This window comes from Sciurus vulgaris (assembly GCF_902686455.1).
Source record: "Sciurus vulgaris genome assembly, chromosome: 2".
NCBI classification, from domain to species: Eukaryota; Metazoa; Chordata; class Mammalia; order Rodentia; family Sciuridae; genus Sciurus; species Sciurus vulgaris.
This window is the reverse complement of record NC_136462.1, coordinates 89,962,688-90,033,551: the sequence shown is the minus strand read 5'-3', so window position 1 is coordinate 90,033,551 and position 70,864 is coordinate 89,962,688. Positions and strand designations below refer to the sequence as shown.

General features: G+C 48.2%; 3 protein-coding genes across 3 annotated transcripts in view; all 3 read right to left on the bottom strand.

Annotated features, from left to right (window-relative positions):
- Positions 1-19,263: 19,263 nt before the first annotated feature.
- Positions 19,264-22,263, bottom strand: CHST14 (carbohydrate sulfotransferase 14). The gene has a single exon (XM_079125977.1). It carries the CDS (start codon positions 21,213-21,215, stop codon positions 20,085-20,087), a length of 1,131 nt encoding a protein of 376 aa, XP_078982103.1. The 5' UTR covers positions 21,216-22,263; the 3' UTR covers positions 19,264-20,084.
- A 2,097-nt stretch (positions 22,264-24,360) lies between these two features.
- On the bottom strand, positions 24,361-47,772 carry BAHD1 (bromo adjacent homology domain containing 1). Its single transcript, XM_079129328.1, is given in 23 exon segments — positions 24,361-26,015; positions 26,487-26,578; positions 27,466-27,542; positions 28,009-28,068; positions 28,071-28,146; positions 28,148-28,171; positions 29,062-29,294; positions 29,297-29,446; positions 31,160-31,379; positions 31,381-31,485; positions 31,487-31,540; positions 31,542-31,625; positions 31,627-31,785; positions 31,788-31,862; positions 31,864-31,962; positions 31,965-31,991; positions 31,993-32,235; positions 32,237-32,269; positions 32,271-32,288; positions 32,290-32,316; positions 32,318-32,347; positions 32,349-32,620; positions 47,419-47,772. Coding segments are annotated over 22 exon segments (2,334 nt in total). The 5' UTR covers positions 32,607-32,620; positions 47,419-47,772; the 3' UTR covers positions 24,361-25,825.
- An 18,442-nt stretch (positions 47,773-66,214) lies between these two features.
- Positions 66,215-70,864, bottom strand: part of IVD (isovaleryl-CoA dehydrogenase) — a 13,507-nt gene continuing 8,857 nt past the window's right edge. Inside the window, exons 8-12 of the mRNA XM_079126124.1 lie at positions 70,200-70,293; positions 69,600-69,681; positions 68,695-68,799; positions 68,515-68,587; positions 66,215-67,178 (exon numbers count right to left, since the gene is read on the bottom strand). Of these exons, the coding sequence (XP_078982250.1) occupies positions 67,045-67,178; positions 68,515-68,587; positions 68,695-68,799; positions 69,600-69,681; positions 70,200-70,293 (488 nt within the window). The 3' untranslated portion in view covers positions 66,215-67,044. The remainder of the gene's footprint in view (positions 67,179-68,514; positions 68,588-68,694; positions 68,800-69,599; positions 69,682-70,199; positions 70,294-70,864) is intronic.

The window sequence follows — 70,864 nt, the reverse complement described above, 5'->3', positions numbered from 1 at the left end:
TCTCTTTTTTATTGTTCTTGCAGTGCAGGGGACCAAGCCAGGGCCTTGCATATGCTAGGCAACCACCACCACAGAGCTGCATCCCTAGTCCCTAATTATTATTATTATTATTTTTTTTGGGGGGGACTAGGTATTGAAATTAGGGATGCCCTACCACTGAGCTATATCTGCAGGGGCGTCCCCCCTTTTTGAATCTTTTATTTTGAGACAAGATCTTGAAAAGTTGCTGAGGCTGGTTGCAATCCTCCTGAGTAGCTGGGATTATAGGTGTGTGCCAATATGCCTGCCTTTTCCTAACAATTATTTTTTAGAAGTCTGTAGTCCCATTAGCAGTTTAAAAATTCAAGATGCTGAAGGGCTGGGAATGTAGCTCAGTGTCAGAGTTCTTGTCTAGCATGCACAAGGCCCTAGGTCCCATCCCCTATACCAAAAACATAAAACAAAAACAAACAAACAAAACCACAAAATTCCAAGGAAAATGTGTCAGCAAATTGTGAAGCTGCTCCCAGCCCACTTGGATACCACCAGGGAAAATGTAGGAAAAATAATTCATCACCAGAATCCCACACCTAATGCAATAAAGGCAGAGCAGTTAAAAATGATATCTTTCTACTCCTGAGGGACTGATCATCCAGGATAATATAACACTAGAGACTCAAACAGAAAAGGAGAACAGGTTTTTGATGAAAGCAGACATTTAGGGCAAAACACTGCTATTGCAATGATCAGTAAATACTCTCTATATGGCAAAGTCTTGTACAAAGGTACAGATTAAGACAGAAATATATTCCCCAAGGTATCAGTGATGCTAACTGAAAAATCTAACCACAGCAATATTAAGTAACAATAAAGCCCAATTTGTATTCCATGAGATCCTCTGGATTTTATGTCTATCCATGATTTCCCCTTGCGTCATGACAAATCAATGGCACGTGGCCATCAGTCTTGACTTTTGTGGAACTTGTGATCAGGAGCCTCATTTGCAGTCTTTTAAGAACCCTCATGTCTAAGCAGGGAGCAGATAAAAATGCAAAATGCTCAAAGGCAGACAATCACAGTTTCAGGGAGTCCTCAGCACACTGAATGCCATCCAAGGATTTTAAGACTATTATATTAAGAAACCCTAGTCTGCTAATGGCATGCTTTGCAGAAGTAGAAAAAAAAAAAATCCTAAAATTCATATGGAATCTCAAAGAACCCTGAATAGCCAAGAACCATTTTGAGAAAGATGAAGAAAACTAGAGGTTTCACACTTCCTCATTTCAAAACATATTATAAGGCTGCAATAATCAAAATAGTATGTTATTGATCTAAAGTCAGACTTTTATAGACCAAGGGAACAAAATAGCCTATATATAAGCCCTCACATATATAGCTAAACAATCCTCTACAAAGACAGTGAGACTAAATAATGGGTAAAGAATACTCATTTCAACAAATGGTGTTGGCATAACTAGATACCCACATACAAAAGAATGAACATGGACACTTACTGTACATCATTTACAAAAGCAAATTTAAAATGGATTACAGGGGCTGGAGCTTGCCTGGCATGTGTGAGGCCCTGGATTTGATCCTCAGCACTGCATATAAATAAATTAATTAAAGGTCTATTGTCAACTAAAAATTATTTTAAAAAATAAATAAATAAAAAATAAAATGGATTACAGCCAGACATGGTAGTGCACATCTGTAATCCCAGTGGCTCAGGAGGCTGAGGCAGAAAGATCCCAAGCTCAGCAAATTAGTGAGGCACTGAGCAACTTAGCGAGACCCTGTCTCTATATAAAATATTTTTTTAAAAGGGCTGGGGATATGACTCAGTGGTTAAGCACCCCTGGGTTCAATGTCTGGTACCCCCAAAATTAAATTACATTAAAATTAAAATTAAATTTTTAAAAAATCCTTAAAAAAATGGATTACAGGCCTGAATGTAAAAACTGAAGTCATAAAATCCCTAGAAGGCAACAGAGAAGAAAACTTCAGAACACCAGAGTGGGCAGTACTTTTTCTTGAATATAACACCAAAAGCATGGAAAAGCAAAAATAAACAAGTGAAACAGTATCAGATTTGAAAGCTTCTATACAGCAGAGGAAGCAATGGCGAGAGTGAAAAGACAGCCTGTGGAATGGGAGAAAATATTTGCAAAGCACATAATGGATAATGAAGTAATATCCAGAAAATATTTTTAAACACTCTTTTTTTTTTTTTTTTTTGCGATGCTGGGGACTAAACCCAGGTCCTCGTGCTTGTGAGACAAGCACTCTATCAACTGAGCTATATCCCAAGCCCTCAAGTTATGTTTTTAACATTTATTTCAGAACAATAAAGATTCAGATTTGTGACAAAAAAAGAGATATGAATAGACATTTTTCCTAAGAAGATATACAAATGGTTCAATGAGCACATGAAAAGATGTTTAATATTACTTATCATTAGAAATATGGAAATCTAAACCACAATGAGATATCACCTCACATCCATTAAGATGGTTACTATCAAAGAGGCAAAAAACAAGTGTTGGTGAGGATGTGGAGAGATCAGAAACCTTTGTGCACAATTGGTAGGATTGTAAAATGATGCAGCCACTATAAGTAACACCATGAAGTTACCTCAAAAGATTAAAAATAGAGCTACCCTATGATCCAGTAATCCCACTTCTGGGTGTATATCCAAAAGAATTTAAATCAGGACCTGAAGTATTTTGCACACCCACATTCATTGCTGTATGATTCACAGTAGTCAAAATGCGGAAACAACCTAAGTGCCCAGTGTTGGGTGAATGGATAAAGAAAATATGGTATGTACATACAATGGAAGATTACTCAGCCTTTAAAAAAGAAGGAAATACTGTCAAATGTCAGTATGGATGAACCTTGAAGACCTTATGCTGAAGAAAATAAGCCAGTCACAAATGCTGCATGATTTCATTTATCTAAGGTATCTAAGGGAATCAAACTCATAAAATATAATGGTGGTTGCCAGGAGTTGTAGAGATGGGGAAATAGGAAGATGTTCAATGGGAACAGAATCCCAGTCAAGCAAAATGAAAAAGTTATGGAGATCTACTATACAAGAAGGAGGTGTATATAGTTAACAATACTGTACTGTAAATGTTTGTGATTTGATCATAATTTTTTTTTTTTTTTTTTTTTTTTTTTAAGGATCTGATCCCTGCTCTAGAAACTGCCTCGATGCTGTTCTGGATGATGTTCCTCAAGCAGTATTCTCCATCCAGGCCCCAGGAGATTTCTTTTCCAAATTCATTCTAGAAAAGGAATGTAAAAGAGCCTTCTTGATTGTTCAGGAGCTGAATGACAGAGAAAGTCCATCTGACTCCAGGGATTCAGGCATGGTGAATCAGGGACTTGCATTTGCAAGTAAGGATGCCACAGCACAGTGGTAGAAGATGGGGGAGAGAACACACGCTCAGCAGGGTGAGAGGAAGTGCCGTCGGAGGGATTTGAGCCAGACTTCTGAAAAACAATCCTCAACACCTGAAGATTTCAACAACTGAATGTTGAAATCCCAGAAGATCAATATCCAGAAAATACAATTCTGGAAAAGATAATTTTAAAATTTCTTTTAAGAAACATTTGTTTGTATTTTAAAGAGGAATTTACTTGAGAAACATACAAAATACAACAGAACACCACAGAGGGCACTTTACACAACAAAACAGGCAATAATAGCATGCATATTTTGTTCAACACTCAGTTAAGCTAATGATGGCCTTATGGATAATGAGAAAAAAAAACCATATTCATAAGGAAATAGATAAAAAAAGCAAACTGAATAAATACATACTACTGTGGTTGGTAATCATGTGCACCCAGCTTTATAACTGTGAGAGGCAATCCAGGTCTTTTTTTGAAGGTACTGGTCACTGAACCCAAGGCCTTACCAATGCTAGGCAAGTGCTCTACCACTGAGTCACATTCCTAGCCCTTTTTACATTTCCTTTTTTATTTTCAGACAGGGTCTCACTAAGTTGCCAAAACTGACCTTGAACTTGCAATCCTCCTGCCTTGACTGGGATTATAGAGGTGTGCTGTCACTTCTGGTCAACCTGAGTCTTTTGACAGGGTCAATCAAAATTTACAACATAAGGGCTGCGGATATAGCTCAGTTGGTAGAGAGCTTGCCTTGGACCCACAAGCCCTCTGGGTTCAAACCCCAGCACCGCAAAAAAAAAAAAAAAAAAAAAAATTTACAATGGAGGCTGTGGAGGTAGCTCAGTAGTAGAACACTTGTCCAGTGTGACCCTGGGTTCATCACCACCAAAAAAAAAAAAAAAAAAAAAAAAGGGTCACCAGTGCATATGCAGTCACCCAAAAAAGCAGAAATTTCAAGAAATTTTATCTTTCACAAATGCAGATGTTTTAACAAAAAGGACATCTCTTCATTTATTGAAGAAGTCTTTACATAAACTCACAAAATTTTCAAAATCAACATTGTGATAATGCACTTTTTCAGCAAAGTCCCCAGTTCTGATTAAACAAAACCAAACAAGCAAAACCTGCTCTGCAAGTCTTTACACAATTTATACCCCCAATAATGGAAATGATGTAAAAATGAAATATGTAACATAACTGTGTTAGTCAGCTTTCAGTCACTGTGACACGATATCTGAGGTAATATTTAAAATGAGAAATGTTTATTTTGGTTCATGGTTTGAGAAGTTTCAGTCTGTGGTCTCTTGGTTCCATTATTTTGGGCATGTGGAGAAACAGAACATCAGGGTGGGGAATGCATGGTGGAGCAAAGCTGCTTACCTCATGATCACTGAGAAGCAGAGAGAAAAAGAGAAAAGAGAGAGAGAGAAGAGTTAAGGTCCCAATATACTCTTCAAGAGCACATTCCCAGTGTTCTATTTTATCCTACTAGCCCGGACCTCCTACTGAAGTTTCCAACATCTCCCAATAGAACCATCACCTGGGGACCAAGACTTCCACACATGAACTTTTGAGGGACATTTAAGATCCAAACCATAACAATAGAGAATTGTAAAAATGATGCAATTTAAAATAGTGGAGAAAAAAGCTAAAAAATGAAGATAAGGAAAAAAAAGCTAAAAAAATATTCAATATATAAAAAAGTCTATTATGGGGATAGATAATGAGTGATTACATGGAGGTAGTCCATAAAAGCTGGCTGACTTGCACAATGATCAACTATATTTTGAAATTTTGTATCATAATGGAATAGCTGCTTTTTTTTTTTTTTTTTTCACTTGTAAGGCATGGTTTTCCTTGGAGAATACATTCATTTTCCACGTGCTGCTGCTCTTTTTGAAATTTTTCTGATTTGATATACACTGATGTGAGCATTCCCTATTAAATTTCCCCATCTTCTGTCATGCTTCTATGTTGTTTTGGGTCTGTGAAAATTCATTCCGCATGTACTCATCTATAGACCACACATTTGGTGGAAACAATACTGGAAATGGAACTACAACACCATTGCCTAAGTGTCTTCTTATCCTAGTGTGTACATAATTATTTTCAAACCATTCAGTAACGTTGCTGGCTTCTTCAGGCAAATGTGGCTTTAATTTATTAAAAGCCCCTGGGACTGGAGCGGCAACTCAGTGGTAGGGCCCTTGTCTAACACAGTGAGGCCCTGGGTTCCATCCTCGGCACTGCAAAACAAAATAACCTGGAATTTCACTTGCTGGAAGGAATGCCAATGTGAAAATATGAATTAAAAATTTAAAAAAAAATTTTTTTGGTACCAGGGATTGAACCTAAGGATGTTTAACCACTGAACAACATCCCCAGTCTTTTTTTTTTTTTTTTTTAATTTACTTAGAGACAGGGTCTCACTGAGTTGCTTAGGGCCTCCCCAGGTTGCTGAGGTTGGTTTTGAACTTGCAATCCACTTGCTTCAACCTCCAGAGCTACTGAGATTACAGGTGTGTGCCACCATGCCCAGTCACAAAAATATATAATGCATTTTTAAACTGAGATTTTTCTTGCTGCTTTATCATTTGACCAGTCCACTCATCTGAATTTCCCAAGTGCATTGGGATAAATTGAAAAAACAAACTTCACTGGACCCCTAGAAATTCACTTTTATTTTTTTATTTTTTATTTTTTTATTTTATTTTTATTTTATTGTAAACCAATGGGATACATGTTGTTTCTCTGTACATGGCGTAAAGGCATACCATTTGTGTAATCATAAATTTACATAGAGTAATGTTGTTTGATTCAAGAAATTCACTTTTAGAAAACTTGATTACAACTAATTCCAAACCTGCTATGATTTGAGGATTCAACTGAAATCCATTTTCTTCTGCAAAGTCCACCAAGTCTTCAAGTAAGCATTTACAAAATGCTTTGCTTTTTCCAGGCATTAATACACAAATAAGATAATAAGTTCTAGAGTTTTCAGATTCAATAGCAGCTTGAATTATACATATTTGAAAAAAAGCAGTGGGGACAGTTTTGAAAGTGCTATCCATTAGCCAAAATGAAACATGAGCTACTTTCTTCTGTTTGATTTAGAGGTAGTCTTTGGCAGTCAAATTCCTAATCAAGAACCAAATGGTTCTTGATTAAAGTGCATTAAATATGCACTTTGTTAACACTGGAGGGACCTCTATGTCAGCAAGTGTCTTTGGTTCAGAAGGTCTCAGAATTTGTCAAATTTTTTTTATTCTCTAAAGAAGGGCATTTTTTTGATGGTAAACATGGCCCTTTGTGTGAAGGGACAGAAGTAGTACACTCCTGAGTCTTGGAAATTATCCTGCACAAAATAGAAGATGCACTAATCTCTCACCGGAGTTTGGCTTTCTACCCCTCTTATATCTTCTTCCCTTTATTTTCCAATGGGAATTGCAGTTTTAGGAATTTTGCCTTTGAGAATTTCAACATTCTGGATTTTAATCTTTGGGGATGGTAATTTTCAGGGTTTTGATCTTCAGTGTTCAAGGTTGAGTTTTTCAGAATCATTGCTGGATGGGGGGAGAAAGCTACCCCCCAAAATAGGATACAGCCATGGGGCCATAGCACTGTCCAAGGCTGGCTGCCACCCTGCAGGTTGTTGAGTAGCATGGAAACACACAGTGAGGTCCTAGGACAAATGGAAAATCCCACACAGTGGGCAGAAGGACAATGTGAAAGACCAGAAAAAGAAGAGTCTGAAGTTCTGGAAATGATGTTGCCACAGTGAATGGGATGGAGAGTCCAACCAGGGCTGCACCATTTTAAAACACCAACTCTGACAAATTTTTTGATATTTGATCCTCAAGAGAATCAAAGTTAAACACCACTTTTCAACTTTTTTGAAACAGACTTTAAAGTTGAACCCTCTAATGCATTGTAAGTTTTTAAATTTTCCTTCTAACAAATTACAGGCCCTTCTACAGATTAAAACTTTAAGATGACTATGTAACTGTAGTAAATATGACTTGAATGCTTTCCAGAAGTGGATTAGGAAAGGGGAATATTTTGTGTCCACTACTTTCAGCCTGGACCACCCCCTTGACTTCAGGAAAGTATGATTCCCCCACCTCATGATTAGCTATATCCAGAGAAAATCAAACAAACCAGTGATGCTCACCACCAAAAAGCCACCCAACATACTATGGTCTTTATAATGTGGGAAAGTGACTTTGAACAAACCAGAGGACTACACACTTGACGTCACCAGAAATTATCAGGAAATTTGCTACTTGATCCTATAAAGCCTGAGATATCATCCTGTAAATCCTGGGAAAGCTTTGAAGTCATCTAATGCTTGAGACCCTAATTCAATCATTTTTCAAAAGAAGGGAACCAGGCTTGGTGGAGGGTACCTGTAGTCCCAGCTACTCAGAAGGCCAATGTGGGAGGAGTGCTCAAACCCAGAAATCCAGCTGGGCAGAATCTTAAGACCCTGTCTCTTAAACAAAAATTTAAATTTTTTTTAAGATTAAAAAATAAAAAAGGGATGAGCTACAGAAGGAAATATGAAGTTATCAGTAAATACCAGAGCCCAGCATTTCTCACTCTTGAGCGATGTTCCCTGATCAAAGGGAAAAAAATCCAAATCTCTTGTGTTGCCTTGTTACTCAAATAAGTACAGACATGAAGCTGAGGATACTTATGCTAATAGTTATTATACTACAGTAAAATGAAAACAAATTTACAAATCCAAACAAAATCATAACAAAACCCACTTAAATTAACATCATCATTTTTATGTGACACACAATACTATGTTTGCTGCCAATGAATTCTGTCCACCTGACTGTGGTGCCAACGACAAGGGTACAGATTCTTTGAGTTTAGGCATCAATGACTCAACTCCATCATTTTTTTTTTCAGTATCATTGTCATTTCATGTTAGGTTTCCCTCTCTTTTTTTCTAACCAGAATTGAGCAATTCTGGTGGGGCTGCTTGACTGAAATGGTGTGGCAGTACTCAGTTATAAGTTGTTCAAACTCCTCGGACTATTATATAATAATTTGTTTAGATATCATCAGTAGGGATTGGGGACATATCTCAGTGGCAAAGCACACCTCAGTTTAATCTCCAGTACAAAAAGAAAAAGAAAAGAAAAAAGCAAGCAAGCAAGCAAGCAAGCAAGCATAATACTGAAAGAAACTCACTTATATTGAATTTAGTTATCAAAATATTAAAAAACAATCCAAGCGTGGTGGCACACACCTGTAATCCCAGCAGCTTGGGAGGCTGAGGCAGGAGGATCCTGAATCCAAAGCCAGTTTCAGCAAAAGTTAGGTGCTAATCAACCCAATGAGACCCTGTCTCTAAATAAAATACAAAATAGGGCTGGGGATGTGGCTCAGTGGTTGAGTGCTTCTGAGTTCAATCCCTAGTACACCTCCCCCCAAAAATTAAAAAACAGAAATGTGATATTGTTATGTACTCCCTTCTGAACAGGTTAGGATCTAGCAACAGGTATGATAACTCCCATAATTTCTGGGTAGAGGTGGTAGGGCGCTGGCCTAGCATGTACAAAGCTTTGAGTCAAGAAGTTCAGCATTTCAAAAACAAAAAGCAAAGCAAAAAAAAAAAAAAAACAAAAACGGCATTTTTACATCACTTTACAGTTGTTGAAATATCTGCTATTTCTACAAAGTCACGGATTTTACTTATATTACGTAAAACCACATATTTACTAAAATATAAAATATTTCATAAATTTCAGAAGAGATTAGTGAAAGTGATGTAACTTTTCCTGAATTTTATCCATAGACCCCCTAAAAGGTTCTGAGGACCCTAGGTAAGAACCATTGACCTAACCTAATCTAAGTGAAATGGTTAAAGTTATATACATGCATTCAAGATTAATAGATTTTTGGCCTTTGGGCTAAGATCAAGGGTAGTATCTGTTCTTAACAGCTTGGATGATTAGAACATCAGGCTTGGATGATTAAAGAGTTTTCTAGGTCTTACATAAAGAAGTATGGCCAAGACCCAAACCCAGCACACTTGGCCAGCAGTTCTCTGAATCTTTTTTTAGTACCAGGGCACTTAACCACTGAGCCACATCACCTGCCCTTTTTTATATTTTTTATTTTGAGGCAGGGTCTCACTAAGTTGCTGAGTGCTGGCTTTTTATTTTATTTTATTTTATTTTTAAGTGAGAATCTTTTTAAAATAAACTTATTTTATTTTTGGATACTGGGGATCGAACTCAGGAGCACTTGACCACTGAGCCTCGTCCCCAGCCCTAATTTGTATTTTATTTAGACAGGGTCTCACTGAGTTGCTTAGCAACTTGCTTTTGCAGAGGCTGGTTTTGAACTCATGATTCTCATGCCTCAGCCTCTGGAGGGATTGGAGGGATTACAGGCATGTGACACCACGCCCGGCTTTATAACTTTATTTATTTTTTAATGTGGTGCTGAGGCTCGAACCCAGTGCCTCACATGTGCTAGGCAAGCTCTCTACCACTGAGCCACAATCTCATCCCCTGAGGCTGGCTTTGAAGTCATGATCATCCTGCCTCAGCATCCCAAATTGCTGGGATTATGGGCGCTGCCCGTGGATCTTCCTTTTCTTTTCTCTTCACCGTCACTGCAGGGGGCAGCATGGGTCCTCTCCTCAGCTCTTAATCACTGCTCCCTGGGAGGAACTCCACGTTCCAGAGAGCATTTGTGTGGCTCCCAGGCCAGGAGGAAGGGCCCTAAAGAAATTGTTCATCCCCTGTGAGGAGGAGAAGGACTGCCCAGAGTGCAAGGAGCTAAGGTTTTTAGGGCATGAGGAGACTCCCAGAACAAGAAGGACCCAGTCAGTCATCTGGTTGCCCCCTCCACCCACCCTCTGCCTGGAAAGGGCTGAAATGTCCTAGAGTTGCTAGGCAACGGGACAGAATTCAGTGATGACTGTACCCAGAGGATTGTTACACCCTCAGTAGTGTGTGGCATGTGGTGTGTGTGTGTGTGTGTGTGTGTGTGCGTGTGTGTGTGTGTGTGTGTGAGAGAGAGAGAGAGAGAGAGAGAGAGAGAGAGAGAGAGAGAGAGAGAGAGAGAGAGAGAGAGATCGAGATCTGACACATCATTTCCCTTGGAGGTCTAGAAGGGGGAAGAAAAATCAAATTTCTAGAGTGGTCTAAAGGAGTCAGATGGGGCTGACACTGGAAGCCAGGGTTCACTGCAGAGAGAAGGTTGAAGGTGTCCTCTGCACTGGACAGCCCTCTCCTTACTACTCCAGGACCTGTCAAAATCTGCTTTTCATTTTGGCCATTGTGCTAAAAGAGGTTGATAAAAGAATCCTTCATAAGAAGAAGCCATCTGATAAGATTTCACAGCTGCCCCTGCACTGTGGGGTATAAGCACAGACTTAAGAACCAAGCGTTCTGCATCCAGCCCCAGGGCAGACTCTGAGTAGCTATGTGACAGGCCTCCCTGAGACTCGGGCTACACCTCTCCCAAATTAAGTAATAAAATCCGTCAGAGTCACTATGAGCATTAATCGTGTAGGTCAACCTGAATTTAACATGAGGAAACCAGCAGAAAATCTAAACTGAGGAATATTCTGCAAAGCAACTGACTTGAATACTTCAAAATGTCACTGACTTGAAACCACTCCCACCCCCTTCAAAAAAGTATAGTTCTGTTTTTTGTTTTTTGTTTTTTTGTTTTGTTTTGGCTTAGGGGATTGAATCCAGGGGCACTTTGCCATAAAGTTACATCCCCAGTCCTTTTTATTTTATTTTGAGGAAGGGTCTCACTAAGTTGCCAAGACTGGCCTTGAACCTGTGATCTTCCTGCTTCAACCTCCTGAGTCAATGGGATTACAGGTGTATACCACTGCATCTGGTTTAGAATTGCATTAAATTAAAGGAGACTAAGAATCCATGACAATCAAAATGTAGTGCATAATTGCACTTGATTAAATCCTGGAATTTTTTTTTTTTTTTTTTTTTATCATAAAGAACATTATTCAGGGGCTGCAGTTGTGGCTCAGTGTTAGAGCGCTTGCTTGCCTAGCATGTGTGAGGCACTGGGTTCCATCCTCAGCACCATATAAAAATAAATAAATAAAATAAAGGAATTGTGTCCATTGACAATCAAAAAAATTTTTGTTTTAAAAAAAGGACATTATTCAGACAATTGGAAAAAATTGAATGTGGACTTGTAAAGTACTATTGTATTAAGTAAAATGTCTTACTTTTGATGATGGTGCTAGGTTGCATAACAGAATGTCCTTTTCCCTAGGAGCATGTGGAAGTTTTTTGGGGTGAAGAATCACAATGTCTCTAATCTATTCCTAAATAGTTTAACAAAACATACATATTCAGGGAGAGGAAACAAATGTGGCAAATGTTAACTGGGGAATCTAGGTCATGGGTGTTCATTGTACTATTTTTATAACTTTTATGTAGGTTTGAACACTTCCAAAATAAAAAAAAAATAGGAAAAAGGGTACTCAGACATTGCTTAGCACAGGGCCTGGCACAAAGGAGCAGTCAGTAGATAGTGGCTCCTTATTATGTTAGTTGACTTGTGTGTCCACGTGGGGACGATTTCTTAAACTAAGAGAACAAGGCTGTAGAATAGTGGAGTGACTGGCTTTTGGCATAGACTGAGGATGCTGGAGCTTCTCCCACTCTCACTGGCCCTTCGAGGGGTGCGAACAATGCTCCTGAACACAGAGAACCCGGTCCTCACCGATGGCAGCATCATGCACTTCTCACTGTTTCGGCCCACTTGGCCTAATTCATCAGCCAGATCCACAGTCTGGCCTTCAGACTTCATTGAAGATGAGAGGTTAGAGCCAGAAAGGACATTTGAGTTCCTGGGCTTGCTGGAGGCAGACCCCAGTGGGGAACTTAGAGAGCAAATGGTACCTCTGTGACAATGGGAAGGAGGTACCCATTCCTCTTGCAGAGACAGCCTCTGTCCTGATACCAGCCACCCATCTGCAATAGATACCCAGCTGCCATAGAGGCCCTGATTAATTTCTTCTATGCAATATTGCCTTCTATTTATTGAATGTTAGGCACTTTCAGTGACTTGTTTTTGAAACCTTACAACTCTTCAAGATGGATATCAGTTTGTTCATTTCACTTGTGGGGAAACAGGCTTGGAAAGGTTTAGCAGCTCAGTTAAGTACCTGAGCAATATGTTAGAATCTGAATCCAGGAATTCCTGACTCCTGAACTCTCATACCACTGAGAACTCCATCTACTATTTGTGCAATTTGATACTGTACAACTCCCTCCCATATGTGGTCTGCAAGCCCCCTAAAATGATGAAGGTGACAGGTAGAAAGACTGAGAAAAGGAACTTATGATCATCAAAGGAACTCCCTCATTTATGATCATCAGAGATTGGGATAACTATACTCTTGTAGGAAGACTGGATGGATTATGAACAACGGAGGTAGCTCTCTTTTACTTCTTTAGGGAAGCCCCTTGATTGTGGAAGGTGCTCCCTTGGGGAATTCCTGTGGTCATCTCTTGACTCCTGGATTCCTCTTTTGATTCCACCACTCATGATATCTGTCTTTCCCCTAGCTATGTTCCTGACAGTCCAGGTGTTATCCTTTCCCTCCTGAATCTCAGCAAGGCCAGGACCCAGACCGCTTCCTGCATCTCAGGCCCCAAGTTCATGCTCTTGCGTTAGTGGAACATCTTCTTCCTTCACCGGTTGCTTCCTTTTAACAGGCAATATGCCAACTACCAGATCCTACTGTGACTCCTGATTCTCTTTTTGCAGAAGTTCCTCTTCCTCTATTCATCTTACTATCTACCCATCCATCCAACCATCTACCATATAGCAGACATCCATCCATCCATCCATCCATCCACCCAGTATTCTACTGATTGAACCTTTATTGAGCACTTATGGTGAACCAAATACAAAGAGAAATAAGGCCTAGCTCTTGCCTTTGGGCAATTTCTAGCCTACAAGGCAGAGACAGACAAGTATTACTGTGAGTTGAAAGTTCTAGAAGTATGTATTTAGTAGGAACCACACGACTTCAGAGGAAGAAAGGGCTAACTGGTCAGTAGCTAAGAAGGGCCTCAGGGAGGGTTAGTATCTGAGCTATGACTGTGAGTCTTCTTCCTATTCTGTTCCTACTTTGTGACCATCAATCCCCCAATCCTCCCTCTATCTAGTCACTTTTTTGTCTGTGGATGCCTGGACTGAAGGTAGTCTCTGGACAAAAATCAAAGATGCCTCCCCGAAAGTTACACAGGGGCTGGATTTTCCCTCCTGGATTTTCTGCCTTAATTAGATCAGCTCTCTCTCTCTTTCATCTGTCAAAACTGATCTCTTGGGCTGGGGTTGTGGCTTAGAGTGCTTACCTGGCATGTGTGAGGCACTAGATTCGATTCTCAGCACCACATATAAACAAACAAACAAACAAACAAAAAAATAAAGGTTAAAAAAACAAAAACCAAAACCAGCTCTCCTCTCTTTTTATTATTGGACACTTGTACCCAGACTGCAGGAGATCTTCCAGGGGACTGGCCTGCCACTGTGTCCAGCAGCTTCTGTGGAAGAGTCTCATTAGAACTTCTTATCAGGGATGTGTAGATAGGGGAGCCACACCTGTACTGCCAGGGGTCAACTGACCTTCAACACTACTCTTAGCCCCTCAGCCAGAAAGCCTTGCCACACCCTCCACTCCTTGGACCTGTTTCAAGTGCCTTCCTCCAGGCAACCTTCGACCTTGCAAGCAGCATGTTCAGGGGCCAGCCTGATCTCTAGCTCACATGGATTCATCTGCTCTGATGGCCTCCCTGGCTGCAATGCTTGGACTAGTAAGGCCATGCTTCCCCTGGGTTCCAGGGCTGAGAACAGAGAAATAAATAAGGTAGATGGATGCTTGATGGCTTCCTGCTCCTTGGGCTGTTGGGAGGTTAACATCTGCTTCCCTCCATCTCCAAGCTGGCAGTGAGGCAGCAACCCAGCAGGTCTGGGGGCACGGCCAGTTCATTGGCAGAAATGGCATCACAGAAGCTTCTCATCTCTTTCTGCCCCCCAACGATCCACTCCAAGACCAAGATGGCTCAGCTCTCCTGCTGAGGGTTGGAGGACAGTGAGTGACCTGGTCTGAAGTTCATCTTCTTGAAATTCTCAATGGCAAAATTGGGACTGTGATTCTCTGTATGTGTGGGTACTCCTCTGCAGGATCAGACAGTAAGCAGCTGTAGGGCTGGTAGGGGGATACCACAGAGGATCTGACTCTTGCTCTCCTGTGTATACATATTCCTGGGAACTCCCTTTGGAGAAATTCCCTTCCCTCTCAGGCTCCCTGGAGTTTCAGTCAAGCTGGAGGATCATGTTGGGAGGAAGCCTGGACTATGTCCCCAGGGAGGTCCATTGCACCAGCATCTAGACTCAACCTCTTGGTGAATCTGCCCTCCCCACTCCAGCTGAAAGGCTGTGAGCCTATGAGAGAGGGAAGCTAGATGAAGGCCATCATTAATATCGACAAATTAATGACAAAGACAAAAGTCAAACCTAACGAAAACCTGCAGTGAGTTGGATAAACTTGTAGAGAACACACCTTGAAATATCACATGGAGGCCTCCTGGGGACAACCCAGCTATAAAACCAGGAGATGGCCATGGAAAGTTTAGTTCAGGATCCCTCAGACATCTAGAGGCTCTTGCAAGGTCAACAGCTGTTTTCTGATTGCTCAGGTCATTATGTCAACAGAACCCAAGGAGGTCAATGATCATAAGTCAGCAGCACCTTGGGTCTGTGTGGTAGCTCTGAAGGTATGCTGCTCAGATCTCTCTCCAAGACAACCTGCTGGGACGATAGAGGGGACTGAAAGCATACCTGCAACTGCGCTTTTCTTTCTGCCTCAGTGTTCATGTTTCCCTGGTCACTTCCAGACAAAGAGAGATCATGGCTGGGCTGGACCATTTCTGCCCATGAAGATGGCCTTCTAATAGACTAGATTATCTTTTGTGGGATTCCCCACTAGCCTGGCTGAGACTTTCTTAGAGGTCCACTGTCATTTGAGGCTTTTCCTCCCTGATTGTTCCATCCCTCTCTTCTTTCCCAGGTGTAGGCTCTTCCTGCCTCCCCCTGCTTCTTTCCCCTATGTCTTTAACAGGTATTTTCTCCACTCTACTTCTTGCATGTATAATTGTGTTCACATCTGCTTTTCTAAGGACCCAAACTGATAATCTAATATATTCATGGTCTAGGTCCAGAAATACCAAAGAGTTGATCCTTGTAGTGGGTAAACCTGAGGAAATTTTTTTTTTTTTTTTTTGGTACCAGGTTGAACCCAAGGGTGTTCAACCACTGAGCCACATCCCCTAAACCTGGGGAGTCCTCTGGATAGAATCACTTGTACTGTGTTAAGAAGGAGGCTGGAGACATGCAAAAATCAGAGAAAACGAACAGAATGCTCATCAGCAAATGCAGCAAGCTGGGTAACCTATCATGCATGTTCACTTTTTGGGGGAGCACCACATAGGACTGGGTTTTAATCCTGAACCCACCATCTCTTTGGAAAAATCACTTAGGTTTAATTTTCTCACCTATAAAATTGGAATAACTTTACTTACTGTGCTTATTGTAAGATTGGAGAGGATAATGGATATAAAGCACTGGCACAGGGCTCTCAATTCAGAATAACTCTTGTTAGTTATTAATGTTTCCTTTTGGGAACAGAAAGGACACCATCCCCTTCCTTGAAGTCAAGAAATGGCTGGTTGGAAAAGAAGGGCACTGAGTCATCCTGGGAGGAGTTGGGAGCCTGGTCCCCTTTGGCGATGGGTCCCTGAATTATAGAAGGTGAAGGTTCTTCCTTCACCAGGTGGGTCAAAAGGGGCTCTGCTCCTCTGCCCTTATGACTTCCTTCCAGTACCAGTAAGCTGAGTTGTGACCTTCTGAGGGAAGGGCCAGAGGCAGAAGAGAAAAGGACCTCAGAATTTAAGGAGCACTAACTATAAACATTATGGGAAATGAACCAGAATTTGAGTCTGAAGTGGAGGGGCCTCTAGGGGCTCCCCTCCTTTCCCCTGTTCAAGGCCCTGAAGCCTTGAGAGAAGTTGAGTAACACTGACCTTATTCCCCTGTGCCCAGGGAACAGGACTGTCCAGGATGGAGTGACTTCTAAATGGGCACCCTGTGCTCTGAGGGGCCAGCCTATAGCATGAGGATTTGATTCCACATAGGGATCAGAACACCCAGTGACAAGGAGGAATTCCAGGAGAAACAGTTCCAGTGTCCAGCCCTGAGAAGCCCCTATAGCCCAGAGCCTGCAACACCTTCCAGCTCTGGCCTGATGCCCAGTCTAAGGCAGGTTCAGCTGGACCTCACTACTCTCTGCCACCTCCTTGGTTCTTCAGCGGCTGACTCTAGGTAAAACAATGTCCCTGTAGGTGGCAGTTTGTCTTGCCAGTCCCACTCCTTTCCTCTTACTTGAAACCCTCCTGCCCATATCAGAGGTACTGGCCATCTGGATACTCTGACCATCACCACTTTTCCACCTGGGGAAGAGTAACCAATAAACTAATTCCATCAAGGGACTTCATTTGTCTTCTACTCTTCCGTGGCAGGAACCAGTCAGTCAGCTGGGTTGGATTGAATTCTTTGCAAATGAAAAAATAGCGGAAGGAGGTTTGTCAATGCCCCTCCTATAACCCTATCTACCCTTCATCTAATTTCACCTTCCTAGTCCCTTAACTCTCTACTCCTACCTTCCACAAACTCTCTAGCTCTCTCAGTGTCTGTTTATCTGTGTGTCTGTCTCTCCCTTCCTCCCTACCTCCTATTTGGGGGCACACACAACTGGGTTGGACATTTTGGGCAGGTTATTTACCCTCTGTGCCAGTTTCCACATTACAAAACAGCATAACACTGGAGGTATTGGCTTTTCTGAAGATTAAAGGGGTTGAGGCAGGTTCCCCACTGAGGCCCTTGTGAAGGGCCTGATTGACAGCTGTGGATCTGGAATTGCTATAGTTCCCAGGCAAGGAGAAAGGAGCAGGAAGTGGGATGTGGCAGAAGACTCCTGAGGGCACAAACTCATGCACTGGCAAAGAAAATAAACCCAGGGGTCAAAAGGGGCTCTGTTCAGAAGCAGCACCTATCTCTGGTGCCATACAGGACAGTGCCCTGGCTTCTACCTGCTCCCCACAGGTCTCTGAGGAATCAGTTGTTCAATTGGAACACACTGAGCCAGGTCTGGGATGGGCCCTTTTACTCATTTTGTCTCTTAATTCCCCCAGCAATCATCATAAGATACCAGTTATTCCCATAACACAGTAGAAGAAATGGGAACTCAGAAAAGTAGGCAGATGGTAAGGAGTGAAGCTGGGACTCAATCAGTGTAGGTTAAGTCCTTAAAGCCAAGGGGACCTTGGAGAAGGACATCTGACCCAGACAGGGAATCAGGTAAGCTCTCCAGGTGAGTCATGGCAGAGTGCCCATAGATACTCCCACCTCTAAATTTGGGGAATGGGGTTAGATTTTCTCTCCAAAACCAGGTCAACAACAAGGCTAGGTACAGATGACATCTACAAGGGTGCCCTCCCCACCTCCCTCTCTCCCTCCAGTTCCACCTCTCATAACAGGGTGGTCCCAAAAGTACAGCAATCCCCATAGGGGGCGAGGGAATTGGGGGAGTGCATGAAACAGGACCAACAGGAAAGATCCATCTCTGACTTACTTTGCACCTCTTGCTTGGACTCTGAAAGCCCAGCCTCCTGTTCTTTCTTCCTGAAGGGCCTGGGATTTCTCCAGGGCAGAGGAGGAATAAGCCAGACTGAGGCCTACCCTCTCCATCTCCAACTGTATTCTTTATACATGCCCACAACATCCTCTGAACCTAAATCATCTCCTTGCCTTTCTATCAATTATTTTTAGTGCTGGGGATTGAACTCAAGAGTCTCCCACATGCTAGGCAAGTGCTTTACCACAGTGCTAAACTCCAATCCCTTCCTTGTTATTCTCAATGCCAACAAATAGCCATTTATTGATTGATTGACTGATTGATTGATTGATACCAGGGATTGAACCCAGGGGTACTTAACCACTGAGCCATAACCCCATCCCTTGCTTATATATATATTTTTTTCTTTTTCTTTTTTTTTTTTTGCGGTGCTGGGAATTGAACCCAGGGCCTTGTGCTTGCAAGGCAAGCACTCTACCAACTGAGCCATCTCCCCAGCCCTATATTTTGTTTTGAGACAGGGTCTTGCTAAGTTGCTTAGGACTTCACTAAGTTGCTGAGGCTGGCTTTGAACTTGCCATCCTTCTGCCTCAGCCTCCCAAGACACTAGGATTGTAGGTATGCATCACTGTACCCAACAAATGACCTCTTTTTACTTACACAGCAATCCCTTTTTTGTTTGAAAATGTTTTAGGACACTCCTTACTCAAAAAGTATTTGTGAACCAGACATAGTGACACATAACTATAGTTCCAGCTACTCTGGAAGCTGAGGCAGGAGAATAGTAAGCTTGAGGCCAGCCAGGTCAACTTAGCAAGACATTGTCTCAAAATAATAAAAAAAAAGAAGTATTGAAGTATTTTTGCCTAAGAGGAGGTGGACTCCATGTCTCCTACCCACCCTTTTCTTCTAGGAAGAATCGGGCAGGTATACTCTGGACCTGGGGCTATTCCTAACTGGATTTACCCTATGGTGACTGTTGGAAGCCTCCAATGGCTCCATGATGTGGTAATGGTCCACTGGACCAGCCCGAGCAAGTTACTCCTTGTCTTACTGTCTCTGCCTACAAGCTCTCTATTCTGACCTGGGAAGACAGATATCTAGGAGACCTGCTGGACTCACAGGAGCTCAGAAGGGGAAATCACAGAGAAGCTCACTTTGTATACAAAACAGCTTTATTAAAATTCAGCTATTGAGGGGTGGGGGGAGGCTTACAAAAATTCTATAAAAGTACAAATTTTAAATAAATTCATCAGAAACGTGGCAGCCAGATATGTCAGCCAGTCACAACCCCAAAGGCCTTGCAGGGAGGGGAGGATTACAGAGGAGGTTCCCAGGACCCTTGGAAGAGGCTAGGCACAGGGGTCTTTGGATGCCTCCAGGGCCTGGTCCTGGAGCTACTAGCAAATGTCTGCTTCAGTTTGCCTTTCCTTAGAAAAATGAAAAGAATCTGGCAGGTGTAGGAACTTCTGGGTTTGGAGCAAAAAGGCACAGAAGTCATTTATAAGGCACAACTGCTCACTTCAGTCTTGAGGCACATGAGGTGGACCAGTGTGGGGGTCAGAGCCACAGAGACCCTGACTCTGATCATGCTCCTGGCTAATGTCATATCTGGCCACAGGTAAAATTAAGGTGGACCAGGAACTGTACAATTCCTATAGCCAGAGGCCTGGAGCCACTATTTAGATCAGGTGTATTTCTTCATGAGCAAATTGGTGTCTGGCCCTGCCAAAGTAAGGATCATATTGGCCTCCAAGAGATCCCCCAATGGGTAGAAGGAGGCTTCCTGTTTAAATCTGCCTTCTTAGTCACTATAGGCACCCACTCTGGGCAAAGAACTCCTGAGAGCAGCCCCTGCCATCCAGGCATCTAGAGAAGTCCCAAGACCCAGAACCATTGTTTTTCAGAAAGACAAGCAGAAGCACAAGAAGCTGGAATTAATATCAGCCCTCAAAAGCTGCTGGCCCTGTACCCAATGTCACTGGCGACAGGCTTCCCTGGTGACATTAGGCAGTGGATAGGCAAAGAGAGAGAAATCCAAGATATACTTGGGCAGCACATCTTGCAGCAGGGCCCATGGGGCACTGCACAGGTGGTAGTGCAGGCTTTCAGGGCTGGCAGGTCGGTACCAGGCCTGGCGAGCTGGGAACCGGACATGGGGTGGTGCCCGCACCCACTCCAGCACCTGGTTGGCATCCGCCTCCAGCCTCTCATAAGAGCCCACAAAGTCGTAATGCACTGCACAAGGTTGGCACAGGTGGTACACAGGCATCCAATGCTCATTCATGCGCTCAGGATCCTCATCCACCAGGTATCTCAGGAATTCAGGGAAGGTGACATCATCGCCTGCAGGGCTGGGTCCAGCTCCAGCCCTGTACCGCCTCACGATCTCGGCCCCATACCGTTGCTGGTACTCTCGGATCTCGCCAAACTTGTTGCGGTAGGCAGATAGGAGGCGTTCCAAGGGGTCCCGCACAAATAGGAACTTGAAGTAGTGCTGCAGACGGTATCGAATCTCCTCAGGTCGCAGATCTGCCAGGAACACCAGGTCATTGTGGTGGTCCATCTTGAGGCGGACGTCCACGCTGTCTAGGACGCCTGCCAGCACCTTCAGCACCCGCTTCCAGTTAGAGCAGGCCACTTTAGGGACATAGCAGTAAAGGAAACGGTAGCGGTCACTTACGAGAATGTGACGCAGCAGGGTGCGCCGCTGCCCCACCGGCAAGTCCCAGGGGTCCTGGGGCATGCCAGGTTGTCCACACACCGCCCGCAAGGTCCGATTCCGGACATCCTGCCGCACTTGCAAGTCCGAGTCCCCAGAATCCAGGGACAGTCCCCCAGGCTTGGGGGCTGTCCCGCGCCAGGCCGCGCCCTCGCGGCTGGGAGGGTGCAGGGGAAGGGGTTTCATCTCCGCCAAGATACCCCGCTCGATCATAAGCAGCAGCCCGCTGGAGGCCACGATCACGCCGAACATCAGCATGGACGGCAGTAGCAGGGGCGGACCCCCCAACCCGGCCCGGGCTCTGCCCAAGGGGGCCCTCCTCAGCGCCCGGCCCAGGGGCTCGGCGCCATTTGGGGCCGCCAGCGGGGTCAGCGGGCGGGGGAACATGGTGCTCCCGGCGTAGGGGGCCTGCGAAGGCCTGGCCGACCCGAGCGCTGCCAGGGTGATGAGCTGGAGTTAGGGGTAGGAGGAAGGTTTGGGCCTCAGAGACCCGAAGGCCGGGGGAAGAGGAGGGGTTATGGGCGGCCCCGGCGCACCGGGGTGCCGGCTCCCGGGCTGCGGCGCCGGAGCGGGCGGCGGGCGGGCGCGGCAAGGGACCAGGGCCGGATGTCCCGCCCGGCCGCTCTCCGCCCCCCGGCCCGTGGCGACACGGGCGCGAGGGCGGGCCCACGCCAGGGGCGGGGACAAGGGCCGATGCCCCTGCGGTAGGGTAGCAGGCTGGGGAGGGTGCTTGTGGACCCCCACCAGGGAGAGGGCGCCTGGGCCAGGGTCGCCCCAGTTCCCCTGGGGCTGAGGGACAAACGCTTGAAGAAACCCTGAGGGCGGGAAAAGAGCCAGGCGGGGGTACCATCCCGCAGCGCGTGTCCCCTGGGCACTGGATCGAGGACCGCAACACCCCGCCTCAAACCCTGTCCTAGCGGAGGCCCTCCTCCAACAGTGGTTCTGGAGGCAGAGAGGCCCGAAGCACTTTCTGAGAGTCTATACAGGAGGGAGGCCTGTCTTTCTGGCTGGAAGCAGTCTTCAGTGAGCTTACTTCCCCATTCGTCCTCACGTCCCTCAGGTCCTGACCACTCAAGAAAAGAAGAGCAAGGCTGTCAGGCACTGGTCAACGTCTCCATGGTGACCCTTGGGTTTAGCAATACCTGGGGACTTGAGTGTTTATCCACTGGGTGGGATACTAAAATGACTGGAATGAACCCCTCCTTCAAGTTTGAAGCAGGGGGATAACTGGGATACTCTGGGCAGGGGCTAATGACTAATTGATGCCCCTGGACCCCTAGTATGACCAGTACACATCTGAACGGTGAGCTGGAGGGCACAGAGAAGGAGGGAAACAGCAAGCAGCTCAATGGCACCAGGCTAGTCCTGTGGATTAGAGACAGATCCTGGAGTGCAGTGGATGTCAGTAGCCAGCCTGTCCCGATCTGAATTGGGAAATTAAATATGCCCACTTGACTATCCTACCTAAGGGGCACCAGCAAAGTCCTGTAGCAATACAATTACAGCCCAAGTGTAGTGAGGCAAGTGCCAGCTAAGTGTATTGTATTCATTATCTCTAGTTGTCACAGCCAGCATGTGGGCATTCTCTTGTATAGCAAAATTAACAAACAGGCTCAGGGAAGTTGAGACTCGACCAAGTTGGTCTTATTCTAAAACCTTAATTCCTAAATTATGAACCTTCAGAGATTAATAGAACACAACATGGACTGGATGGGAGGGGTTAGGAGCTGACCTGAGGACAGGCTGTAGAGGCAAGGCAGTGGGGTGTTGATGGAAAAGGCACAGAAGATGGAGCACAGAGGAATGGAGCTACCATTGATCAGTTGGATGAGGGGGTTCTGAAGGAGAACTAAAGAGCTCATGGAGAGCCACTCAATCCCAGCAACATGAGAGCCAGAAGAGCAAGAATTCAACAAGTGAAGGACAGGTCTGAGAAGCCTAGAGCAGACTCCCTACCACCAGTCTGAATGTGGGGTGCACCTTCTGGTCACCCTTTAAGTCTTTTACCACCTTGCTTTCTGTTTCCCAATGGCATTAAAGGTATAGAATTCTGGTGGTAGGATTATTTTCTACTGCAATCAATCCCCCCCCCCCCCCCAATAAGTACATTTTTATACTAGGAGAAAAAAGGCCTTTAAAGAGTCTTTGACAGTTTGGCTGCACGTGCTGACTTCTCTGTTTAGAGGGCAGTTTTCTGCTTTAGCAGTCGGTGAAGCAGTCTTATTTACTCTGGGGGGAGTCTTTGGGCAAGGTGCTTATCTCTGCACCAGTTTCCTGCCTGTAAAATGAGGATAGGCTAACACCCATCTCAAGGAACTCTTGTGGGCAGCATACTGATGGTAGTGCTGCAGCCAGTCCATAGTGGTATCCATGCCACTAATAACGTTTAAGAGAGTTCCAGGGTTGGACACCCTATGCCAACCAGGAATCCCCACAGCACTACAACTGCCCCACCTTGAGCCAACACTAAGGCATCAGGGCAGCAACTGGGCTGAATCAGGGGTCCAACAAGTCACAAGCCCTGGACCCCATAATGTGGCCTTTATTCCCTCAGCAAGCAAGTCATGCTGGCTGCAAGACACTGAGGTCCTAGGTTGGGTTTTCTGCTAGCCAGTCACCCAAGGTGATGAACAGCTCCCATGTCATTGGCCAGGTAAGGGTTGGTTACCCAAGGATTTCACACAGACCATGAGTCAAGAAGTCAACTTCAAGTTCCTATTCCTGTCTCCTCTCCACAGTCTCTCTACCCCCTAATTTCCTGCCCTTCTTGTCTTACTAGCCTCAGTGAGCATACATGCTGCAAAGGGTAATTAAGCAGGGCTCCCAAATAAGAATAGTGAGTCCCTCCATATTTACCCACCAAAAAATGACAGGACACACAGGAAATTATCCTTGTTCTAAATCAATACAATTTCTCAAATTTATTTATTTTTTCTTAAAGAAGTACTTCTAATCTCTGTCAAAAGGGAGGTGAGGAAATGTCCCCGCCTCCCTTGTAACACTGAAATACAGATCTGGGAAACCAGATCGACACACACAAAAAGTGCATTTTTACAAAATATCAACTAAAATATTATTTTTTTACATGGATTATGTTTCCATTGAAATTCTACCAGCTGCATTTTTCAGGTCGAAAAAAATTTCACATCTAAGAGATTTCAAAAGCATTTAAGTTTTGGGCAGCAGACCCCTGCCTTTTGGGAGGAGGGGCCCTGATCTCCTCTCCTATAGGTGAGGCTGGGCTCCTTGGCAGCACCCATGGGGAATGGGGCAGGACTCCAAGGATGGCTCTCCAGGGGTCCCCGGCTGCCACTCTGCCAACCTCTTTTACTACCCCACCTTCCTAGACCAACACCTACTCAAACAGCTTATTTCATATAAGGGACCCAAGTCCCCACTTCCCTGTCAGGTTTGGGATCAGTTTCCCAAGCAACAAAATTCACCTCTGAAGCCTCCAGGCCACCACCCAGCCCAACCCCCTGGACCAGTCACGGCAGCCCAAACCTGTCTTCTAAGACCGTCAGGGAGAGGCCCACAGTGGGGTGCCAAGGGTGCCCTCAGAATTCACTACACCTCCCTCTGCAGCACCTGTCAACATTGTCTTCTCCCCAGTGCTACCTTCTCAGCTGCGGGCCTGTGTCTGTCCTTTCCTGGGAAAGGACCTGGGGCTACCTTCCGGCCCTCATGGAAGTGCTCAGCCAGTAGGTTACCAGCACCAGGCCCAAGCCACACTGCACTCATTCCCTTTCCCCACCGTGCTCCTCTTTGGGTACAAATATTAAGTAACTGGGCCTCCCAGCCCCCTCAAAGAGAGCCCAGTGCCACAGTCTGGCCGAGTCCAGGAAAAGACAACAGGGAGCTGAGCCTCCTAATCAATCTACTCTAGGGAGCAGCATGAGTGAGAACAGGGCCTCTGGGCAATAGGAACAAACTAAAAATGCAGGTGCTTAATTCCTAGGGTGAGTGGCTGCAGCTCAGCAGGTCTGTGGACTGATTACAGTGTTGATCTCGCTGGGATGTAAATTAGTGCAATCTACAAAAAGACTAGGGTAAAGGGGTGGCAGGGCAAGGGGAGCCACAGCACTCCTTTGGTTTGATTTCAGGTGGGTGTGGCTTGAAGAGTCATGTGTGAAGTTCTGCAAGAGGTTTCCCAGAACCTCCAAGTATAAGGCAAGAGGAAAAATCTTCAACAAATCAGGTAGCAATTTTCCTTGCCCCCTGCCCCCCACCCTCTCCCAGGACCCATCTGCCCTCCCAGACATGACAAGCCACATTGATCAGTTAACTTTCTGGGAAGCCAGACCTACTGGGTGGCCTCAAAGGGAGGGGGACAGGAGGATGACTCCCACAAGTGGACCACACCCATGAATGCAAGGGCTGGGTCAGCTTGTCCCAGCACCAGTGGCTACTGCAGGGGCAAAGGAGAAAAGCCAGGGAAAGGCCCCGAGTCCAAGAAGAGGAAGTCAATGCTCTGGAAGCCAGACTCTGGCTCTTTATGCCTCAAAAGAACAAGCACAGAGCCATGCTAGAATCTGGGAGAGCCTGGTCCCAGGCTGATAGGGAAGAAGCGGGTCACAGTGGGTGAGGTAAAGCTGGCTCCTGCTCCCCCTTGGAGGGCCCAGGGGAGGCTACAGAAGGGCCTGCTGGGCCTGGTTTCCGAAGGACATTCCACTTTCTCCTTGCCCCAATCCCTATTTGGCCCAGGTCCCTCAGGTTTGGCCTGGTCTCAGGGAAGACTGCTTCTTTTGTGAGTCTCCACCCAAGGGACCATAGATAGGTACCTGGGCCAAGATGAGGGCTCTGATGCTTTTCTTATACCCTGGCCTCCCCTTCCCTCCCATGGGGCCCAGAACCCACAGGGGCCCCTGCCCTCCCCCGCCCAAAGAGAATCAATCAGAGGCCCCTGTATCCCCTTAACCAAGTGCTGTGCTTCAAGCAGTGCTCCCTGCCCTGAGCCCCACTTGCCCATGGGCAGCCCCAATGTGGGCACAAGGAGGCTACTGGGGGTTCTTGAGGATGCGGCCATGACGGAAGTCATAGACATGGCGGCAAAGGAACACCAGCTCAGGGTCCGTGTCCTCCGGCACTGTGCGGTGTGGTGGGGTGGAGTAGTCTGCAGACGGGGGCACCAGTGCTGTCTTTCGGCTGGGGAGGCCCTCGCCTCGTCGCTTGGCCATGGCACAGAATCTGCAGTATAGACCATTTGCTCGTCTTTACCACAGTCACCTCACAGGAGACCAATCCTTCCCCTCCCTGCCTCAGAGAGCCAGGATAGGCCCTCCCTGCCTGTCAAGGGGTGGTGCCTCCACCCATTTTGCCACTGCCGGTTCGTCTCTCTTTACTTCTGGGGAGCCAAACCTGTCAGGGCTTCCCTCCCAAATCTCCTGCCAATTGTAGATTTTCTTTAAGAGCAGTGCTGACACTCCACACCTCTGCTCCAATCATTTTATCTCAGTAGGGCAAGAATTTTTATTTCCTCCAAAAAAATCAGGTGGTGGAGGTGGGTTCTAAGGAAGAAAATTCTGGGAGATCAGGCCCAGTAAGTGAGGGTGGGCTCAGAACAGAATGCAATCTCCTTGGGGATCCCATCCGGCTACTCAAATTGCCCTGAGAAGTCTGAAGGGAGAGACCAAACAGAGGGTACAGGGCACCACCCACCTGCAGTACTCAGCAAAGGTCAGCACATAGCACTTCTCCTCGATGCAGGCTACACTGTTCTGGTCCTGATGTCGCGATGCAAAAACTTCATTCTGCAAAGGCTCAAGGAAAGACAGGAGGAGGTTGGTTACCAAGGTTGGAAAGCACCTAACTTTAGGAGCAAGGCCGGCATTACCACTCTGCTAGGACTGCTGACCTGAACAAACTCCAGCAAGGCAGGGGGCTTCCCTGGATATTCAGTCTAAATGTGCCTTGCATACCACTCCTAGGCATTCCTCCTATATTCCTTCTAAGTTTCATTCTACTCAGGAATAGCCAGGTATCTGCTCCAGCCCCTATCACTGACATCTTGATCCCTGACCACTCATCCCATGCCCAGAGAGGAAAGTGGAATTGGTCCCCATCTTTTCAGTTTGATGAAAAATTCCTGCAAGGAGGAATGGAAGTTCAAGGCCAGCCTCAACAACTTACTAAGCAACTTAGTAAGACCCTATCTTAAAAAATAGATAAGGCTACGAATGTGGCTCAGTGGCTAAGCATCCTGCAAAGGGAAAGGAAATAAAGGTGAGCTTGTACAAACCCCCTGCTTCAAATCACCTCTCTTCACAGACAGTTTTGTGGAGATGGAGGCAGTGCTGGGAAGAGTCTTGCCTCTCCTCTCTCTCATAATGCAGGCAATACTAGGGATGGTGTGCAGCTCCACCTCACTTTTCCTGTTACCAGGACCCATTCACCTGCTCCCATTTTGGCACCCCTTTCCCTTAAAGAACTCCCTTTCTGTTATTCCCCTGAATCATGAATTATAGCAGTGCTGGGAAGAGGCTAAAAACCAGGTCCTTCCCCAGGTTCTCTAAAATCCAAGTGGTAAGCCCAGACTCTTGGTTGTTCATAGCTGGTCTTCCCAAACTATGTCTTAATGGTATCACAACCTTTCACTCTGCCTCAACCTCACCATCCCCAACCCTGCCAGTCAGCTCACCTCGTGCATGCTGGGGCTGCGACCTCCCTGTAAGTGCTCAGGTCTGTAATACCACAGAAGGCTCATCATCAGTTCTCCTGGGGGAACAACAGAAGAGGTCATGGCTGGAGCTAGTAATCCTGATTACTTGAATAGGCAGAAAGGCTGACTGCCTGCCCTAGAGGCTTGTCCAACCTTAATGCCTGGCCCAATCCTTCAGGCTCCACCAGTCCCCCCCCCCCCCCCCGCCCCCAAGGCCAAGCATTCAGTGGCCTGGAATGCTGTTGGGCACGGAGGGAGAAGGGGGAGAGGCACTGACAGGTTGAGCAGGGAGACAGGTGCCCAGGCTCTGGTGGCTGGCCAGCCAATTTAATACCACTGATCCAACCTATGTCACAAGACTGCTGCAGCCTCGGCAGGCAGAGAGACCCCAGCTAAATGAAGTCAGACTCTATGCAGAATGGAAGAGACTTTCTGCCAGGCCAAACTCTAGGCAGGGGCCTGACCGGGTGCCTACAGTCCTGGTGAAGGCAGCCGCCCCTTGGTCCCTAGCCTGAGGGGTACCTGACTCCGGATTCTCCCAGAGGGCAGAGATCTTGGCAACATAAGGTGTAGATGTCTTTCTGGGCCTGACTTCAGGAGGACAGTGTCCCGGACCCGGATTGTCTCTCCACTGCCGTTCTTAACGCACTGATAGCTCTTTTCGGATGGCTGGTTCCGGCTCATCCTAGGCAACAAACCACTGACACAAACGGCTTTCAGAGCAACACTTGAGAGGAAGGACAGAAGGAGGAAGAGAATGACATCCTCTCTACAATTTCCATAGGATAGTCAAACCATGTTTACACACTGAGTGCTTCTCTCTGAGTTGGCTTTCAGGGACAGAAAGGGGGTAGAGAATTAGCATGCCTAGAGAGCAAAAGGGACAACGGAACAGGGGTGGGAAAATGGCCTGAAGTCTTCCAGGCCCTGTTCAGACCACCCTGCCTCTGACAGCTGGGTCTTTCTGCAAGACCCTCAGCATGGCACAGTCTGAATTGGACCCTTAACCATCATTTAAGTGATGGTGCTATGGGCAAAATGCTAGACTACATTTCCTCATCTATAAAATGGAGATAATTAGAGGACCATGAAGTTTACACCACATAGGGTAGTGGTGAGGATTAAAGAGAATAACACATACAAAATACTTAGCTCCATGCCGGTATCAAATTTAACAACTGCCCAATATATTTTAGTTGACATTCTTTACACTATCTCAAATGTTCTTGTATCACCAATTTCCCCTGACCATCCCAATTACCCCTTTACATACTGATCCCAAAAATCTCCAGAAAATCTTCCATCTTACTGTTCAGGACAGAAGGAACAAAGTAAGCAGGGAAGAGAGGTAAAGATACTCAGATGGCTGCACCAACTACTGGTATGCCTGACTGCATCCCCCAGTCTCCCCAAGGCATGTGATGCAGGATTGGTAAAGGCTGAGGAAATGGGCAGGGTAGCATGATTGGTTCCTGAGGTGCAAGTGAACTGGAGCCCCTTGTCACCACCTCACTGCAGGTCTTGTGTCCCCACTGTCACCCTCTCCTTCCCCATCAGCTAAGAGTTGACACTCACCAAGACATAGACAGCTTTCTCACAGGCAGCCCCAACAGGTACCCAGCCATTTGTGCGGCGGCTGGCGGCGGGGCGGCGAGGGCGAGGGCGCTGGGCACGAGGCTGCTTTGGGTGGCTGGGCCTGCGGGCAGCCTTGCTCCTCACAGTGTGCCTGCAACCAGAACCTGTGCGCAGACCTGACTTGGAACCACTAGGAGGCTTGGCGCTTTGAGGGCACGCACGGGCTACAGTTTGGGCTCCGATGTGGGTGTCTGAAGATGGGGAACAGGCTCTGCTGCAGGTGGCACACTGGGCACAGGGCATCCCAGAAGTGGGTGGGCAGGTGAGGCTGGGTGGCCAGCTTCTGGGAGAGGAAACTCCAGCTGGCCCAGGGACCTGCAGCCTTCTAAAAAAAGGAGAGAGTGGATCAGGGCAGGTAAGGACAAGCTGTAACCCCTCTTGCTTATCTGCTTTTGGAGGCTGCTCCTGTCTTAGTTTTAAGTGTGCCCCCAAAGACCCTGAGTGGGCAGGTGGGAACACAGCTCTTTACAGGGTGCTTGTCAGAGTGACTGATCAAAGTAAAAGAGGCTTTCTTGACCTTAGAGACTGGCCAGCAGACATTCCTATATCCCCTCAAGCTAGAAGGAGAGGCAGCAGAAACGGCTTCCTTGGCTTGATCTTCTCTAGGGCTCCACAGTGCTCAGGAGCAGCATTTCTGAAGTCAGGCTGGGATATGAGTCCCACACCTGCCACTTAACCAGTCATGTGACCTCAGGCAAGTCACTCTGTCCCTCAGTGCAATGTTAGCAGTAGTTATGAATATCATAAAGCATTTTCTGGCTGTTTCTCTTATGAATGTATTAGCTCATTTCACCCTTCCAACAATCCTATGGTAGGCTCTATTACTCCCACTTTACATTTAAGGGAATAGACAGAGTAGTTACTGACTTGTCCCATGGTCACGTGAAAAGAATGTGGGGGAGAACATTTAATTCCAGGCAGTCTGGCTCCAGAATCTGTGCCCAATTATATGTCACAAGAACTCCTATATGTAAAGCACTTAGAATGGCAGCTGGTACATGGTATTTACCGGAGGCCTTGATATCAGGGTGAAGGGTAAGGGTCTAGATTTGGGGAATGCATGAAAGAGAAGGAAAAAGACCAAGCAGGCTGCTTTCATTCTTAGCACTCCAACTCATGTCAGAACCTGATACAACCAGTCTGGTCAGAGCCAAGTGGTCTATAAAGTTGTTTTATAGACCCCTGCAAGAAGGGGCGTGGTGGGGGGAGCTCTAAGATCCAGCCCTCACCTCCCTAGCAGCTGGGCAGACTGGCTGACCAGGATGGCTCCAGTCACTTCACTTCTACCCAGGAACTGGAGAGGCAGATGGTAATACCTCTACTAGTCTGAAGGTATCTCATCAGCTGGGGCATGAGCCTCTAAGGTACCTGGGCCTAGCTAGGAAGGCACACTTGTGGGCCCTGATAATATCCCAACCATGCCAGGGAAAGTGCTCATCTGTTCTTGGGGTGTGCCTATCCTGTTCACATCTAGCAAGGTAATGTCATGTCTGGGCACCTCTTCTATTTCAAGGTCTGTATGGCCAGGACAAAGCTGTCCTACCACAGCTAGCACAAATTCCTCCTGAGCCTGGAACCCACTAACTTTCCCACGAATGCTGGATTCAGCCAGTGTGAAGATGGTCTGGACTCCTAGAAAGTATTTCTAGCTTTCCTCAAGGGGAGGTGGGGGGAAAAGACCTGGGAACAACTTGGTAAACCTTAATTTTAATACCTAAGAGTCTAATAATGGAAATCTCAAAGAGGAAGGAGGACAGGCCCTCCTGTACCCTCCACCAATGTAACGCTATCTGTCAGGTCAAGATATCTCCATTAACAGCCTGGACAGAGTAGGCCACAAGAGCTAAATATGGGGTTCTTTTTTGTGGGAATGCTCCTAGGCTTGGGGCAGACTAGGTAAATCCTCCTTTTTCAAAGCCCTCTACCTTCTCAGTAATAGTTAGACCCAAAGAAGCCCCTGCCTGGAACCACCACTCAGCCTCCTGGGATGCCATATCCAAAAGACTGCCCAGCATATCCCATCTCCCAAAGGGCTTACCTGCTGCAAAAGGCATTTTGTAGGGGCAGCCACCACAGGTAGTGCCAATGTGGGTAAGAGACAGGGGCAACACTCCACAAACGCTGTAGCCATTCACTCCAGTGTCCTCACTGGAGCAGTATCGAGATGAGCTCCAGGGAGGGTGCTGGAAAGGAGTGCCTGAGGGCACTGAGCTAGGGGCCAAGAGAAGCCCCTCATTAGGGGCAGCCACTGGAGAGAGGCTTGCCTTCAGGGAGCATGGGGCAGGCAGAGTAGCTCCCACACTGTAGTCCATCTTGGCCACAGTACAAGTAGAAGCTGCCTAGTGCAGTGAGCTCGGGTCCTCCCACATAAGCCATTATAGTCGGCAGGGTTGCCAGGCATTGGCAGGGGGGACAGCTGACGGTGCAGGGAAAGAGGGCTGATGCAGTTCTTGCTTGGGGGCAGGTGACTCCTCGCCTGGACGCCCAGGTTCTGGCTTCAGGGCCAGCCTGACCCCCCATCAGCAGAGGCAGGTGGTGGGAGCGCAGCCCCATGGGGCTCTCCAGAGCCTTGCTCAGGGGCTGATGAGGTGGCTGGACGGATGGCCCACGAGGAGTGGCAGATGACCATGGCTCATCAGGGCATTCCTGCCAGCCAGGTGGGCCCTGCAGGCTTCCCCAAGGCTGGGCCCTTGCCGGGGTTTGGGATAATTTTTGCCATTGACCTTGGTCCACTTTGGTCGTAGCGACCTTGGGTGCCAGAGGCTCAGCGGAACGCCCATCTGCTTCTGCATGGGCACGAGGAGGTCGAAGGGGTAGCTCCCGCTCCTGGCTCAACTTCAGGGAAAGCCGGCCGCATTCAAGCTAGCCAGTCCTCTTGGGAGCTGGATCTCCATCTCTGCGGGCACTTTCATCTGGTGCTGGCTCTGGGGACAGTCTGGACTTCCCTCTCCTACATCTCCCAGCCGATGGCCGCTTCTTGGAGGAGGACCAGGTCCCAGTGGCCCGATCACGGTCCCGGCTCGGTGGGATCTCCCCTCGACTACGGCGGGCATTGGCCAGGCTACTGGTGTCCTCTCGCTCCAACAGCAGGTTATTGAGGGCCTCCGCATTTAAGGGAGGCCAGACGCCTCTTGCGGGGTTGTGCAAGGACCAGTGTCCTCACTGGATTGGGGCAGGGCTGGGGGGCTTAGGCAGTGTCAGGGGGTAGATCATCAGCCTCATCTGCCACTTCGTGGACCAGCCACATTTTCCAGGCGAGTCAGCAATACTTTGCAGGCCTTGGGCTTCTCGGAGAACCAATTGAGGCGCTTACGCAGTGGGTAGTTCTTGCGGCGCCCGGTGAGGTGCACAGGACTCTCAGGCATGCCTGGCTCTGCACCCTCAGCCCCTTGTTCCATACTGTTGTCTTCCATCTGCAGGGGCTCCTGGTGCCCAGTGGGGCCTGAACTCAGCACAGGAAGGGACTTCCTTCGAGTATGTGTCATGGAGTCCCTCCAACCTGCAGGACATAAGGCAGGCAATGAGAGGAGCCTGCCCTGGCCTGGCCCGTCCTTCGTTCTCTCCCGATGCAGCCCATCCAGATTCACCTGTGGTAACTCTGGCCCACCCCCTACTCTGTCTCCAGGCTGGATTTTTCCTAGAACCTGCCCCCCCACTTCCAGTGTACAAAGGTCCAGTGGGAACAAAGCGAACAACAGCTGTGCAAGGACTGGTTTTTCCACTCCACTTTCAATCCAGGTTTCCCTATAAACTAAGGCCCTGGAGAACCCAAGATACACCACAGACCCCAGAACCATTGGACAGGAGGAAACAGAGGCAAAATGTCTGACCCTCTCTATATGCTCTCCTCCCCACCAGATACTCACTGCAGGATAGGAGCCCACCTATTCCTTCAAGTATTACCAAAGCATTACTGGCCACCTCCCCCAACTCACAGGAAGATAAAGAGAGGGACAATGAAGAGATGAGAGAGGAACTGGGCTGTAGTGCAGAGGAGGCCAAGTCCAGCCCCTGAGGATTCTGATATATAAGTTAGGAATGCCATAATTGGATCTTGCTAGAAAAGCCTGAAGAAGGGTGAGGCCTGGCTTTGAGGAGCCCATGACTGGGAGGTCTCAGTGAGTCTTAGAAGAAGCCAACACCACTTCAGTTCAGATTGCAGGGAAAAGCAGCCCAAAATGTATCCTGACAGAGGAAGAGTGTCATCAAGGCTAGGATCAGCACACTCCTTGGGGAGAACAATTAACACAGGAGACACAGCGGGACTGCCTTGTCCCTTGGTTCTCCCTCTTGGTAGGCATTCAGTCAGACCGCAGGCAGGATGGGGGAGGTGGAATCTCAGGGCTCCAGAGAGATGCCCACAACCAGGTGTAATCCCATAACTTCACTTAGCTTGGCAAACATTCCCCTACATACACTTGGGGTAGCCTGAGTCCCAGTTCTGAGTAAAAAACCTAGAGGGGCTTATAAAGAAGGCAACACAGACCTGCAGAACAGCAGGGAGTTGGGAGCTGGTGGTCAGAGACTACTGCTGTTCACTTCCTATCTACTTTCCAACCCAAAGCACAGAGGCTGCCAAGTGAGGTGCCAGACAATGCTCCTCACTCACTAGGCACCCCTTGACCCCTCCCCATCCAGCAGGCCTGGGCTTTTCAGCTTAGTCTCCCATGCTATTGTTATTCACACTAACTCAGAGCTGGGAGCAGTCCCTGCTGGGCTGGGATTTAACCCTGAAAGTCCCAAGTCCTTCCCACCTCACTGCTGAGGCCTTGCGCCAATGGTGGGGAGCACCTTCTCTCCAGAGACATGCTGAACTAATTGAGAAAGGGTACTCATGAAAGCTGCATGGGCAACCCTCACCTCTGAGAAAGGACTTGGAAAACTGGAAAGGAGAGGCATAAGTTTCGCTCTGGCCATGTGTGCGGACCTGCCACTGCCCAGAGTTTGGGCCCCAGGCAAAAGAGAGTCACAGGAGGAAAATTCATTCATTCCTGAGATACAGAAAGAGCAAGTTCCTAAAAATCCTCAGCATCTCCTAGACTCAATAAGACTCTTTCCTGTTATCAGAGTGACCACTGCCCCTGACTGCTCAGCACACTTATTAGCAATGCCTTCTTTCACTCTCAAAGCACCCCAGTTGCTTAAGACCCATGGGCCTTTTCTCAAAAGAGGACACCGGGTGCTAGAGGTGAGAAGCAAGCAACAGCAGCAGCAGATCTTATTTTTCAGGAAAGCCCAGGTCTAGCCTCTTTATCTGCAAGGGGCCTGAAGATGGAGGTTGAGTGAACAGAAAATGCAGTGGAGCAGGGGCTAAAGCCCTTCAACAGGCCCTATTTCCAAAGGGGCTGGGCCTAAAAATGGCTGGGAGCCAAGGTTGAGGTCACTTGGGCCCGTGGCCTTTGAGGACATGGACACCATGTACAGAGCAAGGAGTGGGTAGGTGGGAGAGAAAGTCAGTACAGGCCAGGCTTGTGGAAGAACTCTTAGCAGGGAAGGACTGACTGGCCTGTTCCTCAGCAGTTTGCTGGGTGTATGGTCACCAGGTCCAGGAATACCTGTCCCGTCTCTGGGAGGCTTCCTCTCAGCATACAAAAGGTTCCAAGCAGGGAGAGGTGGGAAGGAGAGACAGTGCCCTGACTATAAATTATTCCATTTTCAAGAGCCTGTCTCCTGAGAATGTGTTCCCTGTAGAGAACATTGCTCTTTAACTTCCCATTCAATTCTCCAGTCCCTGAGGGACAACCCAGGGGGCAGACATCTGGGAAGCCTCTAAATCACAGGGTACAAGTCCCATTTCCAAATCAAGCACTAGGAGTCTCTTGCTAGCCTCCTCTGAATCTGAATGCTCATCATGTAGTCATGGGTGAAAACAGCCCCGCCATTAAAGCACATTGCAAAACAACTCCCAACTTTCATGTGGTGCCTCAGGCAGGCGAAGTCACTATCCTGAAGAGAGGCTGGGGTCTCTGCTGCCTGCCTCTGATGCACTCCAATACCAGGAAAGGGAAGAAGAGGGCAGGTGTGAGTCATGCTTTGATGCACCTGTGAGAATCTCAGCTGCAGCTTTTCCCGAGGGTGGGGCTGGGTGGAGGGGCTCTGAACTTGTCAGGGCCCCTCTAACATGTAAGGGATAGCTCAACTGGGCTTGATGGGGGAAGATGATCCCGGGAAAGCAGTAGGATCGGATCCTATTCCAGTCCTATGAACTCTCCTGCTGCCCCTACTACGTCTGCTAGCTCATCCAGGAATTTTCTACCACTGCCCTCCTCCTTTCTGGGATTCCTATCCTCCTAGGCACAGGTAGTCCAGGCCCCTTTGAGGAAGGCTCCTATAAGGACTTCCCTAGGGTGTACCACTTCTCACTTAGATGGTGTTAAGGCAAGCTCTCATTAGAGAAAACCAGTATGACTGTCCTAAGTTCTGAACAGTTGCTATGAAGAACAGTGGCTGGCTAGTCAGTCTCCAGGCCCAAAACTCAGAAAACCACAGGTTGAATCCAAAATCCCCACAAGTATACTTGAAAGTCAACAAACAGGTCATCTCCACCTGAGGTGCACTAGTTTCAAAATCCATAACGAGATAAGGTTTAGTTAAGTGTCATGTGATGTTTGGGCCCTAGTACTGCTCAAGCTTTCCAGGGCTGGAAGAGGTCATCCCCACAGAGGCAGAACAGGTGAGATGTCCTGTTTCTTGTCTTCAAGCTGCACAGCACCATACACCACAGCTACCAGTGCAGGTAGAACATGGGCCAAGAAGCCGTGGTGACCAGCTGAAGACTCAGGCAAGGGAACTCAGAGGTCTGAAGGCACTGCTGAGGAGGAAAATGAGGGTAGAGGCTTAAAGGAAAGGTCAGAACACAGATCACTCCCCACAAGCAGAAGCTGCACAGGGAAGGCCAAGGCCCTTAGCCTTGGTCCCTGCTCTCCCCTTATACACCCAGCTTTGGCTACACCTGGTACCCCCATCTTCAGGATCTCAATACTGGGGCTCTTTCCTACCACACTTAAAATTCTGCTTTGTTTTTAATGGAGAGTGAGTGTTCATGGGCCTTGAGTAAGAACAGACCAGATATCATCTTGGTGAGACCAGGAATGGCACTGCCGCAGATACCTCCCTCCAATTAGAGCTGAAGCTAACTGAGGTGAGTTAAGCATTACCCTCCTCCACATTCACTCTTGGCAATAACCTCTCCCACTGTGAAAGGAGTAACACTCTGTCAGAAGTACCGAGTTTCTTGAATCTTCTATCAGAAAAGAAAAGCAAGTAAGAGCACAAAGGGAGGCATTTTAGTAGATATTACTTCATGGAAAAACAGTAGGAGCTGCTGTTCTTATTAAAGCCAGGTAAAGGTGTTGGTTTTCCTTGAGTCTCTTGAAAGTAAAAAACAAAAGAACCAAAGCACTGAGGTAGGCAGATATGGATTTAAATGCTGGCTCTGGGGCTGGAGGTGTGGCTCAGTGGTAGAGTACTTGCCTAGCACGCACAAGGCTCTGGGATTCACCCCCAGCATGGTAAAAGTACAAACATAAAAATAAATCCTTACTCTTCCTTTCATGATCAACTTAACTTCACTTCTCTGAACTTCAGGTTCCTCAGCTAAAATGGATACACACCAACCTTACTTCAGGATGGTAGTGAGGATGGTGAGTCACTGTAGAAGCCTAGCAGAGAGGAGGAGTTAGCAGGAGCCAAGAGTAGCATCAACAGGGAAGCCAGCCCCTCATGCCACTAAAACCCCAAAACCCAGCCTGCACCTGAAATTTGCTCTGCTACTATTCAAACAGGACAACCCAAGTATCCAACCAGAGGTAAGATGATGACACTGCTTTTTTTCCTTGCAGAGCCAGTAAGGGGAGTGGGGGGTGGGGGCTTGGTTTATAACACAGAAGAGGGGCAGGAGCAGATCCTGAACAACAATTCCACTCAGAAGGTGAATTCCTCAGAGGGTAAGGGCAAAGGCAAGGCCAAACCCAGTTTGGGGTTAAAGGATATGTATTCTTGCCTGCTCCAGCATCTGACTAAGGCTTCAGTGCAACTGCCCAGCTTTAGCAGTACAGAGCTCCTGAAAGCAGTGACCTTGGCCACCAGCCCCACCTCCTTGGTATCTACTCAGCTTCACTTGCTGTAGGCCCTCAATTCACCCTGCAAACCATGCTGGATCCTAGAAAACAGGAAGCATGATGTACAATCAAAGGGAACTGGCTTGGCTCATCTTGACACAGGCTAGGGATTGAACCTAGGGTCTCCCACTTGCTATGCAAGTGCTCTCAATAATAAGCCATATTCTCAGCCTGCACAGGCTTGTTTTTAAGTACCTTCAGGTCTGGTGACCATCTAAGGAGCAGGCTTACCCCCACAATGTGCGAAGGTACCGATCCTGTTTATGGTCTGTCAGACGACCTGCTCCTCACATGTCATAGAGAAGCAGGAGCAGCCATGCTGGGAAGGTTCAGCCCCATCTCATAAAGGCAAGGTCTATGTCCACTCTTGACCAGCCCAGCAAGAGAGACCAGGCACAGAGGCTCAGAGTTGCACCCAAATGTCCAGAACCTCCACTTCAAGATCCAGAGCTAAAGCCAGATATTTCCCCTCCTGTCACCATAAAGGCAACCAGATCCCAGTAGGGAGGGGGAGTTCTAACTTAGGCTATAGATCCCTCGCTGTATGTTAGAAAACAAAGTTTAGGAAGGTACCAACAGCAGAGTTGATAGAATTGTTTCACAGGGTTATGAACTGCCAATGCCCAGTCTTGAGTCAGGACCCTTCTTACAGAGGGACTGAGGATGTAGAGACAGGAGGGCAACCCTTGGATTTACATATTGATCCTGAGATCCCTGAGCCAGGGCAGTATACAGAGAGCACTGTATTTTAGTCATACCAGTGTTCCCCTTTAAGAAACTCTGACAAATTGGAAGGTAATCATGTGTAATACAAACTAGTCTTCAGGAATTTTCTTTTAAGGTCTAAGTTCCTACCTCAGGCAATCTGCCTTCCCCTATCTGCCTTCCCAGTATACAGCTCCTATGATCATGAGGTTGACGATATCTGCAGGCACTAGCTCAGCTAAGCCAGAGCATCCCCAACTCATTCCCAAGATCCAGCACCTCTTGTGACCTTTGCCTATTCAGTCAACATCTGGCTGGCCCCCAAATAGAGGTGATACCCATACTAGATTAGAAGCCACTCAGCTTGGTCAAGGGCTTGAATTCTGAGCCTCGGTTTTCTTGTCCACACACCAAGATTGTTGTGATGATTAAGTTAAATCAGAATGTGTGCAGAGTGCCTAGTACAGTAGGAGCTCAATTTGAGCCATTCTTTTCCCTGCTTCCCCTACATGTACCAGGCTAAGGGCTAATTAAAACAACAACAACAAAAAAAAAAAAAAAAAAACTGAGAAACTGAAGCATGGGCTGATAGAAGATAGGGCAAGACAGTGTACTGTGACAAGGCTGTGATGGAGGGCTCACAGCTTGACCAAGAAGTTTTGCAGGGGGAACATGGATTTCATTCAAATGTTCACTGAGGGGCTACCTCAAGCCAGGTGTACTATGGGACAAAAACCCAGCAGGATAGAGGAAGGGGCAACAGACAAAGGCTGAAGTCTTGCAGCAGCAGATAAATGCAGCTTTCCCCAGCCTCACCCCTCCATGGAGAATTATTCTTTATTACTATTTTGATTCATTGTACACAAATGAGGTACAACTTTCATTTCTCTGCTTGTACACGAGGTAAAGTCACACCATTTGTGTAATCATACATGTACATAGGGTAATGATGTTTGCCTCATTCTATTATCTTTCCTTCCCCCCCCCCCCCTCCCCACCCTCATTTTCCTCTATACAATCCATCCTTCCTCTCCATGGAGAATTATTCTAAGCTGAGGGCACAGGAACTCCAGGCTAAGGCTCTTTCAGACCCTTCCATTCACATGCCACACTGCCCAGGTTGGGCCCAGGAGCAATACTTGGAACAGGACCCATTTGCTCTGAGCAGTTAATAGTGTGGGAGAAATAAAAAAGGAATGAGGATAGAACACCCTAAAGCTCAGCATTATGCTCTCAGCAAAACAGGGGGAAACCTCATGCTACCAATACACCATCCTTCAAAAAAACCTGCCAACAGCTCACCAACTTGCTCAATGTACTTGCCCAGGAGCAGCAAAAAGATTCGTGCATTGATTCAACCACCAGGACAGTTCTGGGGATGTGTAGTTCTTTGGCAAAACACTTCCCTAGCATGTGTGAGGCCCTGGGTTCAATCCCCAGCACCATAAAACACAAACAAAAAAACCCCACAATCACCAGGACACTCCAGAAACCAAAAGCTTAGTTTTCTAAGATGGCCTGCTGAGACTGAAAATACTATCTTTATTCCTAAACAGAAAAACTGGCTGCCCAGCCCAACATGGGGGCTCTCCCTTAGATCTTCCCAACAGAATACTAACCTCCTGAATGCGTCAACCATGAGGAACAAGATCCAAGATCAGGACTTCACACTTCACTGGCAGGAGCAAATCACAAGGTAGACCCCACCAAAGTGAGTTGACCTAATATGATTACCTCTTACTTAATTTACTAGTACCACTTGCAACAAGATGCAAACTGAAGACCGGTCAGTTCTGCCCTCCTTGCCACTAAATTCCATCCACAGGCTTAATAAGAGCTTGTTGCATGGATGAAGATCTGGCTGCCCACCTTCTCCTGCCCCCAAGTTCAGAATTCCTTAGAAATACAAGTGCTTCAGATTTCTGAGTTTTTTGTTTTTGTTTTTTTTTTTTTAAACATGTGCATAGACTTTACCAGTTGATCATCCCTAATCTGAAAATTCAAACTCTAAAAATACTCCCAAATCTAAAACTTGAGTACAACCTGAGAATTTCAAATTTTTGCATCAGGATGCTCAGCTGTATAACATTTCTAAACTAGAATAATGGTACTAGCTTGGAGTCCAGGACAAGAGTCCCTGATCCCCATCCCAGGAGTCCACTGTGCCTCTTCAACCTAATCCATTAGGGGTACCTTAATCCAATAGGGTTACTTTGGGAAAGTTCTTATTTACAAAGCATAAACTTTCCTCCCATCCTTTTCTCTCTCTGAACTTGCCCAGGTACTCAGGAAAAACGTTCCATTTGTTACCCCAAACCATTAAATTGAGTAGTTAGTACTAGGCACACTTGTGCCTAGACAATGTTACACAAGTGAAGGTGAAATCAGCAGCAAAGAACCAGAGTTAGTGCTATCAGCCCCAAGTCCTCTAAGTGTGCAGAACAGTCTACTGTAACTGGACAGCTAACTCATCACGTACTTGCTATGTACCCAGCACCACCCTCAGCATATTGCATTCACCATTTCCTCTATGCTGGGGATGTAGCTCAGTGGTAGAGTGTTTGCCTAGCATGTGCTGAGGCCCTGGGTTCAATCCCCAGTACCTGGGGAGGGGGGGGACTCATCCTCATCCATGCTCATGAGAGCTTTGTGACATAAATTTTTTTTTTTTTTGGGTGCTGGGGATCAAACCCAGGGCAAGCACTCTACCGACTGAGCTATCTCCCCAGCCCCTGACATAGCTTTTAACCATGGTCCTCAAGTCGAAGAAATAGGTACAAAGAATTAGAAAGAAATTGCCACACTGCCATGGTGAGGAGGGCAGAGGTGGGACATCCAGTAGTTGTCTGTTCCAAAGCCCACACTCCTACTTGCTGTCTCTATTAGAGCCTCACAGGATAGATGCTGTGTGGCTTACCAACATTCAAGATAACTTGCACATTCAACTTTTTTTGCCTCTCTTGCTTTAAATACTGCCATTACAACATATTGTTAATTTTTCCTGAATTTTCAGCAAGAGATTGAAGGTTGTATTCTATTTAAAGGTCACCTGTGGGCTGGCCAGGAAACATAATTTTAAGAATTGTTTCTACAAGAAAAATGGCCCAAAGTTCCCAATGAACTCTTACATGTGCTTTGAATCAAGCCAATTTTATGTCCTAAAAAGCAGTAATGGCTCCAAAGATATGAGTCTATGAACTTCCCCAAAGCATCTATGCATGTCTCTTGCACCAGATGAAATCCTCTTCCTCCAGCTCAGACTGCAATTAAGACTTAAAAAACTGGTCATCATACTCTAGACAACCACTTTAATGTACAGAGTCACAGTCACTGCATGTTAGCTACCTCTGTGGGACAAATTAATTCCAATACTTTGAACTTTCCCTAAAGATCACCTCTTGTAGCTATTTCACCATTTTTAATATCTTTTCTACATTCTGTCCAAACTGTGAGTCCCTTTCAGGTACAAAGCAGGGGACACTTCTCACTACTGAGGAGGGCCCAGCCAACCCTAACCATAGTAGAAACACGACCCACCATCCTTTATTTTCTAGCACACTTGTCAGGATCCCTTGGCATTAAATAGCATTCTAATAACTTTCTCATGGATTCCTACAAAGACCCTCTGAAAACCAAGAATTCGCTTCTAAACCACATGGCCCACAAGGGAATTAACAAACCAAGTCACCCCCAAAACTTCAGTCAAGTAGCTACCGTTGGAGAGGGTCTAAGTGTGGGTCATCCCTCTTCTCTGCAGGAGTAGTGAACTGAAAGAGTTGCGTGGATGGAGGCAGGGAGTCTGTGAGATCTTTGGGGTCAAGAAGAAAGGTAGAAAGACACTGGATCTGATTCCCAAGGCCTGCGGGGATCCAAACATCTCCTCTCCCCAACCTATTGGAAAAGGAACTGGGGCAAGAGGAATTAGACTCAAGTCCCTACCTGGCAGTGATAAACCGTTGACTAAGAAAAGTCATCTGTTTTTCATTAGGTAGTTGGTCATGGTTCCTTAGAAATAAGTTTCAAATTCACATCAGCCAGGCCGAGACAAACTCTGGTAGAGAATCTTCAAGGACAATTGCTATTTTTGTGCGCAGGACACTGAACTGGGGTGAATAACCATCCTGACACCCCGCATATATTCCACTGGGAAGGGTGCATCTGATGAGGCCACCTCCCAGGACACAACACCAAGGCCCGGATGTGATAGCACATCCCAAACCAGCACAGGCCTTGGTCCCCTGTTTTTGGACCAAGTTCACCTTGGGCAAGACACCCAACCTCCCCAATTGGAACCCGAGGGGCAGGACAGTACTTGGTGGTATGAAGAGCCTGAAAACTGGCTGGCCCTGAGTCTTTATGGTTGTCTGCGTTCTACTGCTGCTCTCTTCCCTCATCTCACATTTAACTCATTATTACTGCTCATTAGTCGGCAAGTACAAGAAGATGGGCTAGGGACCATAAGGGGCTGAACTTCAAACCCGTACATTTCCACTCCGTTAGATGTCTCCCATAAAATCAGGGCAGGATTTCATCATCTAAGGACCTCCCATGCCCTGTCCTGAGAGGCCTAAGGAGTCACAGAAGTGTTAGACCACATGCACAATCAGGCGGCATCTATGCTTCTTAATCTTTTGTGCACTCTTGACTACACATGGTAGTTTCCATTTCTCAGCATTAAAAGGCACTTCAGCCCTTAGCTGACCTATCAAGTCAAGGCCAGGAGACCTGCAGAGCAGGAGTGCTAGGGCTGCCCTCACGAAACCAAAGCACTCTTCTCCTTGTCCCTCAAAGTCCTCAGCACAATGACAAGTTCACAAAGAAAGTGATCCTTAGCCCGACTATGCTAGCAAATTCCCATAAATACTTGGGCAGGGTAGTACTGCTTTGGAAAATGCTTCCCCATTGAGAGATGCTGCTTATTACATTCTCACATCCCATTCATAAAAGAAGGCCCTTAATGTCCAGCCTGTTCATATAATGCTCCATAAAACCCAGCAGCTTCAGCTGGCAGCCTTAGTTCAACCCAGGTTACTTCTCAACTCCACAGATTCATTTTTCCTTAGGATTTTTTTTTCCTTTATGACTCACCTTGAGACAGGGTGCTGAGACCAGATGTTGCTGAAGCAAGGCCAAGAGGAATAAGAATAGATAAAATGAATGCACCTAAGTCCTCTTGGATGCTGGGACAGAGAGATGGTGAGAAATGAAAATAAATAATTTGCCAAATCCCCATAGAACTCCCAATTTGAAGTACTTCTGCTACAAGGTTGAAATCCCTTCCAGGTCTACTGAAATATCCTTAATGGGATGACAAATGCTCCCCAACTCATACCTCTGATTATCAGAGAAGGTGTGGAGGACACTATTCGAACCCAAGTGCAAAAAAGAGAGGAGGGTTCAATTGCTTGTTTTTAATTGGCATTACAAATGAATAGCTGAACTCCTTTTCACTCCTTCTGGACAGAAGTGCTCCAGGAGCTGCTGGCTCCAAAAGGTGCACAATTTGCTCAGGATGAAGAAACTCAGACAATCCCCAAGAAGAGAGGAAAGGACACAGAAAATAGCTTGAGCTGCTGAGGAGAATGCCCAACCAGGAGAGGCCTTGTGAGGTAGGTTTTCTCCTGTTATGGTAGAAGGGAGAGAAGTAGTAGGATTTTTGTTGTTGTTTTTTTAATTAACAGGGAGCAGATCTGCATTGTCATAGCAACTGTAAGGGGTGGGCTTCCCACTTAGAAGGGAAATGCTGATCCGTTCATCATCAAACTGGGGCACAAAAGGGAGATTTGGGGGAAAAGGGATGAATGCAAAATGTTTTTTCACTGTCTAACCTCAAACAAGTCACCAGCTGGGCCCAGTGGTGCAAACTTGTAATCCTAGCAGCTTGGGAGGATGAGGCAGGAGGACTGCAAGTTCAAAGACAGCCTCAACAACTCAGTGAGACCCTGTCTCTAAACTAACTTTTTTAAAAGGCTAGGGATGTAGCTCCGTGGTTAAGTACCTCTGGGTTCAATTCCCAATACCAAAAAAAGTCACCAGACCTTTTTTCCATTTCCTCCATAGTCCACCAGAATTGATGGTGAACACAAATGAAGTTCTGAGAGAGCTGGGACCACAACTTTCCTTTCTGACAGGTCTAAGGTGGGGTTGATCGTGCCTCCAGTCAGTGATAACCCCCAAAACACCTTCTACAAAACAAACCCTAGAAGTCCCATCCATGAGCTAGAGCCAGGATTACTTTCCTTTTCTGTTCTCAAAATTGTGTTTTCTCATTTACACCGGATTGAGAAGAGATAAAACATATGGATTCGTTTTAGCATGAAACAAGGAAATTGCATAAGAACAGCAAAGCCGAGTACAGACAACTGTCTGTTGGGGTAGGAGGAAAATAGGATTACGGATCTTTCCCAATTCATGTCTATATGGTGTCATGTGAGCAATCCACAGGACTGACTCTTCACTTGCAGAAATACCAGAAACAGCAGATAAATTTCCCATGCTAGAGCCCCCTAAACATGCCCTATCTATTTTCCTTTCACAGAAAAGATCAGAAACCCCCCCAAGGACTCCATATTGAACATTTCTTAAGAAAGTGGAGGGAAGGTTTCCCTTCTGTTCTCAATTCCGGCAGCCAACTGCACTTATTCATTCAACAAAATGATGTGCACAGCATCCTGTGAGAAACACTGGAATATTCACACACATACACAGAAAGGTTTAATACTCATATTGTTCCTGTCCTTAAACTTTCAACCTATAAAACCACTCAAGAAGATACCATGTTAGAAAATCTTCTGAGCAGATGACTACTTTGGCCTGAGCAAGAGCAAGGACTATAGACAAGTGGGAGGAAAGGAGAGGGTGGGAGCTGCAGGAGCAAAGGTGCAGGGAACTGAAAGGTACATGGCATGGTTAGGGAAGAGTTTTAAGGCAGTGTCCAGGATCAGGACTGCAGGAAAAGGAGAGTCATGGCAATTTTTGTGGGTAATGAAGTGACATAAGAAAGGGATGCTTTAGGAAGAAAGATCTGGTAGCTGGGTACAGAATTGGATTAGAAGTGTCAAAGGAAGCAGGAGGGAAAAGGAAGCCTTGACAACAAAAGGCCTGGCATGAGGACAGCCAGGATGCAGAAAGGACAGGAATAAGATATCAAAAAGAGAACTTCATTGCTGGCTCAACTCCCCACAGCCAGCCCTCCTAGGCACTGATCTGACTAGCAAGAGTCTCCTATCAAGTAAGTGCCTCATCAATGAGCGAAAGGCTATTTTTCTATTTTGACAACTTCCCTTCACATTCCAGCAGCCAGACCAGCTCACCCTTCCTGACTGGTACCAAAAGAAATCAGACATAGCCCAGAGAAGGCACACAGGACTTGAGATTCTCTGACCTTCTCTGGGTTTTAGACATACAATTAAATTCTCTGGACAAACTTTAGTCTCCTGCATGAAGTATTATCTCCCTTTCCCACAAGCATCAACTCTGCCCAGACTAGGGTTTAGACCCTCCTGGGGGGAGGATGGGGTAGTCATGCATTAACTTCATGCCCTACTACCGCTCTGGCACAGCTGACAGGTAGCTTTCTCAGGGTGCACTTACAGCCAACCACAGATGAGAACAGCTCCTAACTAGTCCCACTGAGGTACAACTGTGAACACACATTCTCAGCAAAAGTGCCTGTTGTAAACAGCATGAGTGTCCCTGTCATTGCAATCCCAAATTCTCAGACCTTTAGGTGTGGGGTCACATGAGCTCTGAGTAGATTTTTCACAAAAGAATAAACAGGATCCAGCCTAGTTGGTCACTGGTGGGATTAGAGGCACTCACAGCTCAAGTCAGTGGTTCCCAAGTATCATTCAGCTGGCCAAGGACTGTGGTGTCCCTCTGAGGCCCTTTTCTTCTTTTTTGTGGAAAGACAGGGAGGGGGTGGGGAGATGTTTTCAGGTGGCAAAAAGAAGAAATGGAAACCTTATTTTTATTTTATCTTTAAATTTCTGTCTCGATTTATAAGCTCAGCTTCTCATTTCCCTAAGTGGGTGCCTTGTTGGCTTAAGAAAAGTGCTGAAGGCAGTTGTGGAGGGATCACCGGCGCACTAGTTCCAGTCCTAGTCTCAATCCAAGTAGGCTTCTGAGCTCTTAAAACTGCCGACAAATGGACAACTGGGAGACATCCCAGGTGGAGTTAAACCTCTGCCCATAGAGTGTGCCCCATAGGCACACTTGGCTGGCTGAAAATTCCTCATAGCTGGCAGGCTCTAGAGCGTCTCATCGGACTGTCGCCTGGGTGTCCCCCAGCCGGGTCACCGCCGGCCAGGGCGCTCGGTGCGCACACTCCCACCCCAGCCCCTCCGTCTTGGCCAAGTCGACCCCACTCCTCCCAGAGTCTCGAGGAGATCAGCCGCTGGAGCCTAGAGCTAGTGCCGCAGCTCCTCCAGGCGGGAGCCCTGGCCCCGCAGTCTCCCGGACACAGTCCGGTCATGTCGCCCGCCTCTCGGGGTGGGTGCCCCGGACATGCTCCCCTCCCCGACGCCACTACCTGCGCCCGCTCGGGCGCCGCCTTTGTCCGGCGCTTTACTGCCAAGCGGGCCCCTCGGGCCCGACCTGACCCGGCCCCCGGCCCCGGAGGAGAGGCGGCGGGGCGGGCAGGGCATGGGCAGTCTGGGCCGCGAGCACAGGGTCCCGCTGTCACTTGGAGGCGGTCTGACAACTTCGATTCCCCCCGCCCCGCCTCGGACTCGGCCGCCGCCCCGCACGGTCCCCGCCGGGCCTCCCGCGGCCCACCACTCGCTTGTTCGAACCGGTCCCCCTTCCGTCTTCGGCGCCTCCCTTCCTTCCAGCCGGATCGGATCGGGTCTACACTATCGCCCCCCTCCCGGCAGAGCCCCCATTCTCTGCCCCCCTCCGGCACTAACCGGTCAGCTACCAGCGAGGAAGGGCGCCCCCCACCTGAGCGAGCGATCCGCGGCGCCGCCCCCGGCCGCGGCCCCTTGCCTCGGGGACCGCGATGGGGGAGGGGGCGCGGCGGGGGCCTCGCCGCCCGCGCACACCGAGGCAAGCCGGCTCCGCCGCGGCGAGCAAACGACCGGCGTCCTCCTCCCGCCCTCCGCAGTCCGGGACGCCCGCGCCGCCGGCGCACGGCCGAGCTGCCACCCCTGCGGCCACCACCCACCCCGCCCCGGCCTGCGAGGCGGGCGGCCCCCAGGGGCTGTCACCTCGAGGCGCGCCGCGCTCCCCGATGGCGGGACCGTGGCGCCGGACCCAGGGGAGGGAGGTGGCGCAAGAGGGCGGGCGGCCGCACCTGCTTCGCGTCGTCCGTCCGTCCGTCCCTTCCCGGGCTGGCGGGGGCGGCGGCGCGGCGCGCTCGGTGGGGCGCGCTGACGGGCGGCCGGTCCTCTCCCCTTCGCTTGTCCGCCTACCTCGTTCGCTCGCTCCCGCCCGCTCGCCCCTTCCCCCTCCTCGACCCCGGCCCCTAGCTCACCAGGACGGGCGGCGCGGACGGCGCGGTTCTGGGCGCCCGCAGGCCCCGGCCGGGCTAGAATCCGGCGGCTGGAACCCCCCGGGGGCGCTCAATTCCCGGGCTCCACGCTGCTGCGTCAGCGCCTCCTCCTGGGGGCCGGGGCCGAGCGGGCGGAGCGGGGGCCGCGGCCGGGCGGGGCCGTCGGGGGGCGGGCGCGCCTGGCCCGGGCGGGCGGACGGCGGAGGCCGGACGGGCGGGGCAGGCAGCCGGACGGGCTGGCGGCGGGGGCCGGGCTCCGGGATCCGCTACGCCGCTCGCGGTTCCCCCACAAACTCCCCGAGAGCGGAGCCTCCGCCGCCCTCCTTCCTGCTTCCTCGTCCCCAGCCAATCAGCGGCGCGCCCCTCGGCCAGCTCCGCCAATCAGCCGCCCCGCCCTGCGCTGGCCCCGCCAGCCAATCCGGCCCTCGGCTCCCCCTCCCGGTCTCCGACCAATCAGAGCCGTGGGTCGGTCGTCCCAACGCAGGGGGCAGCACGAGGCGGCCGGGGGAGGCGGTGCGGGGAGTGGTGGGGCCTGGGGGGAGGGGTACGGTGCCAAGGGTGGTGGCGGGGGGGTGATTTTCTTTGCCGGCTTCTTGGATTTTTCTCTTCGTCTCCAGAGCCCGAGCCCGTATCCCATGGTGACCCGACCCTGGAACCCCAAACGCCCAGCTGCAGCCCCCCACCCCGGGAGAAATCTTATCTCGCGCACCCCCAGCCTGACCGTATCCCCTCTACATCCCTCTTCTTATCCTTCTCTCCAGCACCCACTGGAGAAAACTGCGGGCGGAGAAATACCCCACCCTCATCGGAGGCTGCTGCCCCCAGGGCAAAGCTTCGGGAAGACCGGCCGAAAATCAAATGAGAACAAACCCCCTTTCCTGCAGAAAGGGCCCCAGACTCCAGCGAAAGGGCCCCGACTGCTGAGAAGCCCCTCCCGCCCTTGCCTCATCTTTCCGACTTCCCTGCCTGCCACGTCTCCTTTCCTTTCAAGCAAGGTCGGTCCTGGCTCGGTAACCCCTCACCCGCATCTCTTTTTCCTCTTTCTCCCCTTCACCTCCCGCCCCCCCACCCGAGCTCGCAATTCACCCTCTTTAGAAACCGAATGTGGAACCCTCGTCCATTTCCAGCTGACAGCAGAACCCGGGCTGTGAGTCCTTGACACCCACACACCCTCTTCCACCACCGCGGGGAACATCAGAGCTCTCCGGGGAGGGGGAAGGGGGCGGGCAGCCTGACAGGCGCGGCTGGACTCCCTCCTTCGCGTCCCCAAGCCGGGATAGGACCAAATGCAGACACTTACCTGGCTTCTCCACAGTCACCAAATGCTGTGGCTTCGTCTCTCACACCCACAGACGTGCCTTTCCAAGCCTGAGCACGCTCGAGGGGTCAGCAGGGTGGGTGGGCACAGCAGGCTGAGGTCAGACAGAGGAGTGGGAGGTCCCTGTGAGGTGCGGGAAGGGGCTGAGTCCTGGGCACCTTGTAGCCCACAGCCCACACTGGACTTCACTTCATCCTGCAGTGGATATGCACACAGTAGGTTCTTGAGAAATGCTGGGTCCACCCATGAACAAAGCCTTATTCCCAATACAGGCGGGGGAGGGGAACTTTGGGAGGTAAAAGGAACAGCAGCAGAAAGGGTAGTGTCAAATCACCCAAACAGTGGGAGCAACCGGGGAATAGCTGGGCCCAGGAACACCTTGGGCAGAGAAGAGAAGTGCCCAGAGTGCTGAGGTTGCCTGGGCAAGTAAGAAAAACCCAGCCCTGGAGTGTGGCTGAGGGGCTTCCCCTGAGAGGCTCCTCCTGCACTACACAGTGCCCAGCCTTTCCTAGACCTTGGGACTCAGACTCTCCCCTAGACTGATTAAGACAATGGGCAGTCAGCCACTATGGCTGAGAAATAAATCGCCCCAAAAAAGTTCCTATCTGCTTCCAGAGTGTCAAGGGGACCCAGATGGCATTAAGTGTTTAGGGGGACAGGTTTAAAGGAAAGGTCCATTAAAACTGTGGCACAGAAACTTCTCAAAGGGTCAGGTTCTCCTGGGACAACTGCCCTTACTTCCATCTCCTATCCTTAAAAGCACAATCCCCAAACCTATGAAAGTAGAACACTAAAGGATTTCTCCCTTTTCTTAGCCTCCCAGGACAAAGATTTCCAGCACCCACCTCCCCCAGCACATATAACAGGCAGCCCTATTCCCCACCTCACAAACTTCACCTTCCTTCTGCCTCAGTCTATCACCATATCCTGTGGTAGCACCTATCCCCAGAGATTGATGAGGGTAACAGCAGCGGCCACTGAAGCTGAGCCATACCACAGGCCAACGCGGAGGAAGGAACGTGGCTCCTATCAGCAACCCAGCCTTTGACCTTGACAGCTGTTTCAACCCTGACAAGGGACCAGCATTGAGGCTAAGAGGGTCAGAAGAGAATTGTACCTGGTCATCGGGAAGGAGATGCAAGTTAACGGAAAGCACATGCTCAGCTTGGGAAAGGGCAGGGTGAGGTTGCAAGAGTGGACTTCTCCATGACATCGGGAGGTAAAGATCCAGTGGCCCTGGGGTGGGAGGAAAAGACTGGTGTTATTTGGGGTACAAGGCGGTGGAATCCTGACTTGAGAGGAGGCAGAGCGCACTGTAGCCACTCAGCCTGCTAAGCAGCCAGAGGAACTCTACACTCAGAGCCTCCCATGTGGGTGGCTGTCTCCTTTGCCCCAGGAGGCTTTGGATCAGTGGGCTATGGTTTGGGGACACTGGCTGGCTAAAGGCACTTGGTGTTCCTCCTATGTCAGCCAACTGATCCACCCCTAGGCCCAGTTTTCTCTCCATCTTGTTTTTAAATCTGGTCAGCAAACCAGCAAACAAGAGGCCAGGCGCTACAAAGCTTGCCTGTCCCTCAGAGGGACCATAAGCCTCTCCTGTCCTCTTTCACCTCACTTATAGGGACCTCTTGCACCTGGGCCTCCTTCCTTCCCTGTCCAAAGCCCTTCACATGTGGAAAGGGCTCCACCTCTTCCTGCTTCCCTCATCTCCACCAGCCTTTCCTGAGGGGGTGCTAACCCCCACTCCACTCCACCAGCAGCAATGCCAGTACCTGGGGCCCACCACCTCTCCTCTTCCAGGTGGTCCAGCAGCCCTGTCTGGAAAGAGGAAAGGATCTATCAGTCTCCAGGGGCACCCCCTCCCTGCAGCCAGGCAGGGGCTCTCTTTCCCAACGCACCTCTGGAACCATCAGGAAGGGTTAACTGGCTTGGAGCAGGAGAGCAGAGAGAGGGCGATGCTGAGAGGAAAACATCAGGGCCAGAGAGAACACGCTGCACACCCCTCCCCCACCATGTACAACCAGACCGACAGCAGGGACAGACTGGCTGCTCCGTCATCCTCAGTCCAGCCGCCAGGCACCTCCCCCCACCACCCGCTGCAGTCCCTGCAGACCGCCTGCCCTCAGAACCGGCCACCTGGCACTGGACAAGACACCCCCGCAGGCAGTGCAGTCCCGGTGGTGGTGGCAGTGACCACTTTCTCTTCCCTCCATTCTGTGACAAGATCCCACCTTCCCTCCTGGGAATGGGCAGCTTCTCCCCTACTTCCCACTCGAGTGCCTGAATTCTAGGTCCCAGGAACACTTACTGAACCACCTTGGCCCCTCAGCCCTACTGGACTAGCTGAAGGGCACAGTTCTCTGGGGGAGGGATGCAAGGCCACCAATTAAATTTGGTTGCAGCACTTGCCCCCTCCCCCATCATAGGAAGCCCCCAGGGGTGGGGGAATAAAGAAAGCTGAACTTTTATAGTCCTTTTTCGGTGACCCACTCCCTCTTAAAGGGATCAGATCACCCCTTCTTAAAGGGATCTCTAGAAATTATTTGCCCCCAAGCAAATCCAAGTGTGGAAGTCCATTCTTTACCTGGTGGGCCCCCTTCCCTAGGGTTGGGGGAGGAAGAAATGCTCCCCTGTGACTCAGAGGAACAAGGTTCCCTCCTGCCACCAAGGAGCCAGCTCTTGAGTGCCCAGAACAGGACCTCTCCCTCTACTAAGGGCACACACTGCCACAGGATGGGGCTGGGGAATCAAGGTGAGGTGGGGGTTTGTGTTGGACTCAGTCTCTACAACAAAAAGCAACAAGGGGTCTGCAGGCATTAGACTTTGGGGAATGCATACTGTAGTGCTGTATTCAAAACCCCATCTGTCCGTATTGCTGGCCTGGGGAAGTCTTTGCAGGCTGCCTCTCCCAGCAAAGTCTATTTCTGCTTTCTCCTTCCCTTCCCCTGATGCCCTCTTTGGGGCCCCAGGCCTTCCCCTTAAGGTGCACTCTCTATCCCTCACCTAAGTTGCTTCCACTGCAACCCCAACTACTGCTGACTACACCCCATTTCAGGCTTCTTCCTGCCCTAGTGCCCACCCTCAAGGGTCTGTCTCACCCGCCCAGCAGTATACCCGCCTCCCGCAGCTGTCAAGGGGGTGGGGGATGGGCACACCTCGGTTTCCAAGAGTCCGGCAGAGTTGCATCCTCTCCCCACCCCTTAATAGGCACCTAGTCTCACCCAGTCCTAGGAGCTGCAGGGTTCCTGGAGGGAGTGGGTATAAGTGGCGGGGAGGGGTCCGAGGGTACTCCAGCCTGGGAGAGGGACAAAGTCGGAAGCGAGCACTCACTGAAGCCACCCCAGCTGTACCCCCTCCCTTCGCCGGTGGAGGATCAAGGCCGCTTGGGGGAGAGCTTCCCTGGCTCTGGGGTACCACCAAGTCCCCTGCCCTGCCACTCCCTGAAGGAGAGAGTCCCCCAGGACTAGAGCAACGAGCCCTCCCCCCGGCAGCTGCGGCAGCCTCCGGCTGAGGTCAGGCTCCACCTCCTTTCTCCACTGGGAGAGCGCTGAGGGTTGTTTGTTGTTGGGGTGTGAGAGGGAGAAGGTTCGAGATCACCTGGCGGGGTGGGCACGGCTCAGGGAGTGGAGGCTGGGCTGGGTGGGCTGGTTTCGGCCGGAGCCTGAAGCAAAGAGCGAAGAACTAACCCCACCCCACCCCCACCCCCACCCCCACCCCCAAGGTTCTGGAAAAGCAACCCCATCCTCCGCTCTAGTTCTGCCCTCCAGCCTCGCACTCGCCCGCGCCCCCGCCCCGCTCTCCAGCCCTTGCGGAGTGACAAGACTGCCCCTGGCTGAGGGCTAGCCCTAGGGTTCCTGCTACGAACCAGACTTCCTACTTTCAAGAAGCTTCCAGTCGGGGGCTAGAATGGGTTGTGGGTAAAGGGACAAGGAGACAGAAAATAGTATGATCACTTTATGACAGCACCGCGTAATGGCTGCTGGGGAGGGGACAAGGCTGCCAAGGTCTGCCCGGGTGTGGGGCTGCCGTTAGGTGCGGAGCGTTCAGAGAAAGGTCTAAGCGGTGGGCAGACCTTCTGAAGAAGGCATTCTTCAGGCAGACCTTCAGATAGGGGAGAGATGGGGTACCTTCTGCAGGGGTACCTGCTTTAGCAAAGCTCAGAGCTTTGAATCGGTTAGATGTTGAAGTCTTGAAGCTGGAGCTCTACCCCTGAGGTGTTGGGGCACTTCGGCACTTCGGAGGATTTTAAGGGAAGGAAACTACTGGTCTGAAATCCTCAAGGACAAATTGGGGGAGCGGCGGGATGTGCGTTTATGAAGGAGAGGAGGGGTGTTGCACCACAGTTTCCTCCCAGCCCAGTCCAGGATGTTCAACCTTAGACTTACCCTTCCACTCACGAGGGAATTGAGTGGAAAGGGATCGTCCTGGGGGAAAGAATCTTCTCGGCGCTGCTGCCACCCTAGCAGCTCCTGCTTTCCAAGAAGCAGGGATTCTATCTTCTCCTCCCCACCCCCACCGGGAAAGGGATGAGGAGGGTCCAAAGTCTGCACCTTCAGCCTTCCCAGATGAATAGGCAACCCTGCCCACCCAAAACCAATGTTTCCTGGAGCAGACACAAGAGAGATGCAGGCAAATGTGGGGACCAGCTTCATCCTCCACTTGACTTAAGGTTAAAACTCTCAGGCGGTGGACACTGCTGATAAAAAAACCATATAGAAATGCTGGCAAATGACTTCAGGAGTTGGTTTCTTGTTCTCACCCAATCCCAGCTGATATGCACAATTACTGTCCTATTTCACAGATTGAGAAATTGAGGCTTAGAGCAATTAACACCTATCCCTAGTTACCCAGGGGGATTTATAGCCCAAGCTGCTTGACTCCCAGATAAGGGCTCAACCCCACATGGAATCATGCCACTCACCCAGCATGCAGAACTGCCTTCTTTGAGCTTGGATGGCCTTTCTCTGCTCCCCCCTTAGCCTGGAATCTCCAGATTCAACGCGACAGGGGTTCAGGGCATCAGTGAAACCTTGTTCTATATTGCCCTTCCCTTTCCAGTGGGTCTTTTCCTGTGACACATGGAAGCAGTTTTTCTGGGGTTTTTCTCTGGGGTCTCCAGCATAGGTCATGCCTATTCATATTTGTTCCTAGAACTCCCAGGACTCTATGCCTCTGGAATCGTCATCTTCAGAGTCAAACCTGACTTTCTGGAAAGTTCTCCTGAAGCTCAGATTCACCCAAGTTCATGTCGCCCTGAGCTTTGGGGACTACACACTGTCTCCTGCTCCTGCCTTCCTGGTCATCTGCTGCTTTGCCTAGATCTCTCTAATGTGACTATAAACCCCTAGAGCTCAGGACTATGGTTCCATATCCTCTTTGTGGTTTCCTGTGGACTAGCACAGTCCTGGCTCCAAGGCAGGATATTTCAGGTCCCTCCGATATTGTTCTTAGGACAAATAGCCCACCTCTCCTTCCATAGACTCACTTGGGGATCCCTGAATGGCAGCCTCTGAGCAAAACTCAGCAGGCAAACAAGTTCTATTTGACTCTCATGAGACTTAAAAAAAAAAAAAAAAAAAAAAAAAGACTAATTTTAGGAGCCAATGCTGAAATTTTGGGAGATTTTAAATGAAAATTCAGAGTTCCAATTTCTCTTGAGAAATCAGAAGATCTGCAACCTTTGGCCCACATTTTCATTTGCAGCCATGGGCTGGTACCAAGTAGAAAATGCTATCTTTATGGGGCAGTCATTCTCTAGTTTGTCATGGTCCCACCTTCCTCACTTGGGGCACTTATGAGATCTTCTTGAGCCCTAAACGTTTTCAAGTTTATGATCCTTGCCACAGAGTCATGGATGACTATCATGGTCTAGGTGTTTAAAGTGTCCACCTCCCTTGGATCTACTTGGAAAACCTTGTGCCTTTTCATGCTCATCTTTAGTACCTTCATTATTGCCCCAGAAGCAGGTGTTTACTCCCTCCAAGACCCAGGAACCAGGCTGCAGATTAAAAGAGAAATTAAACATCATCAGGGTTTGTGGGTGCTTCCAGGTGACTTAGAAAATAGTAGGTGCCTAATAAAGTTTGGTGAACTGAATAGTAAGTGATTGGTAAATAGCAACCGAATGAATAAATTCATGGAGGGGGAGGGCCATTCCAAGAAGTATGAAATGTCTGTGATGATCCGTAGTTCTCCAAAACCCAGGGTTGCTTGGGATCTCAGCCTCCTCAGGGTCTGCTTCTTCTCTGTTATCAGGATACTTGTCTGCTCAGATATCACAGTGGAGTAGGTAAAGTGGGATTTCTCCCTGGAGAAGACAGTCAAATGGAAGCCCTGGGTCCTATGAGTCCAGACCTGGGATGATTAGAAAATTCAGATCTGGAACAGGCTGTGTCTTGAGAGCCTCCAAAACCAGAAATCCTCCAGAAGGCATAGATAAGCACTGAAAAGGTTTCATATCCTCAACTACACTAGTAGGCAAGTATTATTCTCAAATTTACAAAAGAGTGCAGAAACAGACCTGGAAAATCTAAGTAACTACTCAAGATCACACTGGGTTGGACTGGTTCCAAAATTTCTGCTTTTTGTTATATGGCATTTAGTATAAAGGTTAAGCAGAGGTCTAACCCTTTGTAGGTCTGAAATCTCTATTCTTTCTACATTTCATACAATGTAGTGGTTAAGAATGCAAGCTCTTACTGAGTGGGGGTCCTGGCTCTTCAGCTTCTTAAAGCATTAAAATTTCTTAGAATAGTGCCTAATCCAAATGCCAAGTGCGCCAAGTGTCCTGGAAGCATTAGCAATTGTGAATCTACTTTGTCATGCCCCAATCTAGCCATGCCTGAGGCTTGCCCTGTTTTCATAGAATCTAGTCCTGAGACCCTGTTTGCACACCCTCTCTCCCATAATCCTCAACTATATGGTGACTGTGACTGTTTTCTGTTCACCAGAGGCAACATGCTGTACTTGGGCTTCAGTCAGGCTGGATGACTTCCTTTGCTGGGTCCAGGGAAAATGCTAGCCCCTTTTCTCTACTTCACCCTCCAACACCAGGGCTGTTTCTCTGTTCTCAGACATTTTCCTCTTCATTTGAGAGGATTCTTGGTGGCATCCCTTATCACATTCCCCAAGGCAAAGTGGTTCCCTCTCCTACAGATGTCCTGCCATAGTTACCAACCTCCGTAGTTCTCCAAAACCCAGGGAAGGAGAGTCACCTATGGCTCTTTTGCCATCTTCCCTCAACTTCAATGAAACTATAGCAAGTGCCAGGACCAGCCCTTTCCAGTGTACACACTACGGTCTGGGCCACAAGTATGGTGCTAATCAACCATGGTGCCAATCTTGCTCAGTACTGTTCAGGTACCATGGAGTCCTGGGAGGCCATGCAGACAGCATTGCTTCTGACTTTGGGAACCTCCACCTCTCCAGCAGAAAAGTAACTCAAGAACTCATTAAAAGTATATGTTTCAGGCAAGACTGGGCCAAACAATAAACAGTGGTATAGGTAACATGAGAGTTGGACGTAAGATTTGACAAACTTTCTTCCTGATTTGTGAATATTATTTTACTTTTTAAAAACAAAAGCATTTGTGAAAATTAAAATTATATTTATATGGGCAACAACTCTTCTGCTATTCTTTCTTTCTTTTATTTTTGGTGCTAAGGATTGAACCCAGGTTCTCAAGCATGGTAGCTTAGGGCTTTATCAATAGACTGAGCCATAACCCCTGTCCCTCCCTCCCTTCTTTCCTCCCTCCTTCCCTCTCCTCCTCTTCCTCCTCCTCTTATTCGTACAGGGGCTTGAACACAGGGGCACTTAACCACTGAGCCACATCCCCAGTCCTTTTTAAATATATTTTATTTAGAGACAGGGTCTCACTGAGTTGCTTACGGGTTGCTAAGTTGCTGAGGCTAGATTTGAGCTCCAGATCCTCCTGCCTCAGCTCCTAAACTGCTGGGATTACAGGTGTATGCCACCATGCCTGGTTCCACCTCTTCTTTATTAAAAAAGCATTGTGAAAAAGCTAACAGTTCTTTTTGTTATTTCTCTGTATCAGGGTGTATTTTGTAATGATAGGAAACATTTCTGGAGAAACTCCATGAGGGAAGCACTGTGTTAGGGTCTTTATATATTCTCTTTAAATTCTCAACCAGTTTTATGAAATAGATAGTTATTTTTCCTATTTTACTGATGAGGAAACTGAGCCATAAAGAGGTTTGGCAACTTGCCCAAAGTCACATAGTAGTGTGACTAATAAGTAGTGGAGCCAAAGTTCAGATGCCATTCTTGTCACTTTTCATTATTCCTCCATCACTTGTCTCTAAATAAGCTTCCCCAAACAATTCTCTATTCTTATGTTTTTCAAATGTATGTTAGCAACTCATTTGAATTTTACACATGAAGTTGCTGTGAGCAACACTCATCTCACTATTAGATTGGGGGCAAAATGTTACAAGTGGATTGTCATATTTCTTTATCAAAAACCATTCCTTGGGCAAAGCCTCATCAAAAGTACACTTTCTTCACCCTCTGTACTTTTTGACACTGACTCAGGAGATTCAGAAACACTTCAAATGACTCCCAACTGCAGGCACACTAGTACTCTCCTGCTGTTTTGATTTGGGGGAAGGCACCACATCCCACCCAGTTTTGAAAGTCAAGAGCCTTCCAGTTATCCTTGGTTCTTCCCTCTCCTTCACCAGCGGACACTCACATCTACACCCTGGCTTTCTTTCATCTACCTCAATGAATCAGCTGCACCTCCCCCCACCTACCCCAGTGACTAACCACAGCCCTGACCTTCATTCCCTCTGTCTTAGTTAAGAAGGATCTCAGTCAGCAGGATCTTTCCAAAACAGAACACATCATCTCATTCTCCTGCTTAAACCCTTCCATGGCTCCAGCTCACTCCCAGGGTAATAGGATAACAGATCCAAATCTCTGGAGCTGACCACTATGGCTCCCACAGCAGGAGGCTGTCTGATCTCAACCACACTCCTAAACTTATCATGCTCCCTCCCCACAAGCCAGACTAGCCCTGGCTTCTGGATGCCTAGGTCTCCTCACCTAGGCTAGAGTGAGGATCATGTCTGCCATTTTTCCTCAGCTTGCAGGGCACCTGAGCATGATGGGTAACTATTAAATTAGTGGTGAATGACTAGCAGAGAAACTAAGCTTATAGTGTTGGACTTTTGTATTAGCTTAGTAACTACCTTGTACAGCCACACTGTGTGGCAGGCCCTGCCCATTGTCCTTAGACTCACTCCTCCTAAGCTTGTTTTCCGAAGAAATTATGACATTATTTTGGCCTCTACATCTCCAGTATTGGTACTTTTTGTGATTCATGTGTATTTCTGCTATAAAGTTTATGGACTTGTTTTACTCAGTGACTGGATTACAATGGTTACGGGTTCAACACGGTAGAGTCATTGAAAAATGAAGGCATAACAGTTATGGTTTGGGGGGCTGGGATTTAGCTCAGTGGTAGAGCATGTGCTTAGCATGCTTGAGGCCCTGAGGTTATACATCTGACTCTTGCAGTCCAGATGGCTTCCCCCAAGTTAGAGGCATTAATACCAGGACTCTATTCTTTTAGCTGCTTCTGAGGAGATGGGAGAATTTAGTTCAAGGCAAAGCCTTGAGATTTCCCCTGCTTATCCTCCCCTCCCCCTTTCAAGGCTACCCTTGATGTTTCAGTTGAATTTGATTTCATTTAGATAAGTTAGGTGGAAGACCAGCCTGAAGAGAAGTGGTCCTCTCACAGAATCCCCAGGGCAGGCATTTATTATAAAAGAATTTTGGGGGTAGGCACCTCTATTAAGCCAGGCGCAAGGTGCTGGGGATACAACAGTAAAATAAACCAGGCATATGGGTGTTTGGAATAATGCTCATGCTGGTTTTGTTTTTGTTTTCTTTTTGTTGCACTAGGATTAAACCTTTGAGACAGGATCTTGCTAAATTGCCCAAGCTGGCCCCGAGCTTGTGATTTCCTCCTTCAACTTCCCAAATCTTTGGGATTACAGGTATATGCCACCATGCCAGGTTCAAGATGGGTCTTAAAGAATGGATAACAAGGGCTGGGGAGATAGCTCACTCAGTAGAGTGCTTGTCTTGCAAGCACAAGGCCCTGGGTTTGATCCCCAGCACTGCAAAAGAAAAAAAAGAAAAAAAAAAAAAAAAAAAAAAGAATAACAAGCCGGGCAGGAGTAGCACATGAAGCTGAGGCAGGAGGGGACTGCAAGTTCAAAGTCAACCCCAGCAACTTGACCCTGTCACAAAATAAAAAATAAAAAGGCTGGGCATGTAGCTCAGTGGTAGTGCTTGCTTAGCATGTACAAAGGTCCTAGGTTCAATTCCCAGAACTGGGAAAAATAAAATAGGTTGGGGTGATTGAAATGATCTGTTTTTATCTCTCTCTCTCCTTAACTTGTAAACTCCATTGACCTGATAACTGTTACTTACTTTGAATCCCTGGTGCATAGTGGCCACTCAGCAAATGCCAGTTGTTTTTAACTGGGCAGAGAATTGGTTGAGGTTGGGGCCCATCACTTAAGTGGGCTGAATCTGGGTGTGCTGGGGGTGGGGTGGGGCAGGGTGCCGAGGCAAGAGACTGTCCAAGTAGGTGCTTCTACTAGCAGGGGGATGGGATGGTGTTGTGGGCACAGGGAGCACAGCAGACTTTCTGAGGTTCAGTGAAATGGATTGGGTGGCTGTTCCTGGTGAAAGTGGGCTTCTCAGAGGGCCTTGGGGGAAGCTTAAGATGGCTGAGCCCACAGGAGTAACCACTAGGGTTCTAGCCTTGCGGAAGAAGGAGAATGCAGAGCATGGGACAGGAAAGAGGTACCTACCCTTGAGGGAAATGCTGTCAGGATTTATAGAATGGTAGCTGTCAGGTAGCTACAGATGCCCAGGCAGGGTTGAAGAACCTGTGTTTTGTGGCCCTTCTTTGGGGAGGCCTGACAACCTCTCCTACAGATAGACGGTCTTGTTGCCTCTTGGCAGGTGACAGGCTCCACACTCTTGAGGTATGTCCAAGATTCTTGTTGCACACTTTTGGCCTCTCCCCAGACTCAGGAGTCCAGAACAGGAGGTTCGAGTCCTTGGAGGCATGGGTGGCCAGGTGGGGAAACCAGAAAAACCTCATCTTGAAGGTCTCTAAGAACCCTCAGGTCAGTGAATGGGGCGAAGGAATGACAGGCAGAGTTCTAGCACCTGCACATCTTGGTCAGAGCAGAAGACCAGGAGGGCCTCGCTCACTTTCCAGTGAAGACTTGACTTTCTTTCGCTGGAACCAGGAAACCTCCTGGAGGAGCAGGAGACCAAAAGCCAGCCTGCTTCCCATTCTTCTCCAGCTTCAAAGGACCGCAGGATGTATTCTTCCCAGGGACGTCTGGCAGGTGGGGGATGTTAAGAGAAGCTGGGTCTGTCTGGATGGTGATTTTTTTTTTTTAATTTGTTCTAATTATGGGTGGTGATTCTTGAACTGTGGCCTGCTTAAGGCCTTGGAAATGGTCTCAAGATTGAGGAGCAGAGCTCAGCTTTCCCAAACAACTGCAGCTTTATAAAACTGACATATGTCCAGTCTTAATTAGCAATCTTGCAATGGTCCCAACCCCTACCCTTCCACTTTGGGCCAGGGGTGGGAGTCTGGAAAGAAAAGAGGGGCTGGGCAGGCTGCAGGCTAATTCTGAAGGACATCAAGTCTCACTCACTACCCTCTTCTTTGTTTAGAGCCCTCCTTCCTCTTCTTTTAAATCTTAATTCACCTTATAGTAAATTTCATCAAATAATTTTAATTCAACTGAAGGAACCTACTGTGTACCCAATCCTGCCTAACCTGGCAGCATCAGCCAGGGCCCAAGTTGGATTAAGAGACTTTGCTATTCCATTTCCGGAAATATAATAAGCACTTGGGGCTATGGGAGGTGCCCAGGTTGTCCTGAAAACCCAGAGCTTTGCAGAGACTGCCTCTTGGGAGCCCAGGCAGATGCAGTAGGTGACTCTCCACACAGGTCAGGCAGGTGGTGTCTGGTCCTGGCCTTATCTCCCACTGGCAGCTGAGTGTTCACGCTCCTTGCCTCTGCTCCTGCAGCGTATCTGACATCTTCTCTCAGTATGTGAGTGGTAAATGCATGTCCATGTGTGTGCTCACCCGTGGCTGCTCCTGGACAGGTGCAAGACACAAAATATGCTTGGTGGATCTGCAGTTGTGTCCATCTCTGTGGGCACTGGTGTAGACTTAGTCTTGTTTTTCTTCCTACCCTCCCTCTACTACTGGCAAGGACAGTCCCCCATACTTCCTTCTGATGAATAGTACACTTTCCAGGAGGGAGGTAACTATTGCCTGTGCTAAGATATCCCTTGGCCCAGAATGGATTTCTTCTTTTCAAGAAAATTCCTGTGTACCCATCCAATCCTTATTCTCCCCTGTGTCTTCCAGGACAAAGCTGAAGTATCAGGCTGACTGGCAGAATATATAGAAACATAACTGTCCCTCTTTGAGGTTGAGCTAACTATTCACTGTCCCCTAGTCCTTAGTCCAGTGTCTGGCTCTTAGTTGCTTGTCTATAAAGGTTCACTGAAGGTATGGCAAGGCTTGGCCAGGGAAGCAGTGATGCACACTCAAACTCAAGGGGTCGGCTCTGGAGCTGGCATGCCACCCTTGCCTGCGTCATTTCTGGTGGCATCACTCAAATTAGACACAGCACTACTTTGGGAAACAGTTTTGAATTTCCTCCTCAAGTTGGTGAGGTGCACACCCTACAACAGAGAAATCTAGTTCCTTGGAATGAATCGAGAGAAATTTTTGCACACAGGTACCAGAGGGTACGTATTAGGAGCATTCAAGAGTAGCCCCAAATTGGAAACCACCCAATGTTCATCAGTAGTAGAAAATTAAATTGTTCCGTATAACAGAGTACTATACAAGAAGAAATTAAACAGATTATAGTTAGGCTCATTAACTGGAATGCCTTTTTTAAAAAACTGTACAATGATGAGCCAAAGAAGCTAGACACATATAGCAGGCAAGAATATATATAGTAAGAGCCCAACTGTAGAATGTTTAAAAACAAGCAACTTAAACAATATTGTTTAGGAACACATAGAAAGGTAGGAAGCCATAAAGAAAGGTAAGGAGATGTTCCAGGTGCAGTGACACACCTGTAGTCCCAGCTACTTGGGAAGTTGAGGCAGAAGAATCATTTGAGTCCAGGAGTTCAAGACCAGCTTGAGCAACATATTGAGACCCTGTCTCAAACAATAACAAAAAATTGGGGACTGGGAGTGTAGTGTAACTCAGTGGTAGGGTGCTTGTCTAGCATATATAAGGCCTTGGGTTCTATCCTCTATCCCCAGTACCAAAAAAAAAAAAGAGGGCACACAGGCTTCAAAGGTACTTGGAATGTTTTTTCTTCATTGACCTGAGTACTTGGTACACAGGAAATTTATTACATTTTACCCTGCCTATATGCATGTTACATACTTTTTCACATATACTCTACATTTTACACAATAGCCCAACTCTGCCCCCTTTTCCAATTCAGCCCCCATTCTGTCCCCAGCTGGCAGAGGAGGAGTCAGAGTACCTTATAACAGCTTCTTTCTTTAGTTTCCGAGTGGGTCAGAGGAATATGGGGAATGAGGGCCTCTTTTCTGCAGCTGGGCCCTAACTACTCCAGGGTGGGAAGGCCTGAGGAGAGCAGGGCCAGGCAAAGCCGGCTGGCCCTGCTGTTTGTGCCAACTCTGGGATTAGGCCAGGGCTCTGGCCCACCTGTTGTTTCACTCATTCAGCATGAACACAGCGACGGAATACTCACTGAAAGCACTGGGTGCTGCTGAAGGATTCAGAGAAGCAGGAGCTGGTCTTTGACCTCAAAAATCTTAATACACTAGAGGTGACCACACACCCAAGTAACTATGGTACCAGCAAAATGTGAGACAATTGTCACATGACTACCTGTCTACTCTTTCAATAAACATTTGAAAGAGTTTGAGCACCAAGAACTGTACTGGATGGTGAAATCAGACTCGGCCCCAAGTTCATAGCCCAATGCAGGGGAAACAGACACATGAAATAAGTACAACTGTGTGGCAAGCTCAATGATGCAGATATACTGAGGGAGGATGGGCGAGGTGGGGACAGGAATGGGAAAAGGCTAGGGAAGAGAGGTCTTCCTGAAGGAGGCAGGCCCTGGACCGAGGCTTTAGGGACAAGGAAGCAAGACCATAGGGAAGAACAGAAAGGACTTCTTGGCAGAAGGACCAGTTAGGGCACAAGCTAAGGAAATATGGCAAGGAGGAAGACTTGCAAAAAGAACACAAGTGCTCAGCAGGGAGGGAGGGAAGTAGCAGGAGGGGAAGGTCAGAGCCATATTTGCCTTGCAAAACCTTAGGGTTGTTTTTGTTTTTTAAAGAGAGTAGGTCTTGCCATATTGCCCAGGGGGCCTTGAACTCTTGGCCTCAAGCAATTCTCCTACCTTAGATTCCCGAGTAGCTAGATTACAGGCATGATTACCATTCCTAACTTAAAATCTTAGATCTTAATGGTGCTGGGAGCTACTGAAGGATTTATGGATTTATTTTTTTAGGTTGAGGGGTATAGACTAGAGGTAGGCAGGCAAGTTGGCAGATTGTTGTGGATCCAAGCAATATTTATGAAATACCAGGCTAGCCTCTGCCAGAGAGTGGGAGAGTGGGTGCAGGAGAGGCCAAATTTCAGAATATTACTTGCTAGAATAACCAGGTGGAGCTGAGAGGTGAAAACCCTCAACCTATACTAGTGTGGCTCTGGGCACTGAGCAGCTGAATGTGGGCAGGAGCAGGGGCCAGTCAGGAATATTGGCAGAGTTCTGAACCATTTGATCCCAGGACTTCCAAATGTCTGCCGGTGAACAGGGCTGGTCCCAGAAAGGGGGGTGGAGGGGGAATGAGCATGTAGTGAGATCGTCAAAAGTCAAATGTAGGCACCTTAAAGAACTATCCTTACAAGTATATCCAATTCAATCAATCAATCAATAAGCCTATCACTTAGAGGCACGAATTACCAAAAGAAGCCCCCGAAGACACAAAGTGGTTTTGTCCTGGGAATGGGGGTGGGAGGGAGGGAAAGGAGGCAGTCTTTAAAAAAAAAAAATCCTTCGCAGTACAGTGTTTTGAAACTATGAACAGAAAGCATATATGAGAATCTTAATACAACCCTGGCCTTTGTTCTGAGTTCTTGTTCTTTCTACTTTTTAATTGTTACATGTTGCCCTTCTTGTATAAAACGATGGTAATAGAGGACGGCCACTTATCTCCCCGTTAAGGTTCTCGTTTAATATAATAAAATATCCCTGAGTCCTGAAATTCCTGAACTGGAATCCTCGCATCCAAGGCACGCTAGCGAAGGGCAGAGAGCAGCGGGCTCTGCACGACTGCGACCCCGCGGGCAGCCAGCAGGGGTCAGGCGAGCTCCACGCTGCACCCGAGCTAGTCCCGAGAGCAAGGGCAGTGCTCCGTCTCGGCGGAGGGGCACACAGGGAAGATCCTGGACCCCTGGACCGGATTTAGGTTGCTAGTCCAACCGACTGCAACTGGAATCTTGCGTTTCAGCTCCCACCAGGGAAGTCCTGGCCCGCACGCAGCCACTTTACACCAGCTCTGGCTCCACCCCTCGTCTCCAGCGTCTGGGCGTGGTCGGCCCCTCAGCCGGCACTGGGTTCCTTCACACCCACCCCCCCCACCCCCCCCCCGTACAACTCACCTTGCCAACCTTCTTGAAGGGGTCGCTCCTTGCTTCCGCACCCAAGGAACCGATGGGTGAAACGAAATTTGAGATAGTTACATACATAAGGGATAATATCCTTGGATTAGAGGGCCAAGAATTGGGTCTTCGCTCTCTAGGGAAGCCCCTCTAACCCTGATGGGTTGCTATAACTCCCAGAGATGTGATTAGTCTGGGTAGAGATGCAGACGTCTTAGTTTACCGGTTCCCAAGTTCTGATATGGGTGTGCCCACATCACTTAAACATTGTTACCTTCTGTTGACCTCCGCCAGGACAGGCCATGTGGAGGAGGCACTGCGCTGATGGTGTGGTGGCCTAAAACTGGAATAGAATCAGAGGCAGCCTCAGGAAGGAAAGGTGCCTGTTAACAGGTGCGGTAGAGCTGCACAGTGCGTGCAGAGAACCTGAAATGCCCACCAGAAACAAAGTGCCCACTGATCTCCCATTTTTGTCTCAGTCTATGCAGTTTGTTTTGTTTTTGTTTTTAAGCATTCTTGTTTCACATAAAGGATCAGGAGAATAATTGCATTCTTTCTGTCTTGGTTTTCTGATGCTATCTATACCTGTATGCCACAGATGGGGTAATTTATAGAGCTTTATCTAGCGCACTGTTCTGGAGGCTACAAGTCCAAGAACATGGCACTGACATCTGGTGAGGGCCTTCTTACTGCATTGAAACATGGTGGAGGATCTCACATGACAGAACAAGTATGCTAGTATGGGGCACCCACTCATAAAGCCACTAAAGCCAATGAGGGTTCTACCTCCAGCTACAATTGGCATGTGACTTTGGGGATTAAGATTCTAACTTCTGGGGGACAAACCCCAACTTGCGGGGGCTCTACCCAACACTAACTGGACCACACATCACATTCTGCCATTTTAAATGTCTTTAGGCTGATTATTGTGGCTACCTGTTTTTAGCTGATCATTCACCATTTTAGCTAAATTCATCAATATAGCACAAGATAGAACTGGGAAGTTAAGGGACAGCCACAAGCTCTGGACAGTCCCCTCAAGATAGGGTTAGATTGGGGTTGCTAAACCCACTCTCAGGCCTCAGGCTGAGAGCAGCGCTTGTCTGGAGACCAGGACCAAACTCCAGGAACAGGTGTTGCCAGGCTGGGAGCCAAGAAAATCAGTTCCTCTTTTGGGAACTTAGAGGGAGTGGAATAACACAGATCCAGTCCTCTCAGACCATGTTCCATCTAGGATGCTGTGTAGTAGGGTCTCAGGCTGGAATTCTCAGAATACTCCCATTATTGCTGCTAGCAAATCTGGAGTTTAACTCTAGTTCTGACCTTGAAAGAGTTAAATTGTCTTGATCTTAACAAACGAACCCAAAACCAAAATACCTCAAGGATGGTTTTCAGAAATTTATAAGGTACTTTACAGTTCCAAGATCTTACCACTCTGGGGTCCCTCTTTCCTTTAAAAATCAAACAAACAAACAAAAAACCCAAACAACCACTGAAGGGCTAGGGTAGTAGCGCAGTGATAGAGTGCTTGCCTCACATGTGCAAGGTCCTGGGTTCAATCCCCAGCACCACAAACAAAACAAATAGATGTGCGTGCACACACACAAAACCAAATCACTGGGAGTAGGTTGGAGGGCAGGAATAGGACTCGGGCTAGCCATTCTCCAAGGACATGTGCTTGTTTCTCCTCCAAAACACCGGTTTAGAAATAGATGGGTTTGCTTCACGATATGTTTAATACAAAATGGCAGAAGCCACTGTGCAGTTGTAACAAAATTAGACTTGAGAAATGTACACAGGCAGTGTACATGGGGTGTCTTGAGACATGTACACAGGCAGCCTCTGCTGGAGTTGAGCCAGGCAACAAAGGCCTGCTTGGGCTGGGCTTTTGCCTGTGGAAGTTTACATGACCAGGACCCACTGGTTCCTGTGGCAGAGCAGTGCAGAACAGCTCAGAGGGGCTGCCAAAGGGGCCAGCATGAGCTAATTCTCCACAAGCCATCTTTTGTCCCCCATGCAGACTCTGCAGGTGTTCCAAAATGGTTGGGAACTGATGACTCAAAAAGCCAGCAAACAATGGTGAGTTTTTGACTTTTCTTTTTCCCCAGAAAAGAGACCACCAAGTTTGAGTAAATGGAGAGGGGCGATGATTCTGCTATACTTAAGCAGAGAGGGCTCCCTGCCAGAGGTTCATCCAAAAGAAGGGGTGGGAATCTGCCTGCTCCCAGGTCACCCCAGGAGGTGGGAGCATTGGGCTTTGAAGTTGAAAAGCAGAGAGCAAGGGCACAGTCACCAGAGCCCTTCCAGCTGCTCTCAGAAAAGACAATATGCTTCCTGCTGAGTCCATTTTAAACTTTCCTGGCTGGTTGGCCCACAGTGCTTGGCAGCCAGTGTAAAAGGCTCCACCTCTTGCAGCGGCTTGAGGGATGGAACCAGAAGGGAAGGTGAGCAGCAGGGCCTGCTTCAGGCAGCTAGGAGGGCTACCAGATCTCTGCTTCCAAAGAAAGGCCTCTAGGTGCTGGACCAAAGGGGTGGTGGATCTTGGGACTAGTGGAAATCTGCGTTGAAGGCTCTGCCAATGACCAACCGTCTCACCTCACTGGTGCCAGCCCCAATCTCATACAGCTTAGCATCTCGAAGAAAGCGGCCCATGGGAAAGTCATTGATGTAACCATTGCCACCTGCAACAGAGTTTGGGAAGAGAAGAAAGGACAATAGAAGCAATGGGCAGTGCAGCAAAGCAAGGAAAGCAAAAAGAAAGCCAAGTACAGTCAGCTCTCAGTATCTGTGGGGATTGGTTTCTGGAAACCATATGGATACCAAAACTGGATGCTCAAGTCCCTTATACAAAATGACAAAGACCACATCATCCCATATATTTTAAATCATCTCTATATTACTTATAATATCTAATGCAATGTAAATGCCATTTAGATAGTTATTACACTGTATTATTTATGAAATAACAAGAAACCCATGTTCAACATAGATGTAATTTTTTTAGTTATAGATGGACACAATACTTTTATTTTATTTATTTATTTTTATATGGTGCTGAGGATCGAACCCAGTGCCTCATAAATGCTAGGCGAGTGCTCTATCACTGAGCCCAACCCCAGCCCAATGCAATTTTTTTTTTCCTGAATATTTTCTATCTAAGCTTGGTTGGAATCCATGAAGTCCATGGATATTGAGGCAGACTGTACAGAGAAACAAGCAATGGAGGTGACTGATTAAAGAGAAGTAGTAAAAGGCAATGAAAGGGAACAGCTTGGAGAGTACCTTGGTGTGGATAGGATGGGCAAAGGGATAGAGCTGGAAGGCCACTCAGTGCTGAGGGCACCAGGCAAAGAAAAGTGGAGAACCACTGGCAGACATGGCAAAAGGGAGACAAGAGTATGGTGTGTTGGCACATGCCTGTTATCCCAGGAGCTCGGGAGGCTGAGGCAGGAGGATCAAGAGTTCAAAGCCAGACTCAGCAACTTAGTGAGGCCCTAAGCAACTCAGCAAGACCCTGTCTCTAAATAAAATATAAAAAAGGGATTGGGATGTGGCTCAATGGTTAGGAGGATCTGGGTTCAATCCCTGGTATCACAAAAAAAAAAAAAAAAAAAAAAAAAAAAAGGGGGGGGGTGAGCAAGAAGAGACAGGGAGGCAGCACTAGGATTCAAACCTAAGCCATGAGGCTCAAGTCTATGCCCTTAATGGTGGGGGTTGAGGGGGGGAGCACTGAAATGAGGATGTTCTACCTGAAGCGTCTCTTTCCCCATTTCCTAGTATCCACAAGAGCAGGTGGGTGGTTGAGGGGGGCACTGCTGAAGGTAGTAGCAACTTGTGGCCTCTAGCACTTTTCTCATCGGCTTTTCCACTTCCTTCTAAAGGGGGCAGAGCCTAGAGGTGGTAGCTCAACTGTTGCTCGCTTAAGCACAGAATGAGAAGTGGAGAGGAAACCTTTCCAGTCAGCGCCAGGTTCCTGGAAGGAGAACATCCCTGGGAGGGAGAGTGGAGACCACTCACCAAAACACTGAATGCCATCCAGGGCTACCTGTGTGGCGCACTCAGCTGCGTAAAGAATCACACCGGCACAGTCCTGTGGGAGGAAGTTACGGTCAGCAGGGCCCTGCCAGGCATGCAGGAGCCGGTCCCAGCAGATGACCCACTACCCCAGCCTCTCCCTCCTTAGGAGCTGGCTCTCACCTTGGCAGTGCAGTGGCCCTCATCGCAGGCCTTGGCAACGTTGTAGACATACTGTCGACATGCCATGAGGCGGGTGTACATGTCTGCCATCTTCCCCTGCATCAGCTGGGAACAAAGGGAGGTCATAGTCAACATGCTGGGGTACTCTTCCCAGTCATCAAAAGTAGATCAACATCAGTGGCAACCTGACAGCCAGGAGTGGGGAAGCAAAGGCACAGATTAGAGATGGGACTTGTCTAGAATGACAGAGATGGAAGTGGATCTAGGGGGTAAGGGGTTAATCTAGAGCTGCTATTGGACACTGCACCTTGAAATGGCCCTTGCTGTGTCTGAGAGGCACTTTTCCACAGGCACTGTCTGTAACAACCTTCATCAACCTCCCACAGCTTCTTTAAACCAGAAGGGTTTGACTAGAAAGGCCACTCCCTTTTCCCATAGCTCTCCACAACCTTTGAGCTTCACTCTTCAGTTGTATTCACCTCAAACAGAAATGGATGAGACAATGTGCTGGATTTACTAAAAATTTTCAAAGCCATACTACATGCTAAAGCAGCCCACATTCCAAGCATTCAAGCTCATTTTGTGTGTATGTGTGTGGGGTGGGTACCAGGGACTGAACTCAGAGGCACTCAACCACTGAGCCACATCCCTATTTTGTATTTCATTTAGAGACAGTCTCACTGATTTGCTTAGCACCTCACTTTTGCTGAGGCTGGCTTTGAACTTGCGATCTTCCTGTCTCAGCCTCCCGAGCTGCTGGGATTACAGGCATGAACCACCATGCTTAGCTCAAGTTCATTTTTCTAGATGATAGTCAATGTCCCACAGTGCATGGCCTGCTTCTTCACTCATCACAAAAAATATGAACCCAATAAAAGTACATTTCATCAAAACACTCCACTCACCTGGAAGTGGCCGATTTTCTGGCCAAAGGCTTCCCTCACATGCAGGTAGGGGATGGTGTGATCAAGGACTGCCTGCATGAGCCTGCCAGGAAAGAGAAAGACACTGTGGAGGTGTCCCATGGTCCCACTCCTGCTAAGTGGGTGGCAGAATGACAGAGGGAAAGGCCCGAAGGGAAAGCTTGGCAAGATATGGATCTGGAATCTCAGGTAGGAAGAAAAGGAGCTTGAGAAACTCTTGTTACCCTGAGGCAGTTACAGCACCAACTAGAGAGCACTTGTGCCCCAACTCTAAAGCCAGAGGTGGGAGTGGCTGCACCTCTGCAGTAGGAGGCATCCGAGCCAGGGCCTCCTGTTTCATATCCACACTACCTACGCAGAGTTGCTCCTCAGGCCTCGGTCTATCCACCTAATGACATTTTCCTTTTGTATGAAAAAAAACAAATGCAGGAGGAGTAAGTTCTTTTTGTCTCTAAGAGAAATCACAGGGGCCAGGAAGCAGCTCCCTTTGGTCCCCCGCCGTGGGAAGGCTGCTACTGCTAGGATAGATCCATCTGCCACTCAGAGGCTAAAAGAACACAGGTCCCCAGGAGCCTCACTTACCCGAGGGGCCCACCCGCCAGCACCAGGCGCTCCAGGTCCAGCCCGCTCATCAGCACGTAGACACCCTTGCTCTCATGACCCAGGATGTTGGCAGCTGCCAGGATAAATGCTAGTCAGAGGGAGAGGCCTCTTCACTTTTATAAAGGGTACTAGGTTGATAACAAGTTCTCATATAAGGCACTAAAATATGTTACTTGAGGTTCAACTAGGGTTCCAGGTGAGAGATAAGGACTGGCTTTACCACTTCCAGTCAGAAGTGGAGCTTCCAGGACCCCAACACCATCCACACTAGACAAAAAGCCTTGAGTTATTGGGTCTTTCCCTTCCCTCTCTGGAACCACTTGGATGGGAAAGAAGAAAAGTTAATAGGTCTATCTAGAAGTCATCCACCTCTTCCTGGTTCTTTCCACATCTGTACCTACATAGGAATCAGAAAATTACCCTCCCCCAGCTTGTCTGCTGTATTCTAGGGTTACCTCCCTGCATTTGGTCCATGAAAGCTGTTTTGTCCAAGAGATGGGCCATTCATTGCTGGTGGGAAAAGCTGCTAAGCACCTATTCTACTAAGCTAGGACAATGGATGGCCTTGGGACCTATAGGCAGGAAACTGAGTATAAAAATTTGACACAAATGATTTGCCTTTAATGCTGGCTGAAACCTTTTTT

Bases quoted from the DNA above. Each gene is read 5' to 3' on its own strand.
- CHST14 (XM_079125977.1), bottom strand. From the start codon at position 21,215: ATGTTCCCCCGCCCGCTGACCCCGCTGGCGGCCCCAAATGGCGCCGAG.